At 43.6% G+C, this 60,948-nt stretch overlaps 1 protein-coding gene and 2 non-coding genes across 3 annotated transcripts; 1 reads left to right on the plus strand and 2 right to left on the minus strand.

The window, feature by feature from the left end:
* The first annotated feature begins 3,770 nt into the window (after positions 1 to 3,770).
* On the plus strand, positions 3,771 to 3,842 carry trnap-agg. The gene has a single exon. It is a non-coding gene; the product is annotated as a tRNA-Pro (tRNA).
* Positions 3,843 to 4,370: 528 nt separating this feature from the next.
* trnap-cgg lies at positions 4,371 to 4,442 on the minus strand. Its single transcript has one exon. It is a non-coding gene; the product is annotated as a tRNA-Pro (tRNA).
* Positions 4,443 to 14,937: 10,495 nt separating this feature from the next.
* Positions 14,938 to 58,902, minus strand: LOC103180147 (capZ-interacting protein). The gene is made up of 7 exons (XM_007895819.2): positions 58,374 to 58,902; positions 28,597 to 28,707; positions 26,220 to 26,321; positions 25,369 to 25,446; positions 20,736 to 20,939; positions 18,795 to 19,328; positions 14,938 to 17,930 (listed from the first exon to the last, which is right to left on the minus strand). Exons 1-7 carry the CDS (start codon positions 58,377 to 58,379, stop codon positions 17,901 to 17,903), a joined length of 1,065 nt encoding a protein of 354 aa, XP_007894010.1. The 5' UTR covers positions 58,380 to 58,902; the 3' UTR covers positions 14,938 to 17,900.
* Between the last annotated feature and the right edge of the window lie 2,046 nt (positions 58,903 to 60,948).

Raw genomic sequence — 60,948 nt, forward strand, 5'->3', positions numbered from 1 at the left:
TGTACGAAAGTCCTCCTTGATAAGCGCGTATGGTAAGGGTGGGAGGAAGGTTTACTTGGCAGGGTGAATTCTTTCTCAATATTATCATATTTGGTAATAGTGTGACAAAATGGTTTACTGACTTTCCTGGTCACGTAGAACTTGAATTGAGACTTTGTTGTACATTGCTTTGTTCTCAAATTGTTTCATCATATAGAGATGTGCTTCAATTGTGTTTGTGATTTGCTTTTGCTATTGTGATTTGTGCAGCATTTCTTAATTAAAGTATTGAATTTAAGCCACAGTGTTTTGTAGTTAAGTGTTTGGACTACGAATTTGTGCAAACTATTTGGATTTTTTGGAGGGGTTTTATACTGATTTCCAGATAGAATGTATTTGTGGTTTTGGCAGTGCATTGCCGTTCAATTTGTTGCATAACCACAGATGATGCAAATCGATTCAAACTCACCTCATCCGTGGGCCTATAAACGTTGACCGGTATTGTAAGAGATCACTTACGACGGTTATTAAGGAGACAATCGCACAAATTCTTCAACAAAACCGGTTTGCAAAGCTCCCTTGTTTAGGTGCCGTTGCTCATGCGCAGAGCAGAGCTGTCCTGAGTCCTTTCTGACGAAAGGTAGTGGACATGAAACATTGCATCCACGGCTGCACACACAACTTCTCTAAGCCAGTCAGGAACCTGGGTGTCTTGTTTGACCCTGAACGGTCCTTTCTCTCCCACATCCGCGCCATGACTGGCACTGCCTACCACCACCTCCGCCACATTGCCAGACTCCGCCACTGCCTCACCCCTCAGGCTGCCGAAACCCTCACCCACGCATTCATCACATCAAGGCTCGATTATGGAAACTCCCTCCTCCTCGGCCTTCCCAACTCTTCCCTTCACGAGCTGCAGATCATCCAAAACTCACCAGGCTCCGTGTCCCCATCACTCCGACCCTCGCCCGACTCCACTGGCTCCCCATCCCCCAGAGGATCGAGTTCAAGATCCTTGTCCTCACCTTCATCCATGGCCTTGCCGCCTCCTACCTCTCCAACCTGCTGACTCCCTACCCACCTCCGTTCAGCAGGCTCAGACCTGCTCCATGTCTCCTGCCCGACCCACCCGACCATTGGTGTCCGGGCTTTCAGCCTCTCTGCCCCCACACTCTGGAACTCCATCCCACAGTCCCTTCGCCTCGCTTCCTCCCTCGGCTCCTTCAAGGCCGGTCTCAAGAGCCTCCTCTTCGATCCTGCCTTCGGTCGCCCTCCCAGCTCTCTGCCTTCCCTAACCCCCACGCTCGGATCCTGACCCCTGACTGTCCAGCGCCTTGGGACGTCCTCCCGACGTGAAAGGCGCTCTATAAATGTCGTTTTGTTGTTGTTGTTGACTCACTTGCCTCTCTCCATAGATGCTGCCTGACCTGCTGAAGTGTTCCCAGCCATTTCTGCTTTTTTTTTAATCTCCTGAGTCCTGTCCAGTGCGGTTAGGAGTTGGGACTATGTTCACTTGTTCCTTGCTCCTAGTTGTGTTATCATATGACACCGCGTCGTTTTGCTTCCACAAACTGGACATCAGTTCAATTAGATTGCGTGAAGGAACCGCGGCAGTAGGACCAGCGAGGTCGGTGTGTTAGTTTGGGGTTGTTCTTTTTTAAACTCGCTTTACTATGTCCTGCTTATATTTGAACATTCCTGGCTATCAGGGAAACCGTAAAGAAAAATACAGAGAAGCAAATAAAACAAACCTGTCTGTGAATTCCTGATCACATGATCGGCGTTCAATAATAGTAAAGGTTGGTGTGGTTATAAGTTAGGGGCGAGGGGAGGAGAGGGGAGAGGAGGGGAGGAGAGGAGGGGAGGGGAGGGGAGGCGAGAGGAGAGGAGGGGAGGGGAGGGGAGGAGAGGCGAGAGGAGGGGAGGGGAGAGGAGGGGAGGAGAGGCGAGAGGAGGGGAGGGGAGGAGAGGAGGAAGGGGAGGGGAGGGGAGGCGAGAGGAGGGGAGGGGAGAGGAGGAGGGGAGGAGAGGCGAGAGGAGGGGAGGGGGAGAGGCGAGAGGAGGGGAGGGGAGGAGAGAGGAGGGGAGGAGAGGGGAGAGGTGAGGCGAGAGGAGGGGAGGCGAGGGGAGAGGTGAGGCGAGGGGAGAGGTGAGGCGAGAGGAGGGGAGGCGAGGGGAGAGGTGAGGCGAGGAGGGGAGGCGAGGGGAGAGGAGAGGTGAGGCGAGGAGGGGAGGCGAGGGGAGAGGTGAGGCGAGAGGAGGGGAGGCGAGGGGAGAGGTGAGGCGAGAGGAGGGGAGGGGAGAGGCGAGGGGAGAGGTGAGGCGAGAGGAGGGGAGGGGAGAGGCGAGAGGAGGAGAGGTGAGGGGAGGTGAGGGGAGAGCTCGTGAGAGGAGGTGAGGCGAGGGGAGGCGAAGGGAGGAGAGGCGAGAGGAGGCGAGGGGAAGAGAGGGAAGGGGAGAAGAGGGGAGGAGAGGCGAGGCAAGGGGCAAGGAGAGGTGAGGCGACGTGAGGCAAGGGGAGGAGAGGTGAGAGGAGGCGAGGAGAGGAGAGGTGAGAAGAGGCGAGGGAAGGAGAGGTGAGAGGCGAGGGGAGAGGTGAGAGGCGAGGGGAGAGGAGGCGCGGTGAGGGGAGGCGAGGGGAGGAGGCGCGGCGAGGCAAGGGGAGAGATGAGGCGAGGGGAAGGGAGAGGCGAGGGGAGAGGGGAGAGGAGAGGGGAGAGGGAGGCGAGGGGAGAGATGAGGCGAGGGGAGAGATGAGGCGAGGGGAGAGATGAGGCGAGGAGGCGAGGCGAGGGGAGAGGCGAGGGGAGAGGGGAGAGGAGAGGCGAGGGGAGAGGCGAGGGGAGAGATGAGGCGAGGAGGCGAGGGGAGAGGCGAGGCGAGGGGAGAGGAGAGGGGAGAGGAGAGCGAGGGGAGAGGAGAGGCGAGGGGAGGGGAGAGGGGAGAGGAGAGATGAGGCGAGGAGGCGAGGGGAGAGGAGAGGGGAGAGGGAGGGGAGAGGGGAGAGAGCGAGGGGAGAGGGGGAGAGAGCGAGGGGAGAGGAGGGGAGAGGGGAGGGGCGAGGGGAGAGGAGGGGAGAGGCGAGGGGAGAGGAGGGGAGAGGCGAGGGGAGAGGAGAGGAGGGGAGGAGAGGGGAGAGGAGGGGAGAGGGGAGAGGCGAGGGGAGAGGAGAGGAGGGGAGAGGGGAGGGGAGAGGAGGAGAGAAGGGGGAGGGGAGAGGAGGGGAGAGGCGAGGGGAGAGGAGGGGAGAGGAGAGGAGGGGAGAGGGGAGAGGAGGGGAGAGGGGAGAGGCGAGGGAGAGGAGAGGAGGGGAGAGGGGAGGGGAGAGGAGGGGAGAGGGGAGGGGCGAGGGAGAGGAGGGAGAGGCGAGGGGAGAGGAGGGGAGAGGAGAGGAGAGGAGGGGAGAGGGGAGAGGAGGGGAGAGGGGCGAGGCGAGAGGAGAGGAGGGGAGAGAGGATGGGAGAGGAGGAGAGGGGAGAGGAGGAGAGGGAGAGGAGGAGAGGGGAGAGGAGACCATCCCAAATAGTTTAATTGACCAGAATAACTCGGTCGCCCGTCTGTGGGAGGAGGGCCACAGCCGCCAAAAACCGCACACCGTCGACTCAGCGCCGCGGCGCCTCCTGCGCCGTCTCGGAGGGGCTGCACCCAACACAGCAACAACAACAACAACAACAACAATAATAATTACAACAAAAAACAACAACAACAACAACAAGACGACAATGTACCCGACAACGGGGCTCTGGACACTGGGAGCAGACAGGCTCGGCCGACACCACCAACCTCCATCCGGCTCGTTGGTCTAGGGGTATGATTCTCGCTTAGGGTGCGAGAGGTCCCGGGTTCAAATCCCGGACGAGCCCTCGTTTTATTTTGTTCCGATATTTTTTTTTCTTCTTCTTTCTCTTTGTTTTTTTTCTCCATTGTTTTATATGTCGATATATATATCTACATATATATACATCTACATATATATCTACATATATATACATCTACATATATATATATCTACATGTGTGTGCGCGTTTTACACGTAGCTTTATTTAGTGCGTGTTTTCGGTGCGTGATCTTTTTCGAAAAAAAAACTCGGAACGAAAATCGAACGGATATTTTTTAAACAAGAAAAGGAGAGAAAGAAAGAGAGAAGAGAAAAGAGAAAGAAAGAGAGAGAAAAAAAAGAGACTCGAGTGAAATAACAACAATTACATAGAGAGACACACACACACACACGCATCAATATACAATAAAAACATTTTTTTTAAAAAAAAAGCGGGGAGACACCGTGTGATGTGTCGCGTTAACAGAAGCGACGGCAACAACGATAACCGAAAACGACCGCGCGAGAGAGAGAAAAAAAAATTTAAAAAAATAAAAAAAACAAAAAAAAACGAGGGCTCGTCCGGGATTTGAACCCGGGACCTCTCGCACCCGAAGCGAGAATCATACCCCTAGACCAACGAGCCGACTGTTTCCAGCCATCACCATCGCCGTCTTTCTCCTCCTCCTCCATCTCCATCTCCAACCGCCGCCGCCGCCGCCGCGGTCGACGACGGGTCGCGATGCGATGCGATGCGATGGTCGCGTCGGTTTCCCCCCCCCCCCCCCCCCAAAAAAAGGGGTTTTTAATTCTTTTTTTTTCTCTCTCTCTTTCTATGTGTTGTTGTTGTTGTTATTATAATATATCATGTGTTGTTGTTATTATTATTATTATTATTAGTTGTGAGGGGGAGGAGAGGGAGAGGGAGGAAACACGGACCTCTCGTGCACACTCTCGGGGCCTCAGTTCAGTTCACGAGTAAAATATGAACGGTTCGTTTCCGCCGATTCAGACGGACGGCCGCGCGGCGGCGGCGGCCACGGCGGAGGGGCGTCTCGCCGTCCGTTCAGGGTCGACTCCAACCGCCACAGCCGCACAGCACAGCACAACACAACACACAGCGCGTCAACCCCGAACCCCGCGCCGCCGACACCACCACCACCACCACCACCGGCGGCGGCGGCGTCAGCAGCACCGACCGGCGGGGCTGCGAGTAACACGCCATCTCCCCACAGCGCCACCTCGCGACGGGGCAAAGTATTTGCTGCTCACTCACTCCCTCCCTCACTCACTCCCTCACTCACTCACCAGCAGCAGCATCAGCAGCAGCAGCGCCACCGTGTGGCGAAGTGGTCACACCGCGGCGCCAGGGCCAGCGAGGAGGAGGCCGCGCCGTCTCGCACGACTGCCGCCGTGTGTAGCGCCACCGTGTGGCCGAGCCTCCGCGTGTGACCGCGACTGCCGTCCCGCAGCAGTTCGATCCCGATGGCGATTGGGGCTCACACGGATGGGATGGGATGGGATGGGATGGGGGGGACGAGACGAGACGAGACGAGTGTCTCTCCTCCGCCGAACGGAATCACACCGTGAACTCTGCCGCTCCCGACAAATCCTAAAGCGAGGAATTTTTTTTTTGGGGGGTGTGGGGTGGGGTTTGGGGGGGTGGGGGTGGGGTTTGGGGGTTGGGGGTGTGGGGGTGTGGGGTTTAGGGGGTGGGGTTTGGGGGGTGGGGTTTGGGGTTGGGGGTAGGGTGGGGTTTGGGGGGTGGGGTTTGGGGGTGTGGGGTGGGGTTTGGGGGGTGGGGTTTAGGGGGTGGGGTTTAGGGGGTGGGGGGTGGGGGGTAGGGTGGGGTTTGGGGGGTGTGGGGTTTGGGGGGTGGGGTTTGGGGGGGTGGGGTTTGGGGGGGTGGGGTTTGGGGGTTGGGGTTGGGGGGTGTGGGGTTTTGGGGGTGTGGGGTGGGGTTTGGGAGGTGGGGGGTATGGGGTGGGGTTTAGGGGGTGTGGGGTGGAGTTTGGGGGTGGGGTTTGGGGGTGGGGGGTGGGGTTTGGGGGTTGTGGGGTGGGGTTTAGGGGGTGGGGGGGTGGGGTTTGGGGGGTGGGGTTTGGGGAGTGGGGGGTGGGGTGGGGTTTGGGGGGTGGGGTTTGGGCGGTGGGGGGTGGGGTTTGGGGGGTGGGGTTTGGGCGGTGGGGGTGGGGTGGGGTTTGGGGGGTGAGGGGGGGGAAGGTCCCAATGTAATTCGGGTTAGTGGCCACTGGGCGGCGCTGTGGTGTGACCCGGCGCTGTCTCCCTGAGGTGGACCCGGATCCCCAACTCCCCATCGGGGTCCCCACGTGTTTGGACTCCGGGAGCTTTCAAGTCGACGAGCTCTCGGTTTTTTTTTTGGGTGGGGGGGGGGGAAACGATCCGAGACGCGGACCGCCGGCCTCCGGACCGGACGCTCACGGGTCCGAGCTCCCGACTCCTCGACCCGACCGGACCGGACCCGAGGCCGAGCCGCCGCTCGGGATCGGGGGACCGGCGGTCCGCCGGCGAGTTGGCGGCACGTCCGCTCGCCCGGGCCTTGGGCTGTGGACGTGCGTCTCGTCCCGAACGCTGTTTGGTAAAGGGAGGGAAGGGGGGGGGGGGAAGGGGAGTTACTCCCGGGCGTCCGGGCGACCGTCACCCACCACCATCACCCCCACACCGGGCGGGTGGCGGGGCTGGTGCCCTGTTCGAGACGGTGCTTCGCAGAAAACCGCGACCGCTGACGACGACGACGACGACCGCGACAGAACTGTGCCCTCCGGGGCCGTGGGAAGCCAGCGGAGTCGGGCGAGGATGGGGCTGATGGGGCCGCTGAGCCCGGTGTGAGAGAGAGAGAGAGAGAGAGGGGGCGCGCGGGCCGCAGAGTCCTGGATGATCCGCAGCCCTGTGGAGGGAGGCGTTGGGGAGATCCGACCAGCGGGGAGTTTGTGCAATCGAGTCGGGGGGGTGACGAATGCGTCTGTGAGGGTCTCGGCGGCCTGGGGTGAGAGACAGTGGGGGGTGTTGCGGAGGTGGGCAAAGGTGGAGCGGGTCACGGCACAGATGTGGGGAATGACGGATAGTTGAAGGTCGAACAGGACACTTGAGGTTCTGTATTTTGACTGCCATGACTGGGTTAAGTCTAGTAACTGCTAATGCATGCGAATGCAGTCACTACACTCATAATAATAATAATAATCCTTGCATTTGATATAGCGCTTTTCACGTTGGGAGGACGTCCCAAAGCGCTTCACAGAACACACTGTAAAGTGAATTGACTGTATATTTGTGGGCGAACGCGGCAGCCAATTGCTCACAGCAATGTCCCACAAACAGTCGTAGATTGAAAATGACCAATTTATTATTGGTTTTGGTTTTGGAGGGATTATTATTAGGCTCTGTGTGGAGTAAGGAAACTTGCCCAAGGTTTTGCCCTCTGCCTGGAATTGAACTCAGGTCTCTCACTTGCAAAGCGAGTGCTCTAACCACTGAGCTACAGGACTCCACTCATGCAGTTACTGTGAAGAAGCTTCCTCCTGAGTCCCTCACAAACGCTCTCTCTTCCTCGGATCTCTTCTCCCTCTGGTCCACCGCCCCCCCCCCACCCCGGTACAACAGTCATCTCCGCCACTCAAAACACAAACCCGATGCTCGAGCGCAGATGGCAAAAATCCAGCCTCACGATTCATCGCCAGCTGTGGCTCGAGCACCTCCGCACCTACCGCCTCTCCCTTTCACAGGCCCAAACTGACTTTTACTCCAAGGTCATCCTGGAGGCCCGAAACAATCCAAAGACGCGTTTTTTTTTCACCGTCCATCACCTCCTCCATGCACACCCTCACGTTCCTTCAAGCCTCACATCAAACGCCAAGTGCAAAGAGGTCCTAGACTTCTTCGCCTCAAAAATTGAAAACATGCGCTTGACTGCATCGTCTACCCCTCCATGTCCCCTTCCACCCCACCCAGACCATCCACACCGCCTTCTCCATCCACCCCTCACCCCTCCTTACACGCCTTTGCCCCCATTTCTCCCTCCCTCTCAACCACAATCACCTGGATGAAGTTCACCACCTGCTGCCTTGATCTCCTCCCCATCCAGCTGCTGGTCACTCAACTCCCCCTGCTTTCCCCCATGCTGGTCGACATGGTCAACCAGTCTCTCTCCTCAGGTTCAGTTCCACTTCCCCTGAAAACTGCTGTTATCACACCCCTCAAAAAACCCGCCCTCGATCCCTCTAATCTCTTACACTACCGTCCCATCTCCAACCTACCCTTCCTTGCCAAAGTCCTGGAATGCATTGTTGCAGGGCAACTTTGAATACACCTCTCCCTTCAATTCCCTTCTCGAGCCCCTGCAGTCTGGTATTCACCTGCCCACAGCACAGAGACAGCCCTTGTCAAAGTTACAAATGACATTCCCCTCTATCTGGGACCAGGGATCCCTCTGCCTCCTCGTCGTCCTGGATCTCTCTGCCACGTTCAACACAGTTGACCACGCCGTCCTTCTCCACTGCCTCTCCTCCCTCTTCCTCCTCAGTGATACTGCACTCACATGGTTTGAGTTCTACTTAACCAACCGCCTCCACTTCATCTCAGCAAATGGTTTCTCATCCTGCCCCCGCCCGGTCACCTGTGGGGTACCCCAGAGCTCCATCCTTGGCCTTCTTCTTTTCTTTATCTTGCTCTTTGGGCAATGTCATCCGCAGACACAGGGTAAATTCCCACGTGTTTATGGATGACACACAAATGTACTTTGTCTCCTCCAGTACCAACTCAAGCTCCGCTGATGTTCTATCAGCTTGTCTCGCAGACGTCAAGGCCTGGATCAGTAAACTTCCTGCAGCTGAATGTGGACAAGATGGAAGCCATACACCTTGGCTCCCATCAATGTCATCACTCCTGCGGATCTAAACTCCTCAACTTCCCTGGGCCCTCCCTCAGAATCACCAAATCAGTGCACAATCTAAGCGTCCAATTCGACCCCCAACTTTCCTTCCTCCCCCACATCCGTTGCCTGACCAGGAATGCCTTCCTCCACCGCCAACACATTGCCCACCTCCGACCGTATCTTACCCCAAATGCAGCCGAAACCCTCGTGCATGAGTTTGTCACCTCCTGCCTGGATTACTCCAACGCACTCCTCGCCGGTCTCCCCAGCTCCACCATTCACAAGATCCAGCTCATTCAAAACTCGGCTGCCCGCATACTGACCCGAACCAAACTCCGTACCCACATCTCACCAGTTCTGGCCCGGCTTCACTAGCTCCCCATCACCGAATGGATCGACTTCAAGATCCTCACAATTGTGTTCAAATCTCCTCACACCCTGGCACCTCCCTAGCTCTCCAACCTCCTCACTCCCCAATCCACCACCTGGTACCTCCGTTCGACTGGCACCGGCCTCCTGCTCATCCCTCGCACCCTCCTCTCCATCATCAGAGGTTGGCTGAAACTCTGGAAGACTCTCCCTCCATCCCTCCACCTTGCCCCGTCTCTCCTTTCTTTCAAGTCCCACCTGAAAACTTCGACTGTGCCTATGGCCACACACCACCACACACCCAACCCCCCCCACCCCACCCCCGGCTCGTAGTCAAGCTCCGCTAATGAGACGCTAGCCTGCGTGGAGGGTGCCTATGTAAGTGCAAGTTGGTATGGGGTTAACAGAGTTAGGGAGGAACAAGACCATGGAGGGCTTGGAAGGCGAGAACGAGGATTTTGAACTCTATTCTCTGGGGATGGAGAGCCGGTGGAGCCAGGCACGGGTTGGGGGTGATACGGTCACGCAGCTTGACGCAGGAGAGGACACGAGCTGCGGAGTGTCTGAATGATCAAATGCTCTCTGGGCCCAAAATGGCCATCACTTGAATGAAACACAAACCCTGGGAGCTGCAGTTCCCCCCATCACTAGGAGGGGGCGCTTTGGACACTATAATGTTTGTTTGTTACCGGTTGACTTAAGTGGTTAGAATTCAATGTAAGTTAGAAAATTCACCATTAATATTTTCAAACCTAAGCTAAGACGCTGCTGCCGACACTCAATGTCACTGTAACAGATCAAATAGATTATCCACTATTGAGCATTAAACACAGATCAATTGGACAACACTCAACTTGAAGTATTCATCTTTTCACCATTACACCTCCGTTTTACAGGTATATCAGAACCATGTCCCGCAACACTGCAGGGTTTAAAATGTTGGGAAAACATGGCAAGATAGCACACAGGGTGGACATCTAAGCATGCACTGTACCATTCTTAAAATAATATAATAATAATCCTTGCATTGGATGCAGCTCCTTATCACATCATCAAACATCTCAAAGCGCTTCGCAAAATAGCAACAAAATTACATTTGTGTAGCGCTTCTCATGTGGGGAGGATGTTCCAAGACGCTGGACAATTAGTGTTTTGGACCCGAGTTGGGGGTCGGGATTGGGGAGGGTGGAGGGCAGGAGGGGGAAGGAGGGTGATCGAAGGCACGGTTCAAGAGGAGGGACTTGAGACGGGTCTTGAAGGAGGCAAGGGAGGGGGCGAGGCGGAAGGACTGCGGGATGGAGTTCCAGTTAGTGGGGCAGAGTGGTTGAAGGCCCGCCCGCCAAAAGTGGGGCGGGCAATGTGGGGGGCGTGAAGCAGGCCAGAACTGAGTGGAGGGAACGGGCAGGTAGGTAAGGTCTCAGAGGTAGGCGGGAGCAGGGCCATGGAGGGTTTTGAAGGTGAGAACCAGGATCTTGAACTGTATCTTCTGGGTGATGGGAAGCCAGCGGAGTCGGGCCAAGATGGGGGTGATAGGGTCACGGAACCTGGTGTAGGAGAGGACTCAGGCTGGAGAGTTCTGGATGATCTGCAGCCTATGGAGGGAGGAGTTGGGGAGGCCGACAAGTTTGCATAGTCAAGCCTGGATGTTATGAATGCATGTATGAGGGGAAAACACTGTAAAGAGAATTGACTATGTTTTGTTGGCGAAATGCAGAGGCCAATTGCACACAGCAGTGTCCCACAAGCATGGATTGAATAGACCAAATTATTTTTTAAATATTTTAAAGAACAAGAGGAAGTGAACTGAATACCTTGGGATTTTGAATGTCGTCTGAACTTCACTCCACTTGTTAACTTATTTTACTAAACATGTTGAAACTATAAACTTGTGAAAACAAACAATTACATTTGTATAGCGCCTTTCACGTCAGGAGGACGTCCCAAGGCGCTGAACAGAGTACAGTATTTCACACCCGAGCTGGGGTCAGGGGGGGAGAGGGGAGTGGAGGGGAGGGGAAGGGGGTGTGGCCGATGGCATGGTTGAAGAGGAGGGTCTTAAGGCGGGACTTGAAGCAGGCTAAGGAGGGGGCGAGGCGGAGTGACTGGGGGATGGAATTCTAGAGGTTGGGGGCAGAGTGGCTGAAGGCTCTCCCGCCAATGGTGGGGAGGGTGGGTCGGGGGACGTGGAGCAGGCCAGAGCCGGCTGAACGGAGGGAATGGGCGGGTTGTTAGGGGCTTAGGAGGTCGCAGAGGTAGAGTGGGGCGAGGCCATGGAGGGCTTTGTATGTGAGGACCAGGATCTTGAAATGGATCCTCTGAAAGATAGAGAGCCAATGGAGTCGGGCGAGAATGGGGGAGATGGGGTCACGGAGTTTGGTGCAGGAGAGGACACGGGCTGCAGAGTTCTGGATTATCTGCAGCCTGTGGAGAGAGGAGTTGGGAAGGCCAACAAGCAGGGCATTTGCATAGTCGAGCCTGGAGGTGATGAAGGCATGAACAGGAGTTTCAGTGGCCTGAGGGGTGACGTAGTGGCGGACTCGGGCAATGTTACGGAGATGAGGGAAGGCAGAGCGGGTCATGGCTTGAATGTGGGGGAGAAAAGACAGTTGAGGGTTGAACAAGACACCCAGGTTCCTGACTGGTTTGGTGAGTTGTAGTGTGCAACCATGGAGGTTGATGCTGCCAGAGCCTGAGGTGCAGAGGCGCTGGCGTGATCCAATTAGAAGGGCCTCAGTCTTTTTCACAAACAACTGTAGGAAATTTACCCTCATCCAGGAGTTGATGTCCGACAGGCAGTCTGTCAATACAGCAGTGGTCCTGGAGTTGGGGGTGGAGGCAGAAAGATAAGAGTTGGGTGTCAACCGCATACATATGGAAGTTGACCCCATGTCTGAGGATGATGTCACCAAGGGGGAGCATGTAGATATTAAAGAGGAGAGGGCCAAGGACAGAGCCCTGGGGGACGCCAGACGTGATAGTGCGGGGGCTGGAGGAGAAACCGTTAGAGGCAACAAAGTGAGAGAGATAGGAATCGAACCAGGCAAGGGCAGGTCCGTGAAGAATGAGTAAAGCTGAGAGGCGGTGTATGAAGATGGACTGGTTGACAGTGTCGGAGAAGAAATACTAATATTTTGTATAATTCTTTAAGATCATCCCTGAAGGAGCTTTGAATCTTTGTGGAAAAGGTGAATTCAAAGGAGACGTGACATTAAATCTCAGAAATGATGTGAAAATCTTTAATGAGATAGAAAGTATTTGAAGCTGTGGTTTCTGCCGATAGCAATCTGATTTAAAATAATTACAGTTGTTAATGGGACACCAGAACCTATTCCATCCATCCTATTCCTGCTTGTATCAACATCAATCGAAAGAAAATACAGTTGCTGTAGAGATGTGAGCACCAGTAACATCAAGTAAGAAAATAGCTGATAACAAAATGGCTCATTATGAATTTTGTGTTCACACATTTTTTTATTTTTAGGTTAAAGGCTTATAAGAAACAATGTTTTGGCTTTACAAATTATCATGGATTTTTTTTGTACAACCAATAGAAAGTTCAATAGAAACATCTACTTATATTAATATATAAATCTCAACCTACCGTTCAAAACAGGGGAAGATTAATTGCAGGCTAGGTAATGATTTGCACCCCTGCCCTCTGTGGGATTCACCATCTTACTAGAACTAGCCTGTTTCAGTAGAAGTATGCTTCATTACTGAGAAGAGAAAGAATGTACATTTATTTGGTTTCCAAAGCGTAACCCATCTCCCACCCTCAAAGGGAGATTTGTTGTGTTTGGATTTGAGATGGCAGATTAGCTCACAGTCCAAATTGCTAAATATTACACAAACTCTCCATTCACAGAACCATCACCAGTGATTCTCTAACCTTTATATTCGCTGTTAATAAAATAATTAATTCATTGCTCCTGTATGTGTTTGCAAGTTTAACCCAACCTGCATAGTTTACAGATGGGTTGCTAACAGAAAACACATATTAGACCCAGTGGCACTTGTTCCTCTGCAGTAAATCGCTGGATTATGTAATCCCTAACAGAACATGATCTTGACTGTTTTTTACTAAGCATATTCCAAAGTATCTCCAAAGGGGTCTACAACATTTTGTTTTGCCTACAGTCAATCCACTTTACAATATATTCCGTGATTCTGTGAGGATCTTTGAGACATCTCGAAGATGTGAGAGACGCTATATCAAATGCAAATTATTATTATATTATTATTACACATTATACACACTAAAACCTTTGCTCGGGGGGAGAAAAGGGCTAAGAGACACGCATTGTGAGTCACCCGGTAGGAAAACAATCCTGGCTCATCAAGTCAAGCCATGACTGTCAAGCCCCTTAGGACATCCTCTGACATGAAATGAGCTAATATAGATCTAGATTTGCATTATATTCTATCTATGTCATCTTCAGCTGAACCCCATAAAACGTAAGAGTTGAGTCTGGGGTCTGATACAGGATTTAACTGCAGGATTTTTCCATTGGTCAGAATAATTAATAAAGAAATAGACTTGATGTACATAAAGTAAGGCTGAGGTTCAGTTCTTGTCCAGCCAGAACAATCTGCTTGTCCAGGCTTTGGTTCACAGGGTTGAGGACTCTGAACTGGATAATGCTTTATACAGATTACATACCTTTTGTGATAGCAGTCATCTCCCTGAAATCTCTTCTTCCACAATGAACCCAATTCCCATGGTTGGAGCAAATGACAGCCACAATTTTATCGAGACCGAACGAATAGGGCAACACGGCAACAGGGATTTGTTCAGCAGCAAATCTGTTTCCAAGGCTACACCTACGGAGGTACCTTTCTCCTTAAATGTCACAGGTTATACCTTAACTTGCAATGTGTGCCTGTATTGCTGCAATAATTAACTTACAGCCTACAACACCAGCACATTATTAACCTTTAGATTCTGATTTGAATCAACATCATCTTTGGGTTCAAAGGGGTTGTTTAAAAGGATCTTTTAAAGGCAAGATTAGCTTTGCAGGAACCAAACTTTGCAAAGTTGTTTAGTGACATTTTCAGTGCATTGTACCAGTCATAGAATGTTGCAGCACAGAAAGAAGCCGTCGGTCCCATCAAGTCCGCACTGGTGGGGTTTTTTCTCTATGAAACAATCCATGGAGATTCCTCTCCCTTTAATGTTCCTTTCAGTCAACAACAACAAAAAAAACTTGTATTTATATTGCACCCTTCAGCTCGGATAGCAACTCGGAGCATTTATCGAATTCCCTTTTTTAAAAGAAGTATGGCCTGTTTCAATAACATTTTATACAGTTCCACATTCTAACCACCCTCTGTGGAAAGAAATGTTTTTGAACCCCCTTTATTTCTGTGATTATCTTACGCTTATTTATTCTCTGGGTAAATTTGTCCCCAATCCCTGGATGTGAAGTTCTGTTCATGGGAAAACATTTCTTAAAAACTCAATGTGCTCATTCATGCAATTGTAAAGATACATAGTTTTGCAAACTACATGAATAGGGCTCCAGATGGTAAACTTTAGTAATGATAAATAGTGTAAAGTAATCCTTGAAATTGACATTACATTTTATTACGTCAAAGCTCTTGACAGGATTTTATTGTAAAGTGTACTGTAGACTCTAGGTGAATGTGAAAGCCATTTTGTATGAAACAATGTCCCACAAACAGCCATGGAGTGAGTGATCAATTTTATCTGGAGGATGGTTGGCTGGGACAGAAAGTGTTATTCAATAGTAAAATTGTAAACTCAAATAACACATATCAAAATTACTGACAAAGTAAGCAATAGGGTGCGAATTAAAATAGAACTAAAATTAACCTTTTCTGCACGTTGCAGATACTCGTGGAAATAAGACCAAGAATCAACAGAAACAACTTGCATTTATACATAGCGTCTCAGAACACTTGCAATCATTCCAAATTTCAAACGGGAACAACCTCCATTGCCTAGTTTCTCGTGTTAAATGGATCCATTCGATGACAAAACATTTCAGAATGAAATACCTGTTGATATTTGGCAACATTTTTATTATCAACTAAAGGCTTAGTTGATACATGTAAACAGATGCAAATTAGATTTTTTTGGCAAACAAACCACAAACATCTCTTCATGTCTTTACAAACTTAGCTCAGTGTGTAACCCTTTAAACAGCTACTTTGTTTTCAAGTGCATCTTTGCTGAGCTCAGACCTATAGGAATGAGATAATTAACCCCCTTACTCTTCAAAACATTTCAAATAGCCATTGCAAAATTATTCAAAGAAGGCTTGCAGGAATCTCAGAATATCTAATGCAAGGACTATATAATTGTATTTACACATTAAATGCATTTTGTATTTGGAAATTTATATGGATGATTTATAGGATTCCATCGTGTGAATGTATTGACTTTAGGAGGTTGACATTGAGTTGGAACATAGAGACCACTAAGAACACCACAAAGTAGAAAGTGGTTAAAAGGGGTATATTAGCATTTACAGTAATAGTAACACAAGATAAGTAAAAATCATACAACTTTGTGAATGAGGCACTTTAGTATCAACCCAAGATGCCTAGCATCAGACACCATGTTTGGCATATTAAAAGCATTAAAGTGTACGTACATTTTTGCTTGTGATTAAAGCAACGTCTCTTTACTAATAAGTGAATCCCCCAATCATGGTCTATGTGAAGATTATTGGCACCTCAAGATATTCAGATAAAAATAATAATCCTTGCATTTGATATAACGCATTATCATGCCGTTGAGACGTCTGAAAGTGCTTCACAGAATAAACTGTAAAATGAATTGACTGTGTATTTTGTGGGTGAAACGTGGCAGCCAATTGATAAAGGTAAAGGATTGATAAAGAGAAAGGAATCGTCAAAACAAATTATGACAATGTATCCCTACGTGTATGGACGTATAACATAGTCAAATTGCACTTAAGGCAATGTTGCAGTGTTGAGGATTTTTGGAAACTGAGGATTTTTGGGAACAGTATTCCTGAAACAGGTCAAAACACCTTGCTCCGAAAGCTGTTTCAAGGCCACTGTACTGAACATCTGAGAGAGGACACATTTGCAACAGGCGCTATACCTGTGCAATGTGATTTTGCAGTTTTATTGCAACAAACTTTGGGAGAAACTAACAATTTATAAAAATGTTAGCAAGTAACCACAGTCAGTGATGTTTACGTATTTACCAATCGCAACAATGCACACCTCCCGGTTTTCCAAGGCTGGTAAGCCACTGATGTAAGACTTCACGTGGTTGGTGTTTTCCTTTACAGCCACTAAATTAAATAGATTTAAAAACCTGAATTTATTTTGCACTTTTTGATGAGTGGCACCAGTCAGGGAAATACTGCACTGCTGGATGGCTCGATCACTCAGTAGGACCAAGATTTTGCCTGCTTTGCCTCAAGAAACAACATTAAGCACAAAACACTAATCACAAAAAGCAAAGAGGAAACCTGGTGTCATGGCCAATTTTTCTGATAAGATTCTTCTCCCAGAATTTATTTATTTATTGCAAAAGAGCTCGAATTGTAAACGCAGCAAATCTCCGAGGCAAATCCTGGTGAAAGAATCGACATATAAAATAGCATTGCATTTGTACATCGCAAGAGTCTTCACTTGTTTTGTTTAGGTCAGAAGGTGATTAAAAACGTTCTCTTACAAGTGTGCATCTCTTTGAAAATAAGAAAATATAGCACTGACTTATTTTTTGCTTCAGAAAGCAAGGCTCATTTCTGCTGGGGATTTGAGGGCTAATGAGATCAGCCACATTTGGAAGCCACTTTATCCGCGCATGTTACAGCATTGAGCAGCAAGATGCTCGTGAGCGATATGAAATTGTAGCAAAAACGCCTCTTTTAAAATTTACATTACAGCTTTCTAGAAATACATGTTTTGAAAAAAAACGACAGCAAATTTGTTTTACAAAAGTTAAAGGTTTCAATTGATCATTATAATAATCCCTGCATTTGATACAGTGCCTCATCACCTTATCGTTGGGATGTCTCAAGACGCTCCATAGAATATACTGTAAAGTGGAGTGACTGTGTGTATTTTGTGGGCGAAACACAATCATTGATTGTAATCGAAGCAGGTGACGGAGAAGTCAAGTTCACGAGGTTTACGTTTAAGTGTTGGATTTCTCAAATAGAGCTGATATGGTGGGTGTCTGGCTGGTAGACAAGACAGCTGTAGTACAGAAAAATATCCGTAATCTTATTTAACAAATGTTCTTCAATTTCAAATGCAGCAATGGCCCACTACAATCTGTTATCCTTTGCCTCCTTGTCGCTCATGACTCTCCATGTTGGTTTCTTTGTGTTGATGCTGTCATTGTCTATTTTTGCAGAGAATCCTCACGCTATACGTCAGGGTGGGTGTTGACATAACCACATGCATTCATTCGCCCCATTTGACACAACCTACAAGGCAGATTTATTCAGACAGACCGGCGGTTTGAGCTTTTACTATACTGTAACAGTAAGAGTTGATTTTTGGACATACCCGTAGTTTGAATTAAATAACCATGCAAAAAAAATTCAGATTGCACTTTACTGATCATTAATTCCCACCTCTGTCGCAAACTGCCAGTCTATGTGAAAGGAATCCAGCCCTCATTTCATGGCAATGAGTATGCATTTGCAGATGAACAAACACATAAACTCGCGACCAGGTCCCAGCAAAGGAAAGAAAAACAGACTTGCATAGAACAAAGAAACATTGGTGGTATCCACCCGTGTTCTGCGGTTGTGGAAATAATTTGGCACAAAGTAAGCTCCTATTGGTTTTCAAAGCTGAGTGGAATTAGTTGTCCATTCCGAGTCATCTTCACTCTTCATCATTCCCGCGGGACTCTTCCTAGAAACAAATAAGATATTGGACCCGTTAAATGTGTTTAAAATATACCTACGCACAATATATGGATTTCTCCTGCCCCTCCAGATTAATGGTGAAGAAGACACTTTAAATAACTTTTTTGTTAGGTTAAGGTATCAAGGGATATAGGGCAAACGTGGATAAATGGGAGTTGAGGTACAGATCATCCATGATCTAATAGAATGGCAGAACAGGCTTGAGGGACTGAATGACCTACTCCTGTTCCTATGTTCCTAACCCAACGTGACTTGAACTCTGCTGTGTATTTCCAGACATTGACTGTAGGAAGGCTGTACAAGTACAAGGGGCTAAACCCTGGCTGAACCTTCCTCCTCCCCCAGAGTTACTCGATAATGAGCAGGAACAGGGAAACTGTCTGGCCTGCCTCCACCCCTAGCCCAGGATTACTTATGCTAATGATAGCACTCTTTCAATTGCCCCACCTAACACCATCGTAATAATCAGAGACCAAGGATTGATTGCATGTAATAATAATGTAATACTTGCATTTGATAAAACCTGTTATCTTGTCATCGAGATATCTCAAAGCGCTACACAGAATATACTGTAAAAGTAAATTGACTGTATATTTTGAGGATGAAACACGACAGCCAATTATGCACAGCAGCGTCCCATATACAGTCATGGATTGAGTGACCAACTTAATGTGAGGCTTTCCTGGTTTGTACAGCTCAATTTCACATGGGAAAGTGGCATTGACTTTGGAAAAGCTAGAACATCCTATTACTGTGCCGCTGGGAGACTTCCCTGCCTACACGCACACTTGAGCAATCATTCCTACTGCTAATAGTTAATTGAACCGATTTGTCCGATCCCTTCACTTACCTCTCCATCTAAGCTCTGCTCCACGGCATCTACCATTTCGGGTTCTTTGATCGATGGTTCATTGCTGAGAGATTCCTGCTCGGACATCTTAGAACTCATAGTCTCACAGCACGCGGTGACCTGCTCAGCACCTTCAGAGGCCTCGGTGACCATGTCCGAACATTCCTCTGTGTTTTTCACGGCGCTGACATCCTGGCCGCTATTTTCCTGGTGGCTTGTGCTGGCAGATCTCTCACACTCTTTGCTCTCAGAGGAGAAGGCATCGCTGGTTTCCGTCTGCATGGGTGTCTCCGATGTAGGAGGCGATCCCTCTTCAGGTGAGGGTGAGTTTTTGGGGTCTGGATTGTCGGTTTGCATGTTTTGTTCACCGAAAACCTCACTGTTTTCTTCCTCTGCGGCTCCGTTCTCCTGCGGCTCCACATTCTTGGCTGAGTTAACTGGCTTTTCACCGTCTGGAGAATCAGTGTCTTCAGTGAGCGACTTTCTAAACCGTCTGCTGGGGGGCCGACGCTTCAGCGACAGACGCACTCGGCCCTAAAGATTAAATCAAATACAAATAACAGAACCGTGTCCAATATCAACTCTCGCACTTTCGAACAACAACACATTACATTTGTGCAGCGCCTATCACGTCAGGAGGATGTCCCAAGGCGCTGGACAGTCAGGAAATCGCACCCGAGCTGGTAGTTGGGATCAGGAGGGGGTGGAGGGTGAAGAGGGTAATGGAAGGAGGGTGACCGAAGGCACAGTCGAAGAGGAGGATCTTGAGACGGGTTTTGAAGGAGGCAAGGGAGGGGTCGAGGGAGAGGGACTGTAGGATGGAGTTCCAGAGGGTGGGAGCAGAGAGGCTGATGGCCCGCCTGCCAATGGTGGGACGGGCAAGGCGGGGTGATGTGAACTAGGCCGGAGCCCGCAGAACGGACGGAGAGGACAGGTCGGTCGGGGGTTAGGAGGTCAATGTACTACAAGTTTCATGCTTGGTGTATATTGATCTTATTTGTTTGTGTAGCTATCGTTTGGACTCTGCGCACCAAAGCAAACACGCAGTTCAAAGTGATCACTCCGCTTTGCAGTGTATCCTGTGAAGCGTTTTGAGTCGTCTCAACAAAGACGTGATAAGGCCCTATATCACATGCAAAGATTATTATTATCATTATTATTAATAATTCTTGCATTTGATATAGCTCCTTTTCACGTTATCTAGAAGTCCCAAAGCGCTGTAAACTGTTTATTTTTGTGGGCTAAATGGAATAGGCAGTCAGTCTACTGTTGCTCAATACATCAACAACAGACTGCCTTGGAAATAGAAGTATCTGAAAAGTATGGAAGTAGACATCTCCTCATCCTTGTTGTTGCGGGGGTGGGTGGGAAGGGGATTGAAACACAAATTAACACCGTACGCTTATTCTTTATGGTGCTACTGGGTACCTCACTAGTTCACATTTTAGAATCAATCTCAAACATTTCAGATGTTTCAGAAACCTGAACCGCAAAACAAAACCAGGATCAAGTCATGTAAAAGGTAACTAAGTCACACAACCCGTGGGAACTTTGCTTCAACAAAATCTACTTCCAGAGGGGAGAACCCGCAGGTCAATGAGGATTGTACAGGGGATATTTTTTTAATTGAGGAATGCCATTAAGAAATGCTGCAAATTTAGAGTCCAGTCCTTCTAGAGCCACACTGGGTGGTTGAAAAACAGTCCTGCATTATTAAAAAAAAATTTGCTAATATTTTTGCTAAAATCAAATCGTGTAATCCATATACCGTTAAACAACAACAAGAAGTTCCATTTGTAAAACGCCTTTCACGTTGGGAGGACGTCCCAAGGCGCTGGACAGTCAGCGATTTGGACCCGAGCTGGGGGTTGGGAGCAAAATTCTGGCAAATTAATACCAATCTGGATATTTCAATAACATTGTGTTGCGTGGGGTGTTTACCTTGTGCAAACTTTGCAGAGGCTCTGCTCCCGGCGGCTGATCAAATGTGACTGGACTTTCATCTGCTGATTCACTGGATCGGGAGCGGATCCCAGGGCTACTGGGAGTGGAAGGAGGGCTGCCAAAGGGCGAGAAGCAAGACTTTAACGGGCTCTTTGGACAAATCCCGGGCAGGAGAACAGTTGGGGAGAGAACCAAGCTGGCCTGCGGGAAAACAAGTATATAAAAAAAAATTCATTCATAGAGTTATATTCAAGTGTGAAAAATAAAACACAATGAATACTAATAATTCTAATCCTAGCATTTGATATAGCCTTATCACATCGTTGAGATGTCTCAAAGCGGTTCACGGATTACACTGTAAAGTGGAGTGACTGTGTATTTTGTAGGCGACATGTGGCAGCCAATTGCACACAAACAGTCGTGGATTGAGTGACTAAATATATTTTTAAGGGATTATTACCCTGAATGATTTTACAGTTATTATGATTATTAATGATTATTATATTAAAGGTTATTACTGAAATTATTTACAGTTCTGGGAAGCAGTGTTGTCCAATAGCTGGAGAATTCTCAATTAAAACAAGTTGATCTAAGTCGGAGGCTCCACTGATGCACATATTCATGCTTCCACAAGAAGGGAGTCCTGGCTGGGGTGTGTGGTCAGGAACTAAACTAGACAGGAAAGTGGTGTTTGGTGATGTCCGGTCCACTCAATCATCCTTACTTGGTCACTCATTGCTAGTCACATCTTTAGCATTTAAATTGAGAAACTGAACCTGGATTAGGGATAGGATGTTGGAAAAATATAGGAACACTTAAATGACTATATTTTTACAGCTTATATTTTACAATACAAATTTACTGCTATGGCGCCTTTCACGTCGGAAGGATGTTCCAAGGTGCTTAACGATCCTGACTAGCACCTGAGCTGGGGGTGGGAGCTCAGAGAGGAATGATGATTGAAAGTGTGGTCAAGCAGGTAATAATAATAATAATCCTTGCATTTGATATAGCGCTTTTCACGTCTTCTAGACGTCCCAAAGCGCTTCACAGAATATACTGTAAAGTGAATTGAGGGTATATATATGTGGGCGAACACGGCAGCCAATTGCGCACAGTAATTTCCCACAAACAGTCATGGATTGAAAATGACCAATTTATTATTGTTTTGATTTTTTGGATGGATTATTATTGGGCGTGTGGAGTAAGGAAACTTGCCCAAGGTTTCGCCCTGTCTGGAATTGAACTCAGGTGAACTTGCAAAACGAGTGCTCTAACCACTGAGCTACAGGACTCCACGTATGTTTTGCTTGGAAACATTTCATTTTGAGGAATCTATTTCTGTTTCTTTGCAAGCTAGATCCATATTCCCAACGTAAAAGGGCCATCAAAATGAAGAGAAATGCCAATTCTAATGTTAGTTTGTCCGCTTTAGCATGCTCCAGAAGCCAGAACATTAAAGAGAAATGGTTGAAAAATAGTTAAGTCCCAAATATAAAACAAAATAGAAACCAGAAATTCAAAACTACACAAACAGCTTTCTTTAAAATGAGATGGATGTCTTGTTCATCCACAAAACAGACAGCTATCAAATTTTACAGTATGATCTGTGAAGCACTTTGTCTTGACAATGTGATTAGGAGCTATATCAAATGCAAGTATTATTGATTATTGATTGCTGCCTCACATCCTTTTGACAAAATAGTCAACTACAGTAATACCCTTAATCTCTTTCAACTTCCCCCACTGGCAAACTCTATCCCACCTTTTACTCCCGGTATGCAGTAACTTGCTTGTTATTGTATTGAATTTCATTTACCAGCTATCAAATATACAAAATTAGTGGCAGGGTAGCTACAAATCCAGGGAACAGGAGGTGTGGTGAGCATTGAACAATTATAAATAAAAATCTTGAGGGACATTCTTAGTGGCATTATGGCATTATCTTAACAGCACGACTGCAATCTGAGAAAGATGTGGTCAAAATGATAAGTGTGAGAAATGGAGTTTACTTGAAATTAAAACGAAGAGGTACATTTAACAGCATTGAATTTAAGGACTGTAAAGACCCATTTATCTGAGTGGAGCCCGTTATGAGGGGTGTTATAATTTAGGTCTGCACCTGGTGACATTCCGTAGCAGTTTGCTCCAGAAACAGTAATCGACTTTGAGACTAATAATAATAATCCTTGCATTTGATATAGCACCTTATCGTGTCTTTGAAACGTCTGAAAGCGCTTCACAGAATATATTGTAAAGTCAATTGACTGTATAGTTTGTGGACTATATGGTCAGTTAGCCAGTCAAATAGGACAGGTACAGCTGGATGCACACACTAGAGTAAGACACATACTGGGACAACATTAGGTTGTTGACACACATGTGTGTGTTACAGCACAAATAACTCAAGAGGCTGAAGAGCTGGATACTCTTGGCTTCGGACAAAGCACTTTAGCTGAAAGGTGAAACTGTTCTTCCCCTGAACTGAAACACTAAAAGTTTAACAAGGGATCTGCAGTATAAATGAAAAAACTTTTTTCTTTCAAAAAAAAGGATCATTTTAATTCTCCAATTTTAGAATAGAATTCCTCTCCATCGTCGTCCCTAACCCCCACCCCTCATTCGGAAAAATGAATGAGGCAAAATTCCAAGCAGGCTTTGATTAATTAAAAAAAAGTTACGGTTGGTAACTTCATTGTATTTTAATAGTACTGCTTTTCTGCCATTACACAACACATACTATATCCTACTTCCAAAGTACATTAGCTCCAGTACATTAAGTGGCCGTACAATGGCAATGGATTAGTTACTGATCAAATGGCAATTATTTTATTGTAAGGCAGCCAAAATTAGGGATATCCGGTGGCAGAATGGAATCATGCATTTTCCAAATTCCAACCAAAGGCTGTATCAAGCTGCATCTCTGCTGCATGCCATACAATATTCATTTTCCTCTCTCTTCCCATCCTAAAGTTTTTCAGAGCAATAGTATTACAAACAGGTTTTCAACCACTAATTTGGTTACTGTATTAGCAGCATGCTAGAACATAGAGTGGAACTGTCGTCAGTAATTTTCATGCTTGTTCAACACTTAGATAATAGTCATTTGACGCGGAACCCACATTTAGTATAATTGCAGCTGACTTGTATTTTGGATATTTAATAACATTGAGGAGGAATTATGTGCCACATATGACTAACAGCACACATTAAAACAATTATTAAGGGTGGGTTTGAATTGTGTTTGCCAAAATGCAATTTTGTGGGGGGTTTTTTGCAAATTAAATATGTGTACTTTAAACTAAATTTTAAGTAAGGCTTAATATTTTCCTTCTGTTTTGCAAATATATTTGGCACAAATCTTCCAAATATGCTGGGTTTTACAACAAACCACAACTATTGCAATCAATCATGACGTACTACAATGTAATCATCTTAGGAATTTGAAACAATGTGGATTTTTGTATGAACTGGTCATAATTTATAGTTGAGAGGTGTCTTCTTTGCACCTTAACCTCTGAAGGTTGTGGGTTCAAATTCCAAAGCCAAACTTAATAATAATCCTAGCATTTGATCATGTCCTTGAAAGGTCTCAAAGAGCTTCGCAAGATTTACTGTAAAGTAGTTTGACTGTGTGGACTTCCTTAGGTTAAGAAGGTGTTGTCCATCCTTCAGATAAAATATTAAACCAAAGGTCCCTCTGCCTGTTCAGGTGAACATTAAAGATCCCATAGCACTATGAAAAGAGATGAGAGTTTTTCCCAGTGTTCCTCCCAGATAAGTTGGTCATTTACTCCACAGCTGTTAGTTGGATTCTGACATGTATACAATTGCTGCCAACTTGCTCTATAATAAATACAGTCACTGCAATGGACAGCAATTACTGTCAAGTATTTTCAGGCATTTTGATGTGATAAAGTGCTTTAAAATTTGCACGACTATTTGTGAAGAATAATTTTAATGTCAAATTGTTTCTATTCTGTTTTTCTTGAGTAATTCCTCTCAGTCTTTGGCTGCCGCCTTGTGTCAATATGTCTCCTTGAGGCAAGAGGGCAGCAGATTCTGGGTACTTTCACAGATGTGGTTCTGTAAGCAACTGGCTGCAGCTGTATTTCTGTCAAAGGCGACTGTTCCTGCCAGTTTTCTGCAGGAAAAACTGGTCAAGAACAGCCTGAGCTCACCAAATAAGGGACCTGTGTAAATACAAGCATCAGCCAAGAGAGAAATGTACATTCAGGAAATCCAAAATTACTCATGCTCTTGGCCTGAATTCGATTGTGTTACAAGTAAAAGATCATGCAGAATTTTGGAAAAAAATTAAATTACATCTTAATTAAGATGTTGATTTTCTGCAGTTCTTGACAGGCAATTTGGGTGGTGGGGGGGGGGGTTGTTCCCTTGTGACAGCTATTGACTGGAATGTCTCCAGGAGCAAAAATGTGCCCCGATGTGATCACATGCCTAACTGTTTAACCCACTGTGTAGAAAACGCTAAAGATTAACTCTTGTGATTTTATTGCCACCTGAACAGTTTTATTAATAATACGTAACACTCTGTTCTCCATACCCATTGCTCTTTGTCCAGCAAATAATGTGTGAAAAACATGGTAAACATTCTCAGAAAACTCACCTGCAACTTTTCAATGAGGGGAGAGGAAGTTTTCATCTTCAGTTTTAGATGGCGAGAGGAGTCGTTTATCGGTGGCTTCTGTATATTTACATACAAAAAAAAGACAAAGACATTAAAGAGTATTCAGAAAGTAAAGGAGATTTAGGAAACCAACCCATGTCATTTATTTTCCTGAAATAATTCAAATTTATTTTTATAGCAATCTTCACATTATTCGTAATAATAATCGTTACATTTAATATAGGGCGTTATCAGGTCAAGACGTCTCAAAGCACTTCACACAGGTTTTACTGTAATCTGTGATGACTGTGTAGGTGAATGATCCAGCCAATTGACATACAGCAATGTCCCACAAATGGCAATGATGCGAGTGTTCAATTTTACTTGATCATTCTCAGGTTACTAACAATACAATTGATATTTACACAGTGCCTTTCAAGTCTGGAGGACTGGAGGGTGTCTCAAAGCACATTACAGTACTGGTTGGTTACCTGAGCCAGGGGTAGGGGAGGGCGGGGAGAGAGTTAAAAAGGATGGGGAAGGGCTAGATGAGCAAAAGCACAGTTGAATAAGCAAGTCTGCGAAAGTAGGGAGGGAAGGGCAACTCGGGAGGGACTCCAGTATGGCGTTCCAGAGAGTGGAGGCAGAATGGCAGACTCCCAATAAACGGTAACCACTCAATGTATTGGTACAAAGAACTGACATTTCACAATATTTGCCACAATCGGGCCCCCTTCCACTTAGAGCTTCAGCTCACAGGGTTAAGGACATGTCATGTATGTGATAAATGTCATACAGGACAGTTTTGAGACCAGCTGATTCAAATATTTGCCAAAACATTTGCACTTCACCTCAGCTCCGTTATGATCCGACTCTGTTTTTATCTCACCGCTGGTGCAGTGTAAAGGAAGAGAGCAAGGAGGCTTCCTGCGAGTTGGTCTGTTAATTGGTTTCTAAAATGAAAAAAACAAGTCAGGATTATAGGTAATAAAGAAACTATACAGAGGGTATTTATCAGGGCATTTTTTAAAGGAATTTTCACTGGTGGGGACTGAACTCAAAGGGGCACTTTTATCTCACATCCAGAAGCATTAAAAACAGATTTCTGCAGATGAAGCGATGCTTTGTGTACTTGGTTCAAACCTTAGAATGGATAAAATAATATGAGAGTAGCAATTTAATAACTAATAATCAAATTGCTTAATTATCAAATAATATTCTTTAAAATGTTACTGTGGACTACTAATTACTATTGCGTGTGCTTGGTGTGGAATTTTGAAATGATTGCTGGGGAATGCCCAGGGGAATATAAAGTTTTGGGGATTTTTCCCACCACTTTATATGTTTAAAAAATGCCCTGATATTTATAATAAAATACAACAATAACTTGCATTTATATAATGCTCTTCACATAGGGTAACAGCTCAGAATGCAAAAATAATCCTTGCATTTGATACAGCACCTTAGCACATCATCAAAGCATCTCAAAGTGCTTCACAGGATTTACTGTAAAATGTAGCAACTGTGTATTTGCAGGGAAACATTTCATGGAGTAAAATGAAATTAAGCACTTGCACCAATTTAGAAAGTGATGTGTTCCTTTGGTTGAAAAACATAAGTGCTAAGCAATTATTGGTAGATGGACCACATTCTTTTGCACTTTACAGCCAGGAATATTGATGTTTTTCTATTTGAACCAGAAGTGAAAGAAGAATTTGTATTTTTAGAGTTTGAACATGTCTGGGTGCTTTTCTTTTTGTAATATTGTACTACAATACCACCAGAATGTTTATGGGACGTCACTGCAAGTGAATTTCTATAATAAGTAGACTAACAAAGGTTGCTGAAAATTTTAATCTTTCCACTGACAATTTGTAATCTATATATAAACTTCTAAAAATGTCTAGAATTTATTTATTGCACATCAAGTCTTACAGAGGCTTGATCCAATAACAATAAACTGTATATCGTCCAAAGTTGTCAAACAATGTTGTGACACTTCATATGACGATGTGACATCACTCTCATTATTATTCATCTTTGCTTTGATTCCCTCTTTTAAAACAAAATTAGTTTAACATGCATGACTATATAGGCCAACAAAACTATTCAACGTCCACCAAAAAAGAACAGGCAAAGGTAGATTAAGGGTGGTGGGCCCGTCAGGAATAAAGAAATAACAGTGGAGTGAGAGAGAAGTAGCGAAAGAAGAATTCATGTTTTTACAGTGGCTATAATGTCGAAACAACTCAAATTGATTCATAGTAATTGTCAGCCTGAGTACTTAGTGGTAGTACTCTCACCTCTGAGTCAGAAAGTTGTGGGTTCAAGGCCAGGGGAATTGGAAGCACATAGTTTAAGTTGACACTTCAATACAGTGCTGGGTGGTGTTGTATTGTCAAAGGTGCCGTCCTTTGGATTAGACATTAAAACCAAGGTCCCATCTACTTGTTCAGGTGGACGTTAAAGATCCCATAGCACTATTTGAAAAGAGAAGGGAGTTTCTCCTGGTGTCTTGGCCAACAATCCCGCAAATAAAATTGGTCTCTCACTCCATGGCTGTTTGTGGGACACTGTAGTGCACAAACTTGCATTTCGCCCCAAAAAATACACAGTCAATCCACTTTACCGTATATCCTGTGAAATGCTTAGACACATCTGGATGATGTGATAAAATGCTATATCAAAATGCAAGAATTATTATTAATTACTGCCACATGCAGTGTCCTTTTCTGAAGGCAAAAGTGGCAGCCATTTTGCGCACAGCAAAGTCCCACAAAAACCAAGTCATCATGAGGTTAATGACTGATTAATTCGAAGGATTGTTAGACCGGACACCAGGAGAATCTCCCTCCACTTTTTAAATATTGCCGTGGGATTTTTGTCATGGATTGTGCCACGAGGTTCGGGAAAAGCAATCTGTGGTGGAATCAGGGCTAAAAAGGGGGAAGCAGACAGTTCACGCAGTACGCAAGAGAAGAGCATGAGGAAATAGAGATCTAAGTGAGAAAAACTGAGTAAGAGAGTAAGATAATCGCAGGAAGAGAGGCTTTGCAAATGTGATATTAATTTTATTTTTGAAATGTTTGAAATTTTTAAAAGTAAACACATAGTTTGATGCTCAACAACAACAACAAGATTACATTTGTATAGCGCCTTTCATGTTGGGAGTACGTCCCAAGGCGCTTAATGAGTTCATTGATAGAATTACTATATAACCACACTTGCCTCATGTTTTTCCAGGGCGTTGCTTGTTCCGTGACTGAACCTTGAAGCTAAAGCAGCGACTGACATCATGGGTTTTTCTTCCACAGTTTGGGTTGTGTCCCCTGTGCTGCCCTAATGAGGAAATAAGGAGCAATGTAAACGTAAGCTCTCACTCAGACATGTTAACCATTTATTGGGAATTAAATGTGATATTTTAAACGGGAGGCCTGCCAGTGTAGCACACTGACACTGGAGGACTCCAATAACTGGAAGCAGATGCCGTCTCAAGACCTTTCTCTTCCACTGTGCCTTCGGCCACCCTTCTACCCCCACCCTCCCCGCCCTCCCACCCAACCCTCCTGATCCCAACGCTCAGCTCGAGTGCACACCTTTGACTGTCAAGCGCTTTGGGACGTTCCGCCCGACGTGGAAGACTCTATACAAATATTCTTAAGAGTTTGTGAAGCTCTGTGTTGATAAGGTGCTTTATCAAATGCAAGGATTATTATTTCTTATTATCACCATTACAACAGTCAGCAAGAAAGCAGTCTGAATGACAAGTGTAATTTCTGCCCCTCTTCACCCCATCACACATTAAACCACTGGCCAAGTGCAGGGCGTCAGCTCCCAGGTGATGTATTTTAGTGCTAGTTTCGCAAGAGTATTTTCCCAGCCTTTCACCTCCATCAGGGGCAAGCAGATTTTGCCATACCATTTTCACCTTTCCAGGGATGCCCAAATAACGTCACTTAGCCCTTGACCGTGGGAGAGCGGCTTATTACAGGAGTGGCTTCCATGAAGCTGTACAGTGATAATTCTGGGTGCTAGACAGTAAATGAGAATAGCCCATTGATTTCCTCTTGTTTGGTAGGGGAAGGGGAAAAAAAAATCACAGTCTGCCGTCCAGGCTATTCCAACATTTGTGTATCTCAGTTGCGTACGTAGTTTTATGCCAGTCTGATTCAAAAGTGACAGTGCTTCAGATGAGACGTTAAACTGAGGTCCCATCTTTCTGTTCAGATGGACGTTAAATTTATTAATATTACATACCATTTGTGCACAAACGATAAGTAAATGACTATTTATCAGGTCTGAACCAACGTTCATATGTAATCAGATGCGAAGACTGTCCCTATTTGACTTTCCCACCGGTTCTGCCTCCCTTATGGATGGACTAAAGGGGGATCTGAAACTCCCCAGATAGGAACCTGCATTCCATTCCTCCCTTGACACAACAGATGGTTCTCCAGTGTGCGGTGCTGCTGTGACACTATACACGCGCCCACTTTATTGTTGCTACAAATACGCTGCCTCTCAAGTTTGCCCCACACGGTAACACATAGCCTATAACGGGACATAAAAGAGTCAGCAATGTGAAGAGGGAAAGTATTTCCACTCTGTCAGACTCCATATGCCAGATTCTTCACAGCATTCTCTTTGCTGTAACCTCAGGCATTCTGAGAATTTGTAATACATGTGAACCGAGCCTGTGGACTGGGAGGCACTGTTGTCAAGGTCAGGACAGCGCATTACACACGTTAGGGCATCGGTATCTTTCCTCTCCCACAGAGACCCTGTGACGCTAAACATTACACAATTTCACACCATGGAAATATCCATTTAATTTTTAAGTGTTTAACGTCTGTCCTATTTCGTCTATGTGCTGCTTTTACTGTAATCTGACCCTACTAACCTTTTATATATTGGCCTTTCTCCAGGAGAGCCAGTTTATTTATAAACTAATCATTTTTTGCTCAAAGAGTAAATGCAAAGTTAACGGCCACTACAAAATTAGCATTTGCTGTAGTGCCAGCTCTGAATATTAAAATACTATATTCAAATAAATCTCATTGTGCAGTGTAAAACCTCAATAACAAATCCCTAGGATTACAAACATGGTTAAAAAGACCTACCACCACCACCACCAAAAGTACTGCATTGAATTATTAAAAGATTTGCTCAAGACTCATCATTGTCAGTTTATAATACACTCTGTCTAAGTCAGAAGGTTGTGGGTTCAAGTCCCACTTTGAGCTCATAGCCTAGATTGTCTTTCAGATGAGATGTTAACTAGAGGTCCCATCTACCCGTTTAGGCGGTCTTTAAAGATCCCATGGCACTATTCGAAAAGAAAAGGGATTTTCTCCCAGTCGGTGACCTAATGAACAATCATCCAAATAAAAATAAATAAAAGGCATTCACTTCATGGCTGTTGGCGAGATATTGCTCTGAGCAAATCAGCTGCTGCATTCTCCTACAAACACACAGTCAGTGCTTTACAGAAAACTGTGAAATCCACTGAGTCGTTTCAACGAGATTAGGCGTGCTTTCAAATTCTAAGATTAAATATTTATCACTCACTTACAGATAAGAAGTTTCTCAAAGCGAATATTTAAACTAGTTGGAGACCCTTTTCCATTTCTGAAGACAAATGGTTCCCTTTCTGTACCCCAGTGTCTGGAAGATCAACACTATACAACTGCAGCTGGAAATGTTATTGCCAGATCGGTATTGTTCGCTTCACTTTAATTGCACAAATTACTCAGTTGAACGATTTCACGATGTGATGGCATTCAAAGAGCAGGAGGGTTATCGTCAATACAGTTTATCATGTTCTCGGTGGGAGGGATGAGTGTTGAGGTTTGACTTTGAAAGCACAGGATTGAGGTGCCTTCAAACCTAAAAACCTCAGTACGCATATTTTCGATTCGACATTTAGCTTATGCATTCATTTCCTGTTAAAATGTCACATCAGAATCTCTGTAAACATGGATCCACTGTTACAGGCTATTCATAGGTCCCAGTAACAGGTGCTTTATCTGGTACGTCACCCTACCCTGACCCGAAACTGCCCTTTCCAGTTCCGACAAATAACACGTTCAACATTGTGCTTTGAAAAACATATTTTGGCTTCACTGAGTGATTGAGAGGCCTGTGAACCTCCTCATTCCCTCAGCCTCCTTCCTCTTCTCCTCTATTATGCAGGTGTTTAAGACCCAAACTTGCAGTCACTCAGCATAGTTCTGTCAACAACAATAACTTGCATTTATATAGCGCCCTTCAAGCAGGGTAGCGTCTTGAAGGGCTTAAAAGTGGCAGAGCCTGATGCCTGGGGAAAGGGAGGAGGTGACCGTAAGTACAATCAAAGTGAAAGAGGAAGAGGCACTGTCCATCTGCCCAAAGCTCCCGCTCCTGTAAAACAAACGGATTCACACCAACCATTATATTGAGACATGGCAGCAGCCAATTTGCGGGTGGCATTCACCCACAAACTAAACGGTCACTGCACTTTACAGTACATCCTATGAAGTGCTTTGATGTGTCCTCCTTTCGTGAAAGGCGCTTATACCAAATGTAAAGATTATTGTTATTATGTCACTAGAGTAGACGAGTCAGAGGAGACGGCCCCTGGCGCTGTGTTAAAACAAAGATTCTTCATGGAAAGAAATGTGCTGATTGCTCCAGCCGGCCCATTGATGATGGGAGGATAGAGCGAGGTACACAGTGTAGGCTAGTGTCAGCCAAATGAAGAGAACGGCTGGGTTGGTGCTTCACTTTTCAAAATGGAAGAGAGGACAAGGAAAGGTTTTAAAATTCGAAATGCTCTAGGTATAAAAGAGGTAGGAAATGAAGCAAAAAATAATTCAAATAAAAAATAGCTTAAAGAGAGAATGTGAAGGAAATGTAGCAACAGGAAGAGAAGTGGTAAAACATTTGAGTGCTTTATTTCTACTTAAATTTGTTTTTATATTTATTTTGGTGAGGCTAGGATTGATATTATAGTTGATTAGCTGTTCCTGATGTTTGAATAGCTTTGTTATACCATAATTTTATCAGTGTAAGTGGATGAACGTTAAAAACAACGCACAGAACAGAAGTCCCTGTACACTGTCTAAATGTCAAGTTAAAACATTAAACAAAAGATAAGAGCAATGTATGAACCTTATGTACAGATTGTTACTTCAGTAGCCCAACTCCAAGACAAGAGAGAAAGATGAAAATGGTCTTTGCAGTTTGATAACACGAGGCTGAACGATAAGGCTTGATATCATAAGGCTGAATCATCTTTTTCTTATCTCTATCTTCTTAAGAGTTTAGGTTCATTGACACACAAGAGGAAATAAAGAGCCTCTTTCTCAAAGTCAAAACAATGGAACACAAATGATAGGACTGTTTGCAAAACCTTCCCCCACTTTCTCTCTCTCCCTCTCTAGCAGCTGGAGCTTCACTGTATGAAATGCCTTTGGGAACCACAAATGTGTTACCACTGTGATGTCTTGCAGTTGTGGTTCCACGCTCAGAGAATCCATGAGGACAACTGATATAAGGAGAACCATTCACACTGGCACATTGTAGGGTGGGGGACGGGGACGGGCTCTGAGATTGGCATGAAGGTATTTTTTGTTGGTCAGTCTGGTATCTGACACATGTGGAAACCCATCCCCGTGCTTAAGAATACCCAAACCAAACTGAGAATTCCATGCATCCCACCACCACATGGAAATTCCAGAGATAAATTGTTGGAATGGAATGTGCGCTCTCTCCCTAGAGGGATGCATCCTGCTTACCTAATTCCAGATAGTATTAGGTTCAGGTTGGCAAGAACCAAGATTTGGGGACACCAGAGTTGGGCCACCTCTGGAGTTCAACCAGCTAAAAAACTAAATTTTAGAACTTTTAAAATTGAATTTTTAAAAACATCACACAAGAGGAATTTGAATGAAGAAGGTTCACATTGTGGCAATACCCAAAACTGGGTCCTGCAATTAAAATTAGTTTGAGGTACTTTAACGTCACTCAACATTCAAAATATTCAGCAGCAGAATATAAATAATAATAATAATCCTTGCAATTGAAATAAGGTCTTCCAGGCCAAGATGACATGTCAGTACACTTTGCAGGATTTACTGTAAAGTGTAATGACTATGTGTTTTTTGCCATTCATAAATGACCCCTATTAAATGGAAGAAAAGACTTGTGATAAGTCTTTGTGGAGTCCTGTAGCTCAGTGGTTAGAGCACTCGCTTTGCAAGCGAGAGACCTGAGTTCAATTCCAGGCAGGTCAGGGCGAAACCTTGGGCAAGTTTCCTTACTCCACACGCCTAATAATAATCCCTTCAAAGCCAAAAACAATAATAAATTGGTCATTTTCAATCTACGACTGTTTGTGGGACATTGCTGTGCGCAATTGGCTGCCGCGTTCGCCCTCAAATATACAGTCAATTCACTTTACAGTATATTCTGTGAAGCGCTTTGGGACGTCCTCCCGACGTGAAAAGCGCTATATCAAATGCAAGGATTATTATTATTATTATTATAAGTTCAGAATTTTACACAACTTGCATTTCTGTAGTCATTCCAGTCGCAGAAAAGAAAATCTCAATGGACAGGGAGCAAAAAGTGATAGGAATTGAGTGATGACTGAGTCATTTCATTTTATTGTTCCAGACTCGATTATCACCACAAATAAAACAGTTACAAAATTGTTGAATTTATTCACGATAGCACAAGCGATTACTCAAAAGGAAACAATAAAATCAGAGGTGAGAACCTCCTATTGTGTATGTGAACTGAGGAAATTGTAGTTGTGTGTGTTCATTTCTACCAAATTGTTTGCCATTTATTGTCTCTGGCGGTCAACACTTAATTTTACTCATCCCCTAATGTGCTGTATTCAGTGCACACCACTGAGAATGAAAACTGGGAAAGGCCTTTCTTTTGGGGGCCGAGGTATATTTAGAATCACTGGCATAAATGGCCAGTCGGTTGTCAATGCGACACAAAAAAATTTCAGATCACACAGCAAGCTGATAAATGCACTCGAGCAGTAAATGCAGCCTGCTTGCACGGTTGGGTTATCAGTCATGCATGGAGAACATCACCAGAGCGATATTTTTAAATGACCCCTATTAAATTCCGTTTCAAACGTGGCCATCTGCAAGGCCTCACGTGGTAATCTTTGAAGTTGTACAGGAAAACAATGACAGGAAACCCCTTCCCCCCCGCCCCCCCCACCCCCCACCCACCTCTACAATGAGAGGCTGCCAGAAAAGCCATCAGAAAATGCAACGAGACAAGCCAGCTTAACTCTTTCATGGCCCGAGCTGAAGTACCTTGTGTTGTGTGAAAATATAACGCAAGACTTTTATATTTTTGGAATAAGTTACACAACACACATTACGTGTGCAACTACTTTCACGGTTTCTTATCATGCACAAAACCCAACATTGTATTTTATTCCACAATATGCCAAATCTACCTACAATCGCCTACAAAATACACAGTCATTACACTTTACAGTAAAATTCTGTGCAGCACTTTTTAAGATGTCCTGATGTGAAGGGCACTATACCAAATACAAGGATTATTTATAATACATAAAGGGAATGATCATCCAAAAAGTCCATCATCCTTACAACAACAACAACAACAACAAGATTCCATTTATAGAGCGCCTTTCACGTCAGGAGGACGTCCCAAGGCGCTGCACAGTTGGGTCATGACCCGAGCAGGGGGGAAATGGTCAGGGTGAGGGGAGGGAAGGGAGGGAGAGAGGAGGGGGGAAATGGTCAGGGTGAGGGGAGGGAAGGGAGGGAGCGAGGAGGAGGAAGAGAGTCGAGAGGGGAGCTGAAGGCTCGGTCAAAGAGAAAGGTTTTGAGACCGGCCTTGAAGGAGGAAAGGGAGGAAGCAAGGCGAAGGCACTGGGGGATGGAGTTCCAGAGCCTCGGGGCTGAGAGGCTGAAGGCCCGACCACCGATAGTAGGGCGGTTGGGGCGGGGGACGTGGAGCAGACCGGAGCCAGAGGAGCGGAGGGTACGGGTAGGTAGGTTACAAAACGTTCTAAAAAACGTGACTAATTCCTCCCGAGCATTTGATTTTCAAACGGCACAGAAGTAATACTTTTAGTGAAGCAGTCAATTCCTCATCTTTTTTTTTACAAATGATATTGTGCACGTTTAGTCATCTTTAGTTGTAAAAGATGATTTTCCATCCCATTTTCTACAGTACAAATTGTACACAAGCACACCACATAAACAAGACAACCCAACCTCTCACACACATAGATCACAAACACAAAACAACCCAACCTCAACACACACACCCACACACCACGTACACAAAACAACCCAACCTCATACACACACATACATACACAACATCTACACCCCCATACACAAGACAACTGACAAATAGGCTCAGATTCAATGATGACCAATAGTGAGCTGTGTCACTGAAGGATACTATAGAGTGCGCATTAAGTTCAGAATCAAATGGCTTATGTAGAATCTAATTATTACTATGAACCTGAAAGAGGAACAGTTAAAATTATTTTGTGAGATGATCTCTGGGAGAAAAGTTTCTAAATTCTCTAAGATGACTGTTAGTCTGTAAAGTATGCATCTTTTTATTAAAAATTTGGTTGCTAATGTAATAGCCAGGTTAGTGGGGCCTGATAACCTAATAAAGTATAAGAAAGACCTTATAGCAAATGAGTAGATATCTAATAAAGTCTCGCATTTTGTTGCAAAGGTCGCAGTTCCTTTCTGATACAGCCTGTGTATACCTGGAACAGTAAATTGTAAGTCTCATTAAAAAGAACTCTTTCGGGTTTCTCGAACCTATTGAACAGAATTTCACTGTAATCGTTAGAGAACTGTATGCCAGCCATACTTAACAGAGTTAGTTATTGTCGATGGAACAAACAACCAATGTACCGAGCTACTAAGGACAAGAAATTTGGCATATTATTCAGTTTTGGTTCAATAAAGTAGCTGAGACTGTTGAGGGTGGGAGTCCCATTCTCTCACTATTTAGATGCAACTTTGCATTTATTCCAATTTACTCTGCAGTATAAAGACATACCATCTCAAAATGCATTGATACCAAGGTCTGTGGTGATGAGGCCAGTTCAGAGGTAAATCTGTCATTGGTTGTGCTATGTTTACTAATTCAATCACCAGCAAATAACTTTTGGTGATTTCTAACAGAATTCTTTCATTAAAAAAAGCAGAAATAAATTGTGTCGACTTGTGGGAACTCTGAGAGACACAATTTGCGACTACTTTAGTTTCACCCCTCCCGTTTCCTGAGGTTCAGCCCCATGTGTGTTAGTCATCTTCCACTGCCATGTTAAGTGGCCGCTCTTTACATGCGGGTCTAGATAATAAGTGTCAATTGGTAAACTATTACTTTTTTTCTTAAAATGCAGAGTAGTGAATAAATCTGGATTATAAAATTCTATTTATATTTATAATAATCCTTGTATTTGATATAGCGCCTTACTACGTCTTTGCCATGTCTCAAAGCGCTTGATAGAATATACTGTAAAGTGAATTGACTGTATATTTTGTGGGCGAAACACGGCAGCCAATTGTACATAGCAGTGTTCCACAGTCGTGGATTGAGTGACCAAATTATTATTATTATTTTTGAAAGGATTATTACGCCGGGAAAAACAATCCGACAATCAACTAACAACCGTGTTCCTACTTACTGCTAGTGAAACAGAGGCGTGTGGAATAAGGAAACTTGCCCAGAGTCTCGCTCTACCTGGGAATCAAACTCAGGTCCTTTTGCTTGCGAGGCGAGGGCTCTAACCACTAAGCTACAGGACTCTACATGTTAGCACTCATGTCAAAATCTCAAATCGCTTACACTAATTCCTGCCAAGGGTAGTGAGATGGAAGCTTGCTACTAGCTAAGCAACGACTAATGCATTTGAACGCACATGGTACTTGGTTACAGCTAATGGTATTGAGTTACAGATCAGCCCTGGCCTAAGAAAATGATGTACAAGGCAAATGGCCCAATCCTGATCCTTTGTGCTTAGATGCTACAATAAGGCCTCTTGAGTAATTACATTGGAGAAAGTCGAAATTGAAAACCGAGTAATGATTTCTTGATGATCCAACACTTTACCAAATCCCAGCTATGTATGGAGGCAAGATACAACAACAACAACAACAAGATTCCATTTATTGAGCGCCTTTCACGTCGGGAGGACGTCCCAAGGCGCTGAAAGATGGTCTCATTACAGAGTTCTCAATGCCAGGTGTAGCATGTCTGTACAAACAAGCCTACGGTATACAATAAATAATATATGAGGGGGCAATGTGGTAACTGACTGCCCTGATCTGGGCACTGCTGCATTGAATGTTCCTCAGTGAAGCAGAGGTGTGGGAGTCAATCAAGTTAGAGAACCACTACCATCAAATAACTGGAAGCTCATTGAATTGCAAGGTCACCACCTGAAGTCATAATGGATTTAACACTTCAGCATTTACAATGCCTTTGGGATAGATAAGGAAAAGCTAAAGGATAGGACCTCATTCAAGGACATGTTTCAAAATATTATTTTAAGGTCTGCCAACAAGTTACTGTGAAAATATTGAAAAAAAATTCTGCACACATTCATGCCTGCTGTCCTTTGTGATTTTTAACTATTTTCCCCCCAAAAGGGAAATGTTTGTAATCCAATACATACAATAAAAGCAACATTCATGATCAATGAGCTTTTCCGTCGACAGTGATGGTGTGTGTGTTTGTGTGTGGCAGACACCACTTACGTGAAACAAATGCAGCACTACAGTAATGGAGAAGTTTTTTTTAACGTTTCTTACTTCCTCGGCAGCCACTGATATACATGCTATGGCTCCATTGTGCCAATGGGAACAGGAAGTACTGTCAGTGACATCAGCGGCAACCTATTGACCCACAAATCAGCATTTTTCCTCATTTCAAATTATAATGCACTCTCCAGGTTATTGAACCCAGAGTACTGTGTTAAAAGAAGGTTGACTTGTATTTATATCGCGCCCATCATTCTGGGTAGTGTCCCAGAGAGCTTGACAGTGGCGGAGTCTGACCCCAACCCAGGGGGAGAGGGAGGTGGAAGTTGACCATAAACATAATCGTAAAGGATTATGGTCTTTAGTGGAGAGTGAGGGGGCAAGGCGGAGGGATTGAACGAGAGAGTTCCAGAGTTTTGGGATGTAGTGGCTGAAGGCATGGCCACTGATGGTGGCGCAGAGGGGACGAGGGACGAACAAGAGGCAGGAGCCAGCCGAGTGGGGGCAATGGGGGAGCGAGCAAATCAGCAGCCAGGCGGATATTGCCTATCTCGGAGATAAAGAAGTCCACTATTCCTGTCCACTATTTCACTCCTAAATGCAGTATCACACAAGACAAGTTACAAAATGAAAATGTTTCAGTTGTCACAGTGCCTGCCTGCAAGTACTTGGGTTCAGTTTTATTGTGAATAATTGAATGAATATCGCATTGCTTCAGTGATTACATTTCCAATTATACACGAGAAGGAGAAAAGAAGGGAGCGGACAGCGCCAAGTATAAAAACTCCCAGCCAGTGCTGCTCAATAGATTTGCATAATATTTTATGGGTCTTCACGTTCGTGGAGAATGAAATTTTTTTTAAAAAAAACATTGTTTTGTTTTATTCAGATCATGCTGTTCCAAACACACACACACACACTTTTCCAAAAGAGCCAATTGCATGACAAAGCACAACAAAGGTGCGAGCTTTACTCCTATATCAATTTTTTATTTGGGGTGCAACCACAGGGAAAGAAAGCTCTGCAAATGTGTCGCCTTTTGTGAGTTAATGCTGAGATCAACAACCGCTGTACAGCCCGTATCCATTCAAACACTGAATGCTAAAAGCCGGGTATTGCCCTTTTGAGGGTAGTCATGTCTCCCTTTGGGAATAATGGTATAATTAGATTCCATCTATCTCAGTGGTTAAATATAGGTCTGGGACAACTGGCCCAGCACACTCTGTTTGTCCACCGGTCCACTGTTGGCCCGTCAGATTTGCTCAATCAAATGCAGAGATTTGTGACACTTCATAAGGACAGCCCTTGCTACTGAGACTATATACCTCCGTATCATGTTGACGGGGCACATCGATTCAGTTCCACTGAACAACACCACTGGTTGTTCAGTTGAACGTCAGTCACGTCCTTTCTGTATGGAACAACAACAACAAATTACATTTTACATAGCGGCTTTCACGTCAGGAGGACGTTCCAAGGCGCTGTCATCTCTGTAACACTTTTCTGTATTGCCTTTTATATTGTTATTAATCCTAATTTCCAGCTCTTTTGCCACGTTTGCCCTGCTCGGGTGGTTATTCAGATCCCTTTTGAACAATTTTATCGAACTTAATAGTCAATGGTGGTAACAAATTCTAATCACTAACACGCCACCTGAGTGAAGAAATTCCTTTTAACTTCTCCCCTACCTGAGCCTATGCCTTGTTACCAATTCCCCAACAAAAGGAATCCCCCTCCATCATTAACCCAGTCACGTCCTTTCATTTCATCAGACACAATTGCATTGTATCACTTCTCCATTTCCTCTGCTTATTTGGTATCGATTAACCTTCTGTGCAGCAACAAATTAACCTGAAATTAACCGGCTGCAGTAAAAACTGTGTCTGGTGCAAAGCCAAAGTTTTAATCTTAATAAAGAGATGGCGGGGCAACTAGCTCTTCAACAATGATGAGAACTAAAGGGTCTACGGGCACTGGTTAGTGAAGCTTTGTGCTTGCCCACCACTGCACTTGTATAAAGCCCTCTTTTTGGGGGGTCAGTCGGGTTTCTGACGTGGGAACCCATCACCATGCTTAAGTGGTATCCAAACCAAACTGAGAATTCCATGCATCTCACTTACACTCGAAAATCCCAGAAATAGATGGTTGGAATGGAATGCCCACTCTCTCCCTGGAGGGAGGTATCCTTCTTATTCAATTCTGGTAAGTATTAGGTGTAGGTTGGCAAGAGCCAAGTCTTGGGGACCCCAGAGTGGGCGTTGGGGGATTGCTGGAATCTAACCATCTAAAACCGTATAGCTTGCCATTGATATCGCGGTCTGGCAAGCTTTCCTGTTTAGACCACCAGACAAGTTAGGGCTTTGGCTTGCAGGGTTAACAGGAACTGAATGGGATGATTCCCTGCCCCCAATGACTAGTCTGTAAAGTATTGCTTTACTCAGACTTAATTCAGGACAAAGAGACGTGGAGCCTGCACTGAAACTCCTGTCTGCTCGCATCACTCTTTTACTGGCCCGTAGCTGTAACTGTATTATAACAGCCCTGTTCTTACCATGTAGGTTTCTATTTTCATCAGGGTGCTAGTGACAAAACAAAACATTGCTCACATCAATGGCTGAAGAATGTAAACAATAAAGCAATTTCCCCACCTGTATCATATTCTGATTGAACATTGTTTAGCACTGCGTATAAGGGCAGTTAAAATTGCTGTACTGCCATAACCACTGTACTACATACATAAAATTCAGGGGCTGATTTATAGTGGGGTGGCTGGCAATTTAGAGTGAAGGCCTGAGTTTATTCTCTTACTGGGTGTCGGTATCCACACTGATGCACCTGTTTTGCCAAGATTTTAGCACGACATCACCCATTCGATTTGGCAGCATAGAGCAAAATAAATATGCATCATCTCAATTCAATTAACTTCTGCTGCCCTTTCATACTGGCAATGCTAAAATTCCAGAGTACATTGCAATACACAGATGCTGCAACTATTTTCTCCCGGGAAATGTCTCCTGCGTATTAAAACAAGATAAATGTTTGCATTCTTGGGGCAAATTGAATTATTTTAGAATTGAACGACTCTTATTTTTTAAATACCATGGGCAGTGCCTCAGTGACCTGTTAATTAGTTCCAATTTCCTACTCTGTGGTATAACCACAAAAACAAGTATTACAGAGAGGTGGAAAAAAAATTACTTGTTTGCGTTTATTGCTATCTTGAAATGTGGTTTACATATATTTGCTACAACTTAAATATCACGAATCAACTGATAAGATGTCTCAGGACACTTCCTCATTCTCTACTTTTGCTTAAACTGTGTTCAATTTTTTGCAGGAGCACACTTTGAATATGGGCTGGGAAATGATTGTGATATTTAACTAGAGGTGAAAGCAGCTCAACTATATTTTGGCATAAATCAGTGGCTGCATAATATAACTTATAACGATAAACCTCGTCCAAATTCATAATGCCATTGCACTTATAGTATAAGTTGAAAGATGAAATACCCAGAGGTCCATCTTAAAAATAATTTACTGTATGTCTCAATAAAATTTTGTTCCACACTTTCAAACACCTCCACAGCCTTGTCTAATCTGTAAACCTACTCCTCTGGTGACTTCACCCTGCTCCACTCCACAATCGGCAGACAATTAAATCTTCAGCCACTTTCTTCCATCCCTCTGAAACTTTATCCCCAAATCTCTCTGCCTCATCCCTTCCCTCTCTGCTTTCAAATCCTGTCTGAAAACTTACCTCTTTGACTGGTTTTCAATCAGAAAGAACCAGGCTGTCTGTAACTTACAGTAGAGCTAAAATAACCATACCACCAGGTTTCTCCGAACAACACCTCCCATTACACAGTGCCTTTTACGCATTAGTGTTTCAGAACACTTAAAGAACATTCCCCTGGTATTAGTGTGCACACTTGTTATCAGAAAGTATGTGGTGTTCCTTGCAGAAATAAGCAGTACTAGGGATGTATGGCTGAACACAGTGTTACGTTGAGGAAGAAAAGTATTTCGCTGACTATTCCTGGTATCAACTTTTATAAACAATATTCCAGGTAAATTTATATATACTGAAGTCTGCCGTTGAAGTCCAAACACATATGTAAGCAGCGAGGGACACCAGCATGGCAACATCCTGTCTATTTGCCCTTTGTCACTCAGAATTCCCCAAAGGGGCTGCACTGTTCCGTAAATACAAAGCAACTCAAACAAAGGATTGAGTGATGCAAAGTGGAGCCATGTGGAATAATGACTGGGTTGTCTTTAACAATGCTGCTCTTGACTCTCCAAGATCCATTATCTCTATACATGATCTTTGCAATTGATTCTCGCAAGCAAGGAAAGCCTGGGTATTGGCACGGCCTCACACACATTTAGAGTGCAATGTAGACACTGGAAATGTTAGAAATCATTTAGAAAATAAAGAATTTGAGGCATTTTCAGTTGAAGAATCGCTGACTTCTATGCAGCCATCACTAATATTGTGATTCTACCACCTACAACCGGTCACGTAAAATATGCAAAAGTTAAAATACTGCAGGTGTTGGAAATCTGAAATAAAAACACAAGTCACTGGGAACACTCAGCAGGTCGGGCAGCATCTATGGAGAGAGGAAAGAGAGTTAATGGTTGAGGTCGATGAGGTCATCAACCTGAAACGTTAACTCATTTTCTTATCCCATAGATGCTGCCTGACCTGAGTGTTCCCAACGACTTCTGTTTTTATTACATAAAATATGTCACTGGTAGGGTAGAAAGACCATCCCTTTGGGGTGAATGTTTTCCATGTGGGTGGACTGAAGAAGTATGATCCTATCTACCTGCAGCAGGACTGACGGCCCTGAGCAATGTTTGCAAAGCTTGTTGCCGCAAAGTTTCTAACGTATTGTAATAAGATTCCATTTACAACAAAATCTACCAGTTTAAACAAATTCATTTAACATGTATCTGCACAAAATGAACTCCAACTATGTTTAATGCTTTACTAACAGCGACAGTCTTGAATACTGATCTTATCGTCATTGTGTGGTGCATCAGGAGTTTCCTCCCAAGGCCTGAAAACTGTACAATCTCAGCCTATTAAAAGGCAAAGCACAAATGAAAGATTTAGGAAAAATTCTGCACAATCTTAACATTTTAAGCCATGCTCTGAAGGCTAAGGCCATGACAAATGTTAGGCCCCCAGTACATCTGTGAATCTGAAAGTTGCAATTTTTCGTATTCCATGACTGTTCGTAAATCATTTAACATAGTTGGGAGTTCATTTCGTGCTGATACATGTTCAATTAATTCAGTTAAACTTAAGAGTTTTTGTTGTAAATGGAATCTCATTACAATACATTACATCACTACAGCAACAAACTTTGCAAACACTGCCCGAGGCTAGCAGCCTAGCTGCAGGTACATAGATAGGATCACACTTCCTCAGTCCAACCAAGCAGCAGAGTCAGTCTTTGCAAAGTAACTAAGGCCAATCCAACAGCCCGAGAAGCAGAGAAAACCAGTAGTGTCCACACATTAGAGAGCATTTAAATGAGATATTGAATCAAGGACTGCAGAAATTTCAAGGTGAGCTATTTGCTGAACCCACAACCTTTTGATTCAGGGCCTGGGCGAGATTGCTACCAAATGAGCCAGGCTTATGTTCTTGGCTTCTCTCTAATGTTCTCTTCCAGGTTCATTTTAATTTCTCTCTGCGGTTCTCTCCTATAACCTCACCAAAGTTTGGGTATATTTTTTGTGCAGCCTTTTGACTAATGCCCACGGAGAATGGAATGGATTCTGGCCAAAGTTTGGCTCCAATATAGGGAGGAGCCTTTAATGCAAAGAAATCTGACTTGGATTCAAGCATGGGTCCCAGGAGCAAATGGCAATCTGTTATCCACATTGTACCTCTCGCTTGATCTACATTTCATATTTAAACTTAAACAGTGTTTCACAATGTCAAGTGCTGTTGTGTTCTGCTGTATGGGCTTTGAGTCCCATCCCTACCAGATGTTACAAAGTGGTTTCCCTCACTGGGCTGATTTCAGGGGTTTGGCCAAGCTGTTAGATTGAACACTGAGAAAAAATAAAGAGTTCTTAAATAACAGAGAGAAGCTCAGATCAGATCACTTGATCAGCTAGCTGCAAAGTTATCTATAGCAGAGGCCAATCCAACCACCCAGCTGTAGGAGTTCGCATGGAGGCACGCAGGGGAATAACTGGGAACAAATTGGACGAATAGTTTTCTATCTTTTACTCCTAAATATGTTGTGATTAATAACGTGGAGATGTAAGAGCACATCCGGTTTCAAATTTGGTTTCAAAAACTCCCAGATGTTTGTTACTGACGTTCATGTTCTACACTAATATTACTCATAGTGCAAGTACAAAATTCACACCAACAGCTGGGTTTTCCCTGTTAAACGGTTGAATTCAAACCTTGTTTCTTTTAAATTGCCCAAGAGAAATGAGGCAACACACAGGAAACAAAGTGTACTTTTGGTCGGATTGTTGACATGCTTTTGACATACAATGTATTCTGCAGTTTTTAATGTTATTATTCCAATACAATCTTATGTTGTGATAACAACACCAATATAAGTCAAAGCATTAAATGAGCTAATAATAATAATCCTTGCATTTGATAAAGCGCCTTATCCCCTCATTGAGACATCTCTAAGCGCTTGACAGGATTTTTACTGTGAAGTATAGTGACTGTGCGCATTTGTAGGCAAATGCGGCAGCCAACTTGCACACAGCAATGTCCCACATATAGTCATGAACTGAACGACATTAAGTGTTGAAGATCCAAGGGCACTATTCGAAAAGAGACAGGACGTTTCCTGGTGTTGTGGCTAACAAGCCCCCAGATAAAATTGATCACTGGCCTCATAGATATATGTGGGACATTGCTGCATGCAAAATGGCTGCTGCATTCACTTACATAAAACACAGTCAGTACACCTTACAGTGAGATTCTGTGAAGCACTTTGAGACATCTCGACAAGGTGACAAGATGCTATGTCAAATGCGAGGATTAATATTATAACATTCAGTTACAGCTCATGGCCTCTGTTACTTAGATGAGCAATAAAGTTTCCAAAAATCCTCAGGAACCTGTGATGTTACTGGGTTATGTGTGCGTAGATGAGCTAATCACTCGTGAAACACAGCGGCTCCGTACCTGTGAAAGAAACCACGGTATTTTGAAGAGAAAAAGGTCAGGCTGAGGCACATGCAAGTATCGGAGCCGCGAAATAGATGTGCTTTTTGTTTAGCAGTCAGCACTGCCTGAACCTCGTAAAAGCATCGGAATTGATATAGAAAATCTTACATAAGAACATACAAATTTACTGGGTGAAAGAAGACCAAGGTCCATCTCGTTCGCCTTCCACTATCCTGCCAGTCGCTTGACATGTCATGTCTCAAACTATATATTGTATCTTGAGATATTATTTTCTAGCAGAAATCCATCTAATTTGTTCTTGAAACAAACATTTTCTGCTTCAACTGTCCCCCCAGTGAGCCTGTTCCATAACTTTACTACTCACTCACTGAAGTAGTGCTTCTGCAGATTTGTTCTGAATTTACCCTCCTTCAATCGCAGGCCAAGTCCTCTGGTACTGCTGTTCAGTACAAGATAAAACAGCTTATCATGGTCTACATTATCTATTCCCTTCAGAATCTTAAAGACCCTAATCATATCGCCTCTCAACTTTCTCTTCTCCAGTGTGAACATGCCAAGATTATCTTATCGCTCCTGGAAGTCCAGTCCCTCCATCCCCTCAATCATTGTGGTTTCCCTTCTCTGTATCCTCTCAGTCGCTTAAATTACTTTTTTATATTGCGGTGAACAGAACTGCACACAGTAATCCAAGTGCGGTCGCACCAGTATTTATAAAGTGACAGGATCACCGAGCACTGCTGCGATAGCTTCAATTTATTATCAATCAGCATCCCCAGGTCCTTTTCATTTTCCATACAGATTATTTTCTTACCATTTAAATAATCGTCCCATCCTGAATTATTTTTGTCCCCACGTGAAGCACTTTGCATTTCTCTACATTAAGTTTCATTTGCCATTGATCTGCCCAATTCCCAAGAATGTTCAAGTCTTTGTGTAACCTATCCTGTTCATATCTTTGCAGTCTACCACCTTCATTAGCTTTGTGTCATCTGCAAATTTAGCCACTGTGCTTGTGACTCCTACCTCCACGTGGTTTATGAAGATGTTAAACAAAAGAGGTCCCAAAACAGACCCCTGTGAAACTCCACTGGTAAAATTCTCCCAGCCTGATGACATTCCCTGTACCACTACCTTCTGGGTTCTATCGGTCAACCTTCCGGCACCTTGATTCAGATGGATCACACTCAAGCTATCTTGATATTGTGTTCTGTGTGTTGCTATGCCCCCAATACATGTTGAGATTGTAACAATGAAATGCATTTTCACCCAATCGTTCAAGAGTAGTTGCAAACCCAAGATGTTTGTTCTGCTGCAGAGATAGCGAGGTGTGACATTCCAAATCACATCCATGCCTTAACCAAGGCTGTTGTTGATAAGAATCATAGAATTACACAGCACAGAAGGAGGCCATTCGGCCCATTGTGTCTGTGCTGGCTCATCTGCTGCAATTGATGTAGAACCAAATTGACTTGCAGCACGAGGGATATATAAATACATATATAAAGAAACAGCAATCTCTGAGGCAGTATGGATGACTTTTCATTTGAAGTAAAAGATAGACTACAATCACTCACAATCAAGATAAGACTTATTGTACATCTAAACTGCACACAAGTGAGTTGGAGTAATAATATAATAATAATCCTTGCATTTGATATAGCGCTTTTCACGTCTTCTCGACGTCTCACAGCGCTTCACAGAATAGACTGTAAAGTGAATTGACAGTATATTTATGGGCGAAATGTGGCAGCCAATTGCGCACAGCAGTGTCCCACAAACAGTCGTGGATTGTAAGTGACCAATTTATTATTATTTTTGTTTTTGGAGGGATTATTATTAGGCGTGTGGAGTAAGGAAACTTGCCCAAGGTTTCACCCTGCCTGGAATTGAACCCAGGTGTCTCGCTTGCAAGGCGAGTGCTCTAACCACTGAGCTGCAAGTCTCCATAGCTACAGGTCTAATGCAGCAGAAACTAACATGAAAAATAAGAGTCTGGATGGAAAAGGTGAAAACGGATACATTTTCATTTCTACAATTAATCTGGTTTAAGTGAACAACAGTTTGCATTTATATAGCACCTTTAACGTGGGGTGGCACCTCAGAGCGCTTGAATAACCCTTGCATTTGATATACAGCCTTATCACATTGTTGAGATGTCTCAAAGTGCTTCACAGAATATATTGTAAAATGAATTGACTGTGTGAGTGGATTGTGGCTGAAATGAGGCAGGCAATAGCGCACAGCAGCGTCCCACAAACAGTCATGCACTGAGTGACCACATTTTTTTGAGGGATTATTACCCTCGGGCTAACAACCGGGTTCCTACTTTCTGCTGAGTAAACAGAGGATTGTAGAGTAAAGCTTCCCTCCAGTTTCTCGCTCATGACTCATGATTAGGCTGACAAGGATTTAGCCTCTTGCTTAAGATAGCATCTGCATGCAGTAAGCACTTTACACTAATTTCCAATGTGAATTCCAACGTTTTATTGTTTGGTGTCAGAATAGACTTTTAAGAGCAAGAATAAAATCCAGCTGTTCTTCTAGTACTTAGACCAAGTTAGTTTTGTTAGCACACTTCTTCGCTATAACTTGTTTAAGTCATTACAGATGATTTATCTGCTTGTAATTGCAGTGTTGTGAAGCTCTGATTGTAATTTGTTAGAAGTTCACTTCATTGGAACAAACTGATAATACCGAGACAACACACAGTGTACGCACGTTCAAACTGCTACTATGGGAAAATACTAAATACCTCCTATTTTTAGCCAGCAAAGAAGGAACTGGCAATTTGTTAAAGGGAGATCAAATGTACAGAAGAAAAATGTTAAAGCTGACACACATGCATCTTGGTTGGTTACGTGCTCTCCCACGCTCCCAGCTGAAGGAGGCTACAAGAAAGCAAGGGGCTTGCAGAGGGAAAATAAAACTGAGAGTAAATTATATCTTTTGGAAATACAAGGGTCATTCTACAATAACAACATCAAATTACATTTATAGAGCGCCTTTCGGATCGGAAGGACAATAGTCAACGGACTCTCTTTTAGGAATATATGTGCAACCCAATTGTTATTGGGTGAAACTCCTCTGCAATAATTGTGTTAGATATCAAGAAAGGTCACCCAGCATTCCGTTTAGGCGAAATCTGTTAAGCCAAACTTTACTACTTCTATAAAGTTACACCATAGAGGGATTACAACAAAGCAATGCTACCGCGGGTCGAGACGTTCAGCAGCCGAGGTTCCAATCTGTCTTGTCTGGTTATTCAAGCTTTTGATCTTTCATCAAGTCTTCCCTCGTGCTCCTCCGATCTTTTCCTTCTTCTCCTTCTTTGTTCTCCCCATCTTTATACTCTCATCCCACTCCCTCTGTACCTTCCACCAATCTCTTGTCAGTCATTTACAACCCGTTATTAACATATCCAATCATGTTTCCTTCAACCCTCTTTCTTTGTACTGACTCCATATGTTCCATGACCTCTCACCCATTTTGACCCATTGTTAGTATGTTAATTATTATTAATGTCAAGGATTATTATTATTATTATTATTATTAATTCTGCACCCTTATGCTAACAATTGTATCTCCTGTAGATACAATTTTGGGGTTCAAAATTCAATGTTTCAAATCCTGCTGATTTGTGGGGTAGATTGGTTCGTCCCAAGTGAAGGATTGTTTTGCGACAGCAGTTCTGAAACGCAACTATCGCAGTCCATGAAAATGCCACGTAATCAACCATGTAGGCTATCAAAGGATATTACAGATTATCTGTTACCGGGTTTATTCAAATCTCATTACAAACACACATCCCTAACACATCGACAAATTCATCAACAAGTAGAAAACGTACTGGAGCACTGTTGGGCATCAAACTCCACCTTTGTTTGGGCACTCTGAGATGTTACCTCACGTGAAAGCTGCTATGTAAATGTAAGTTGTTGTTGTAAACATATCTCTACCAAAATCTGTAATCTTTGACATCTGGTGTGTGAAGGGCAACCTTAACAACTCACACCAGTCAAAAAATCCGCCCATTAATGGAAGACAAGGTGGCATGATTTATGGATGCCACATAACCTCAAGAGAACAAGTCTTGTCAACAAAATTTAACAATTCACTTGTTGCCCAATTTTAAGAATTGCTTCATATATGTCAATGAACTCACTGAACCTTAACAAGTAAACTCTTCCCTTCTACTATTTCATTGCACTATCCAGTGAACTACTTGTTGAAACATGAAAATAAATGAACAAACTAGTCAGGGAAATACAACTCCACATAGCTTCATACACAGTGTTCTCCATTTAAATAAACAGCAGCAACAATTGTTTTCTTTTACAAGGGATTTACAGGTTCTGATAATTCAAGATTGGAATCCAAACACGAAGGTCATGAGTTTAAACACTGGCTCCCTTAACTTTAAAAGACGAGTTTTACTGCTTGTGCAGTATCTGATAGTGGAACACTCAAATTTAAAGGGTGGTGGAGGGTTGAGGAGGGGGTGGGGGGAGAGGGAGAAGAGAAAAAAGAAAAAGTTTGGTCCCTTCCAGCCTATGTAACTAACCTCTCCTTGAAAAAATGCACAGGTCAGTCAATTCTGAGGAGGAATGGAGATTTACTGTGGGACGGCCAGTAGCCCGGAACCCCCTACTGAACCCAACAATAACTTACATTTATATAGCACCATTCACATGGCTCGTGTCTCAGCTGTAACCCAGCTAAAAGAGGAAACAATGGATGAGCTGCAAGGGAAATATTACAGCTATAAACGGTTGAACTGGGCTTTTTGTTTGCACGCCGAAAACTACATGGAGATGGGAACATTGATCAGTTCAATGATGCCGGTCAATATTAACGTCAAAGCATAACAAATATACAAAAAGAACAGGTGCTGCATATTGAAAATCCTCCGCAACTATAAATGCAACTGGACCATGATAAATAACTTTGCAAAAGTTTAAGTTTCAGCATTCAGACATGTGGGGAGCACTTTATCCTCTTCCAGAGTTGCATAAGTGAGCTGTTTGGCAAGTTCTGAAATGAGCAGATGTGGGAATTGCTTAATAATGACTGTTCCTTTTTTTTGTTGTTTTTAAAGCAATGCATGAGACTACTTCCCTTAAATGAGTTAACCAAATAGGATATATCTTTAACTTAACTCCATTGTGTTTGGCAAGAAGTTCAATTCAGCATTTTGAACTCACGAACCAGAGCACTTTTTTCCAAGGATGTCGCTCGGAGAATAAATCATTTTTACACTTGATACAGCGCCTTACATGTCAGGAAGATGACTCGAGACGTCTTACAGTATATACTGTAAAGTGGAATGCCGGAAATTTCGTAGGTGAACGTGGCAGCCAATTTGCACACAAGCAGCCATCACGTGAATGAAGGAACCAGTTGCAAGTCAGGTGAGAAGGAATGTTTTCTCCTCAAGGTATCTCAATTGGTAGCCAAAGGTCCATCTTTAGTAATATCTTTCAAACGCAACACTAAAGTGGTCCTCAGTGAAGATAAAAACCCTCCTTCCCACAATATTAACTAACTGCACTTGGGAAGAAATTCCATCTGGTCCAGGTGTGCTGCTCTATTTATGTAACGTTTCAAAATGTCCAGAATTTGGCAAATTCTTAAATTCAGCTTTAATTTTGAAACTGGGTTTTCTGTATTTTTCTTTTATGAACTACAGAAAACCGACTTCTAAGTCAAGACTGAATTCAACAATTTGCCTTATTCTGGATGCTCTAAAATGGAGCATAAACAGAGTAAAACTGGACCCAAATAGAATTTCTTACCAATAGAGTATAATAACTAGGAATCACATCTCCCAGGTGGCACAATGTGTACAGGATACTTTTGACTGTGATTGCTGTAAAAGTGGATCCCAAAAGCTGAACATTAGAAATGCATAGTTTAGAGCACACTCTCAAAATATTTGCAGTAGGGAAAGAAAGGCAATACGACGTTTGAATGTTTCAACTGGAAACAAAAACACAAAAAAAAGGATGATTATAAGGATGAAAAACATGGGCCTTAAAGGACCAGGGGAGGGGTGATGAGAAGGGGGTTTGAAACTGAATATAGCGCTCTTTAAAAGGATATTTCTGCAAGTTTGCCAGATTTGGGAAAAGAATCCCAATGAGTGAAAAGCAGCTAATATTAACAGTAAAACTACCTGGAATCTAGATGGCAGTAAAGTTTAAAATCAGTTTCAGGGAAGATCTTTGAAATTATATGGAAATCTGTTTTGAAAGAAGGTAAATACTTGGCAAAGCAAAGCTTATTCAAGGATAAGTCAGGGTCGATTCAGATTAGGGAAATCACGTGGAACCAGCCTACAAGAGCTTTTTGAAGATATTATTCAAACAGTGTGCAAGAGTAATACAGCTGTGTTATATCCTTCCTTTTTGAGAACATTTTGACAGGATTCCATAGCAGTGGTTAGTGTCTAAGGAAAGTAATATGAAAGGTTATAACATGGAATGAATGGAAAATTGGCTTAGAGAAACATACTAGGGTCAACTTTGAGATTCATGTGATATTTATTAAATTGGCTGGAGACAGACCACCTGACTTCACTCTCAATATTAAACTCAAGACAAACTGAATGAATGGTGTTGGACTTGTGGTTCACAGTCTTCAGTGGTGGTCAGCTGGGCTCCATCTTTTTAGTAAACAAACTCAAAACTCCAGTATCCTACAGGAGAAGTCCAACTAAGTGAGTCCAGCTTCTCCCACTTTCACCTTTCACTTTAATAAATGTTGGGGAATCCACCTCCAACGATTTCAATGTGATAAATATTAAACGGATCTCAAATTTGACTTTTCTGGGCTGAATTACAGGATAATACGATAGTAATCCTTTCATTTGATTATAGCTCCTTATCATGTTGAAAATGCTTCACAGACGTTTCCATGAAATGTAGTGAATGTATTTGTAGGCAAATGTGGCAGCTAATATGCACACAGCAATATCTCATAAATAACCAATTTATTAATTGAATGCTTTTATCTGAAGGATGGTTGGCCAATCTTCCAAGGCAAAACTGCCTTCTCCTTTCAAATAGTTACAATGGGACTGTTAACAGGCAGTCGGGACCTCTAAGTATCTAAAGGATAGTTCAGGCCTCCCCAGCTACTGAACTGGAGGGTCAGGCTAGACCGTAAGCTCGGAGTCTCAATGCAGGGTTGAGGTCCACAACTTTTTGGCCCAGAGTCTTAACAAGTGAACCAGTCTGATAACAGACTGCTTTCTTTAGTAATATTGTGGAGTCCTGTAGCTCAGTGGTTAGAGCACTCGCTTTGTAAGCGAGAGACGTGAGTTCAATTCCAGGTAGGGCGAAACCTTGGGCAAGTTTCCTTACTCCACACGCCCAATAATAATCCCTCCAGAAACCAAAAACAATAATAAATTGGTCATTTTCAATCTACGACTGTTTGTGGGACATTGCTGTGCGCAATTGGCTGCCGCGTTCGCCCACAAATATACAGTCAATTCACTTTTACAGTGTATTCTGTGAAGCGCTTTGGGACATCCTCCCAACGTGAAAAGCGCTATATCAAAATGCAAGGATTATTATTATTATTATTCTAGAAAAAGATCAAGATAAGTAATCACAGAAATGTAAAGGAGAGGCAATAGCCCTTATATAAATAACTTTGGGAAACTTTTTCTTTGCATCATAAAAATATTTTGAGAAATGTTTTGTTTGTGAGAAAAAAGCTCCACTTTAATCAAACTGCCATCACACTCGAGTGGTTTGATGAATTGTGATGCAGTTTATCTTATTAAATTGTGTGTTTGAAACTTGCCAAACTTTTTTTTAATGAAAGCAGAGCTTTCCTTTAAAACATGAATAGCTAGTTTGTGGTGAATTTATTAATTGACCGTAAGAAAGCCACGATGTGGAAAAAAATGCTGCTTTCGAACAAAACATTACAATTAAGACTGCACAATATCCTCTTTTCCATTTCTGCAGCATGGTTTATGGTCTCTAATCTTAAACATTTGTTATTCTTTCTCTCTTGTTCACAAGCCCATAATGTTGGCTCATCAATCCCTACATCAACAGCTGGCTTTGATACAATGACTTTCAAATAAAAGTGCATCTCAAAACATTTGACAAATGTAGTGGTGGACAAGGAATACAAGATTTAAAGATGATAACCAACCCGCACATCCTAAGACATATGTTTTTGAAGGCAGAAAAAGTAGCAGGCAACGTGGTTTTGAGAGAGTTCCAGAGGAGTTTGGTGATTGTATGGTCAGACCAAAAGCGAGATGGGAGTGGACAATTAGCCGGAGAAAGGAAGAATGGTGTAGGATGGAATGTAGGACTTCTATGGTGGGAACATGTGAGGTGGAGTGAGACTGTGTAGGGATTTGAAGACGGGGATAAAGATCATGAAATCGATTCTCTCGGGTCCTGGGAGCCAACAGTGCATGGCAAGGCTGATGTGTGAGAGAACATGAGTTGAAGAATCAGTTGTAGTTCATGTTTGGTGGACTAATACTTGAAACCTTTATTGATGGTAGCTTTACACCGTCTGGAAACCTTTGCTGTATGATCAATAAGCACACTCAAATCGTTTTCCTTTCCCACATCCACCAATGGATAAGTTTTAAGTTTGTACAGTTTGATTCTTGCTTGTTCCTTGTGGTTGGAGCACAGGGCCAGACTGCTCTCATCACATCTAACCTCACCTGACAGGAAGTTTACTTACTACAAAGCAAGCCACTGAGGGTCATTTTTTCCTCTCTCTCTCACTGACATACATCCACGTGTAGCATTTAACCCAGCAAATCAGCTAACAACTGATTACAGTAATTAAGTGACCTAAAAGAAAGTGGTCAGGTCTACCTGGATATGAAGCCAGTGATCTACCACTTCAGTTACCAGGCCAAGCTGGCGTGATGATTTTACAGAACGAGGAAAATTATATGCATCATATTTTTCATCATTTAAAATAAGCCCTTTAATGTTTAAACAACTGAAGAAAGTAACACTGAAGTGCACTGATGATCTTATGCCTACCAGTAGACTGGGTGACATCTCACAACATCATAAGAGGTGTATATAAAAGGAAGGCCCTTTAATCCATTGAATCTCATCTTTCTAGAACACCCACCCTACCGTATTCACTAGAGCATTAAATTGTTTTTTGAATGTGTCCAATGTCTGACTTAAACCACTCTTCCAACTAACCTATTCCAGCTGTTGATTATCCTCTGCGTAAAGAAATATTTCTTGGAGTCTGTCCTAAAATGTTTCTATATAATCTTGAATCTGTAATCTTTTGTCCTGCTGCTTTGCATTACACTGGCTGGCTGGACCACTGGGGTGAGTTGGATAATCTTAGCCACTGAAGGCCAACAAGGTACATGAGGCGGAGTGTGCACTAGGAGACTGGCCGGTGGTTTACACGCGCGATGGTCCATAGAAATGTATTTAAATATTTCCATTTCGGGCCCAGTCCACCAAGGTATGAATCCCGGATACCTTTAATCCGGTAAACCAGGGGATTTATTGCATTTGAAAGCTTTGCTCTGAGTTTACTTTTTCTATGCCATTTAATATACCATTACAAGGCCCTCTCTGAAATATTGATTCCAAGGCTGAGGAGTGTTATCTTATACAGTTATTCCTCATTAGCTTATCCCTCTAGGATAGGGGGAATCAATCTTGATGCTCTCCCTTGCATTAACTCTTGATCCTGCACAACACTCTTGTGTCTTGGTAACCAGAATTGCATGCAATACTCTATGTGTGGCCTAACCAGAGCACTGCACAGTTTGAGCAAGATCTCTGGGAATCTGAACTCCTGATGCTGTGCTATAATTGACTAGATGAAGTATCTAGGGAACAACAAAGCATTTCGAATTCATGGTATTCAACAAAAATCTGGAGCGCTTCTCACTTCTTCCTCATGTTAATATGTGATATTGTTGCTCAAGGGTAAACTGTTCCTTCCAACTCATTGAGGCAATCCAGGAAATTGCTTCAGTTCGATTTTGACAGCAGGACTTGCTTTCGTCAATAAAGATTCAGCAGTTATGTGATAACAAAGTTAGTTATTACTGCAAAGACTGGTCCAATAATTTAGATCTCCCATTAAAAACAACATCTGAGCAGTTCAAGATACACACACAAGAAATGTCTGGAATAAGGAAAGGTCATTCAGTCCATCAAGTTCACTCCTTTTCACAGAGGGTACAAAAATCCACTGCCCCAAGGATTTCACCCACTCACTGAAGGGAAAGTAATCACTCTCATTCCCGGAAGATAAATCTAGCAAAAACTCCAGAACACTCACCTATCGCCACTGACCTGACCCTCTGCTCCAGCCACGGACATTTCCCTGGTCATCAGAAGCACACTCTGCCGTGTTTCGCCCACAAAATACACAGTCAATTCACTTTACAGTATATTCTGTGAAGCACTTTGAGATGTCTCAAAGATATAATGCAAGGATTATTATTATTATGAACAATATTATGAATATGTACAAGATGGAAGCCATGCTCCTTGGCTCCCATCAACATTTTCACTCCTGCAGATCTAAACTTCTCAACCTCCCTTTGCTCTCCCTAAGACTCACCAATCCAGTGCGCAATCTAGGCGTTTGGTTCGACCCCAGTTGTCCTTCCTCCCCCTCATCCGGTCCCTGACTAGTACCGCCTTCTCCCACCTCTGCCACATTGCCCGCCTCCGACCGTACCTTACCCCAAAAATGCAGCCAAAACTCTCGTGCATGCATTTGTCACTTCCTGCTTGGATTACTCCAACGCACTCCTCGCCGGTCTCCCCAGCTCCACCATTCACAAGATCCAGCTCATTCAAAACTCTGCCGCCCGCATACTGACCTGAACCAAACTCCAAACCCACATCTCACCAGTTCTGGCCAGGCTCCACTGGATCCCATCACCAAATGGATCGACTTCAAGATCCTCACATTTATGTTCAATTCCATTCATTCTTTGGCACCTCCCTACTTCTCCAACCTCCTCACTCCCCAATCCACCACCTGGCACCTCCGCTAGACTGGCACCGGCCTCTTGCTGGTCTCTCACACCCTCCACCCCACCATCAAAGATCGCGCTTTCAGCCCCAAACCTCTGGAACACTCTCCCTTAATCTTTCCGCTTTGTCCCCTTTCAAGTCCCGCTTGAAAACCTTCCTCTTCGACCGTTCTTATGGACACCTCCCTCCACCACTCCCTCCAGGAGTCAAGCTCCACCACTGTTAAGCGCTCTGAGACACAACACTGTGTGGAAGATGCTACATAAGTGCAAGTTGTTGGTGTATTATCCCTCCTCAGTACCTGCATTACATGGTGCAATTACCAACTCAGCCACCAGGAGGCCCAAAACATCAATATTCATGTTAAAAGACATCACAGTTTACTGATATGGTGCATTTCTCACATAGTGCCACATTTGCCCGTCACTACAGCATCTTTGTCTTACCCCAAGACTACCTTTAATATTTGGCACACTAGGCTAACTCATGCAATATGGTGTATCGCCACTACCTTCTATCCAGCAAACCAATTTTCCATTGCACACCCCATAGCACACATCAACTGACAGTAAGGCATAAAGCACGACTGTCTGCTCTGTCTGCTGTTTTAATGATAAGCAATTTGAAGCGAGAAGAGCAAAAAAAACGAAATTCCCATCATAACATCCTATAAAACTGTGTAATAATGGAGCCTAATTTGCAACTTCTGTTAACCGCATAAATGCACCTTTACAGAAGGAATTACATGTGCCCTTTCTGTGAAAGGCTTGAGACATCACAACCCGCCTCACCCCTCCTGATCCCAATCCCCAGCTCAAGTGCAAATTCTGACTGGGCAGCGCCTTGGGACATCCTCCTAATCTGCAAAATGATGGATATAAAAACGTCATCACAGACAATTCGGGTGGTATACACAGAGTGATATCATATAATTGGTGGAAGTATGGACAAGATGAGATATAATATCATTAGGATATGAAAGAAGGAGGGGATGTGGGGTTCACATATTGAAGCACCGAAGGGAAAAGATATTTTTATATGAAATATCTTTTCAAAAAAAGTGATCCCTGCTCCCTCGGTGGAAATATACTGTATAAAATGAGCACAACATTCAGACAACAGGCTCTGTTACACAAGCTGTGTAAACACTTCTGAGGGGAGAGAATTATGGTACCCTTATTTATTTCATTTCAAACAATGAAAAGTATTCCAGAAATCAACTTTAGAGTCCCTTTCATTGGCCATCAATTCCAGAATTCAGGACACCTGGAATCACCTCTGTACCAATGCCTTTACACAAGGTACCTAATAGACCCCATTAGCTAAAATTTGGATGAAACTGGTTTTATTTTTTTTGGTAGCAATTAAAGGTTTCTTGTTCTCGACTCCTTTGCAGTTCAGTCAATTTGTTTCGAACAAATTTCTGGTGAGAGAGAGAAATCTTTCTCTCGCAGTCAGATCACAAATTCAGAAAATGTTGCCCCTCGAAAGAAAATTCAAATCGCACGTTAAGGTCAAAAGAAGGACAATAAAACCGAAATAAAACAAAATTAAATCGACTTAAGAGCATCAACCTCATTGCGATTTGCAACCCCTATATATATATATTAAAAAAAACTTCTAAACGTTGCAATGTGTTTTGCAAATCGCTTTGCAAAAGGATCTACAACCAGTCAATCACTTAACAACTCTACTCAATAAACAGCACCAGATCTGAACCACTATTGCAGTGGTTCCAATGTGGATTTAGTTCGCTGCAGCTTACAGGCACGAGTGTGTGGTGCGAATTCGAAGAAACTCGTGTATTTTCTGTGTGTTTTTTTTTATAGACGTAAAAAAAACGAAACACAGCGAGCAGTCAAGAGAAATAACGAAGTGGAAACACAGTGCCTTTGCTAAACTGACAGCTCAAGTGTGAGCAGAGCTGACAGATAGTTGACAACATGCTCGAATTTTATGCCAGTAGTCCTTGATCAAAGTTTACACTGTACCAAAAAATGACAAAAAAAACGACCAATTCTGTCTTACCTCCATTTTTGCCCAGGGGTCCCCTTCAAATAATTTTGTCTTGACTTTTTTTTCTCTCTCTTTCTCTCTCTCTCTCTCTCTGTTGCAAAGTGTGTCCAGTCTGGAGAGGCTTCTCTGTCTGTGTGTGTGTGTGTGTGTCTGTGTGTGTTATCACTCCTCTCTCTCTCCTCTCTCTCTCTGCTCAGATCGCAGACTCGTGCTCTGCCACTACACACATGACTGACAGACAGAGACACCCACTCACTTCTGCAAGCTCTATAGATCTCGATGACACAACTCTGGTCAGAGATAGATCGGTCCCAGCAGGCAAGTCTGAACCATCAGACACCAGGGGGGAGAATGAGCACTCCCCACCAGAGTCCAATGCAACCTCTCTGTGGGTCTGATCAGGTTTGGAGATGCCCCCCCCCCCAACTTGTTCAGATATCATTTAAGCTAACATCACAGTGCTTTAACTTCAGTGCCCTGTTTGTGCAATGGATCTGCTGGCTCCCATCTGCACACTCCTCGAAAAAAAAAGTAGAAGGTTGCAGGCTCCTCTGAACAGTGTACACATGTCAAATTCTTTTGCAAGAGGCGTTCCTCTTGGCAGCACAGTGTGTGAAAAAAAAGTCACCCCCCCCCCCCCCCCCCCTGATTTGAGCTCTCGTCAAAAGCTTCTGCAATAACTGCAGCAGTATGCCTGGCGACTGATGCAGCTCTAAACCAGGTTTTTTTTTCTTTTTAAAAAAAAATTCAAAAATGAAGAGCACGAAATATTTAATGTGGGAAAAGTTCGCCTTTTTTTTCACATCTGATCAAGAAAAGTTTTTTTTTTAAGAAAACACAAAAAAAAGCTTTGTGGTTTATCTCCTTTTTTAGTATTCAAGTGACAGGATCCTTTCGTTGATTGCTTTTGAGTGTTACCGTATCCTGTCAGCCATTGCAATGAGGTTTCTAAGTGCAGCAATTTGAAATTTCGCAGTCGATTCACTTTACAATATATTCTGTGAAGCAGTTTGAGACGTCTCGAAGACGTGATAAGACACAATATCAAATGCAAGGATTATTATTATTAAACAACCAAAATATTTAGCACTGTTTTTAATATAGTTTTTTGGAGTCCATTTAGAAGTACACTAACTGTCAGATGTTCATTTCAGTTTAAAGCCTGTGCCCCTTAAAGAGGGATTGAACACTACTGACCGCTTCCTCTTTCACTCCTGACACAAGAACGTTCGGTTGTGTGATTTTTTTGTACTTATTGGAAGGAAGCCATTGAACGGAAGCTACTAGGCTCTGAGACAAAGTGGAGGAAATGCGCTGCAAAGAAGATAACATTAGAAAATCAGCTACACATATGCCAGTCCATCCAGTAACGAAAATCCATCTACCAAATCACAGGGTAGTAAATTATACACAGAAATGATGAGAGGTGCTTGCAAAGAGGTTTCAACTAACATTGAGTGAGGAAATGCGGGGGGAGGGGATGATAAAATTGCTATCACACAGAACAGATAATTAAAATTGGGACCGAATCCCTAGTGACAGGCCAGAGGGAGATAGAGTTCCGTAAAGTTAAACATTAGTTGTCTTCCACCCTATCCATTCATATTAAGTTTTAGAATTGTCCCTCAACTGCATTGGCAAATCATCATGATGTAAACAGGTTTTAAAGTTGGATACTTATTATTCGATATGATGTTAAGCAAATGCTAGATTACACAATAGTATCTGTGGTTATCCTGTTAGTATGGGTGCCATTTCACATCCTGATATTGTGTTTGTGTATGTTGTCACTAGCAGAAAGCAACAAACACACATACAAAATATGAGCATTGCTGAGAAGCTTTTGCAAATCCAAAGATGTCAAGTTTTGATCAATTGGACAAGAATCACAGAATATTACAACACAGGAGGCTGATAATCCCTTAGGAAAAAATAAAATTAAAAAAATGTGATCACTCAATCCATGGCTGTTTGTGGGACACTGCTGTGCACAATTGGCTACCAAGTTTCGCCCACAAAATATACAGTCAATTCACTTTACAGTATATTCTGTGAAGTGCTTTGCGGCGTCTCGATGATGCGATAAGTTAGGTAAGCAGGACCCTGCAGGGGACAGAGTGCCCATTCCATTCTAATACATATTTCCATTCGTAGGTGGGATGCTTGGAAATCTCGGGCTATTTGGTATGGCTATTCTTAAGCATGATCAGGGATTTCCAGATCAGTCAGACTCTTGGCTGACCAAAATAAATTGTAGATAAATGTCAGCTGTTTGTAGGACTTTACCTTTTACTCTGCTGATGTGGTAAGAGTTAGAACTTCCAAGAGCTGGTTGGTGGAATTCTCACAACTTTGGAGGCTCCTCTTGTAGTAATCTGTGTCCGGTGCAGATCAGGATGTGAAAGTTGGTTCCTTCAGTCTAGCTGGTGTGCTGTACTGTAATAGGCCTTCAGAAGTACAACTTTTGCAGTTACATCACTAATTTGCTTTCTATTTTGAGAAACAAAAATAAGCTCACAGAAACTCTGAATTTCCTTCAGGACTCTGCCAGAGACTGCGGGACTCTTGCTCATGATGGAAGTGTTTG

Source organism: Callorhinchus milii, unplaced genomic scaffold, assembly GCF_018977255.1.
Source record: "Callorhinchus milii isolate IMCB2004 unplaced genomic scaffold, IMCB_Cmil_1.0 Scaffold4, whole genome shotgun sequence".
In the NCBI taxonomy this organism is placed as follows: Eukaryota; Metazoa; Chordata; class Chondrichthyes; order Chimaeriformes; family Callorhinchidae; genus Callorhinchus; species Callorhinchus milii.

Bases quoted from the DNA above. Each gene is read 5' to 3' on its own strand.
- LOC103180147 (XM_007895819.2), bottom strand. The intron at 26,322-28,596 runs GCAAGTGTGGTT...TTTTCATTTTAG, and splicing joins ACGCCCTGGAAAAACATGAG to AAACCAATTAACAGACCAAC. The intron at 17,931-18,794 runs GTAAGTGAAGGG...ATTTGTTTCTAG, and splicing joins AGCAGAGCTTAGATGGAGAG to GAAGAGTCCCGCGGGAATGA.